Consider the following 71,845-nt stretch of genomic DNA (forward strand, 5'->3'; position numbering starts at 1 on the left):
AGCACACGACGGGCTAAATGCACGGACGCAGTCTATTAGCTTATAAACAGCATGGACTTTACTTTTTTCTAATAAGGACCGGCTAAATACATAGACTATTGTGTTGTTCAGTCTATAGAAAGCCGTTGATGCGCGCTGAAGTGGGTGGTGCAAGAAAGTTAACGGAGGGAAAATATCCGTGAATTCGTTTTAGTAAAGTGATAAATTGTATTTGTCTATGCGTTTGCTGTTTTATTCTCTGAAGTTTGTGCTTACCTTGTAGCGGCAACTCCTCTAGCAGCTCCGGGCACCACTTGTTTGCTGCCGTTTGCAGAACAACACCGACAGACATGAAGGCATCTTGTTACGTATTCGCCTCATCCACGCCCACCGGATTATGGGAAATGTAGTCAAGTGGGTTGGGACAACACCCCTTATTTTTATCCCAACTTTGGAAAACTTAAAATAACGCTGGTTGTGTAATGAGAGGTAAGTACTACCTAAGCTTTAAAAAAAATACCACAATTGAAACATGAAGCTGGTTTGTATGTGGACTGGAGTCTAGTTTAGCTTTTAATGTGATGACATTATAACCACTGCTTGCTGCTAGTCTATTACATCCCAACATGTGATGCAATAATCCAACAAGTCAAGTTACAGTAATATTTATTTAAAACCCCTGGGTAAAGTTTCATTATCCAATTATTTCTATTTTGACTCAAAGATGCAAAGAAGAGTCTTATATCAAATAGAGACAAAAATTTTAATGTGATAGACATACACATATTAGGGCCACAGTGCCTCCTTGGCTGTTATCCCCCCAAGCCCCCTCTGAAAAGATCTTTACTGCTGATATAGTACTGGACTGTAAAACTGTTGACGCTGTATGGAGGGAGATAATAGTAAGGAGTGCAGCCAATTATTCATTTGTACACTTGGTCTCACTGGGTCAATTTGCAGAGAATTAAACAATACTGAAGCTAACAATCCCTCATTTTGATAAGGAACCCCATGAGCCCTGCTGAAGGACCACTGCAGGTCCCCTGTCCCCACTTTGTAAGCCAGTGCTCTGATAATGTGTCCTAACGCCGGCACTCAGACACAAACTCTGGGTGTATGATGTAGTGTCCCGCCTGGTAGGGCCTCACCACGTGGAAACAGCTGTAGCATCCACTGTGGAGAGACCATGAGAGGGATAGTTAGCCCTACTTTACAGGGGGACAGTAACAAATCTTTTCACCATGACATTTTTATATCACAGTTACTATGCACCTATAATCCAGGATGCTACTGGAACTAGATCTTCGATACTGTGTCGGCAGATAGAAGTGTTGGGGGGCTATAGGGTTGCTTGTTTTTGGTCTGGTTCGAACATGGGAATTTGCGTGGAGCCTGTAAAAACAAAAAAAAAAGCACACAAAACAGTAGTTTTTCCTAAAATACTCAACTTTCTCAACTGGCTCTCGAGGTGTGATAATGCTGTGTGTTTTATGTTGTTATGTTTTTTTTAACCTGTGTAACATTACTATGTTTATATTATTCTTTTTTAAGAAATGTGCAGTTTCTGTGGAAGGCGCTTCCTCCATAAAATATGTTATTATTATAGGCTAAGTATGCGTAGTCACAGTGGTAATAATTTAACTTCCCATAGCTGCCATTGTCTCATGCCAAAAATCCAGGATAATCATTACTTTAACCCTCAGATGGTGTAAAATAAACTGTTAGCCTCAGGCTGTTCATGACTAAAAATTTTAACATTACAAGATAATATTCAAAATAGTATACAGCAAGTTTTTTCCACCTTTTTTTACTTTTTTAATCAATATCAATTCTGATCATAAATATCACACTTACATTTATTTTGGGGAATTTAAACCTGTAAGTGTCAGTTTATGTGAAAAAAAATCACTGCCATACAGAAATAGCAATAAAATACTACACATTAGAATAATTCTGCCACTTTTTTTGCATTAATTTTTAATCAAGATCAGACCTGATCATAAATATCAAGTGTTGATTAATTCTTTCAAATTTAACATTTTCAGTACCAGTTAAAGTGCAAAAAGTTTTTTTCAATATTTTTTTTAATGTAATAAAAAACAATAAAGAAATATTTTTATGAACCACATGAAAATTTGATTTCCTTGGAAAGGATTATCACAGCCTTGAACATGTTAATAACAAGCAACAACACAGACTTTTATGCATATTTTATTTCAAGATTTTAATAATTTCAAGATTTTAATAATTTGTTACACTAAGGGTGCAAGTGGCCAAAATGAATGCCATACATTGATAGAAATAAAAAGCACTATAACAGTACTACACATTGGAATCATTTTTCCACTTTTCTGCAGTAAAAATTTGAGTGGTGTTTAGGAATAAAAATTTCCAAGTTGATTTTTCTCCAAAGTTTTAATTCCATACTGAGGGAAATGGTCTTCGAAAGAGTCAGTTTATCCAAGCTCTGCCTACTGCGCCTTTAAACCTGTGGGGATATATGAGCAAAGTTCCCATCATGCCCATGGGCAGAGTGTTTAGATGTGTTTTGTATGTGTTTAGTTGTTTTTGGATTTCATGTTGTCCAGTGAACCCTGCTGGGGCTCCTTGGCTCATGTTTCTGGTGGATTGTTGTTGTATTTGACGTGAGATACATTTGCACCATGAGTGAAGTTGTCCACTGAATTAGGGTTGCTGCCTGTGACAAAAGTCTTCCCTACAAAGATGTACTGCATGTTTCTTATCAATATGAGTTATCTTCTTGTGAGGTTGACTCTCTTCTTTGTTCATATCAGGCACACCTCGGTAAAGATATATGAAAGTAACTTCTGCTCTGAAATACTATAAAATATTTAACACACTCAGAAGTGTAGTTTATCTTTATGTAGTGTGGTCCAACATAGACACTTTTAGAGTTTTAAATTTATCTCTACATGAGTTTGATTAACACTGTCATCTTTTCTGTGTATGTTACTTTATTACAGAGGTGTTACTTCACCTGAACAACCTGGTGGGAGATCTCTGCTCTTGTTCTTGCAAATGAGAAAAGTTAAAGTTTTGCTGTACAACTCCGTACTTAAAGTTCACTTTTAATAAAATACTTTTTTTTTTTGTTTTTCTTAAGTAGATTTATACCGGTACTTTACTACATAGATTTTAACCAGAGTAACTAATACTTGAGTACAATAGTAGGGTACTTTTTCTACCTCTGGTTTCAATGTGACATTTTTGGCCATCAGCTCTCAGAGTGTATATAAAAAAGTGTAGCTTATCTTTGACTTGTTACAGGTTCCAATATTAAAACGTCAAAAATCTACCAAAATTTTTTTTTACAAACCTCGAAATGTATGTTGTTAGCATTACGTCAAAATAATAATTTAAAAAAAAGAATATAAAAAAAACTGCAATATGGCTTATACATCTTATACAGCTGTTAGCAATAATCAAATTAATAGTTTTAATAAGAAAAATGCTGAAGATGCTCCAGATTTTTCCTCAGTCAGTAGTGTGGAAAGTCACTCATCATATATACTCAGATTTCTGTAACTGAGTGGCTTTGGGGGTACATTTTTGAGTATATTTTTAAAATGAGTGCTATTACTTCTACATAAGTGAGTTTTAACCAGAGTAACTGTATTCTTATTTGAGTACAATACCCTTTTCCACCTCTGCCTGTCAGTATCTTTTCAGTAGATCATCAAATGGGATGTGGATGAAGGATGATAAAGGTTATTAACTTGTTCAGTATTTTACAGGGAGAATTATTCTCCAACATAAATTACAGTAATATGAGTGGATTCCTTTGATTTGACATCCTAAAGCAAAAAATATCAGGTCCAGTCATGTTTTGTCTTTGAATCAGGTCAAAAGAAAAGCTCATAATCTGTTACCTTGCTGTGTTCCTGTTGAGCTTTAACCCAGGGCCAGCAGAAGGCTCAGTCAGCTGTAGTTTTTGTACACTGCCAGCAGAGGGCAAAGCCAGCACTGAGTAGGGGTTGATAACAGGGGGCATGTGGTTTGGTTTGTGGTTAGGGTCCACTGTGTTAGAATGGTTGTCAGGACGAGTCATAACAGGACTCTGGAATGATAAATGGTTGACAGGGGGGAAAAGGGGACGGCCAGTGTCCAGAGGAGGTGAGAGGTGAGGTGGTGTGCGGTGGGACTTGTAGCCTGGCTGGAGACTCCGGGGAAAGAGAAAGTCCTGAAAGGGCAAGAAAATAATAGACAAACAGAAGTAAAAGAAGCAAATGTTTGCATGTGTCATATCCAGGTCTGCCCACAGAATTGGACGGTCCCTTGAAACCCAGAGAATGAGCCCTCCCCAATTGTGACTCGTTGATGATTTCAATGCATGTGTGTTGGATCAGTAGCATCGGTGCTAGCACCCTGGCTAATGGTTACCTAATTCTGGGGCTGAAAAGTGGGTCAAGCTATTATGGGGTTCTGATGTTCAAATTGTTTATCCGTGCCACTTTTAAACCACTTTTTTATTATTTTTCGCATATTTTATGCCATTTGTTTCCACATTAAACCAATTTTTGCCCCTTTTTACTGCTTTTTACCATTTTACTGCCATTATTGACACTTATTGTCTTTCTTACCCATATTAGCTGCTTATTCATTTGTTGCCTCTTTTAACCTCTTTTGCCACTCTTTAATCACTTTTCACCATTTTACTTACCATTTTTGCCACTTTGATCACATTTTTACCACTTAGAACCCATTTTCCCATTTAACTGCTTTTTACCATTTTTATTGTCTATTATTGACACTTTTTTCTTTCTGACCTTTATTTGCTGTTTATCCATTTGTTGCCACTTTTAACCAATTCTTGCCACTTTTTAGCCAATGGTAGCCTATTTGGCCCTTTTAACCCTTTTCACCATTTAAACTGTCCTTTTTCCACTTCAATCAAATTTTTGTCACTATAAAGCCAAATTTTTGCCATTTTTTAACAGCCTTTCACCACTTAAGAGACAATTTTGCCACCTTTTAACAGCCTTTCACTATTTAACTGGCCATTTATGCCACTTTTTGCCACTGGTAGTCTATTTTGCCCCTTTTACCCCTTTTCACAATCTAAACAATCCCCTTTTTCCACTTGAAACCCATTTTTGCCACTTTTTAACAGCCTTTCACCATTTTACTGCCCATTATTGACACTTTTTGCCACCGTTAGCCTATTTTACCCCTGTAACTCCTTTTCACCATTTACATTGTCCTTTTTCCACTTCAATTGAATTTTTTGCTACTTTTTAAAAGCCTTTCACCATTTAAAAGGGAAATGTTTTAGCACCAATTTTTGGCACTTTTTTTTAACCCATATTTGGGGCTTATCCCTTTGTTGCCTCTTATAACCTCTTTTTGCCACTCTTTAACCACTTATCACTGCTTATTTTTTACCAATTTTAGCCACCATTAACATATTTTCACCCTTATTCTGCAATTCTTTAATTATTTTTGCTTAAAGTTATAACAGTTCCTGATATATGTGCACATCGTGGCTTAGCTAAGAAGCTTGACATTACTTTCCAGATGGGTAAGTTCAATGTGCCTATCAACATTGTTAGCATTACCAGAACTAGAAAAGCACTCGGAGAGCGTAGACCTCCACCATTAGCCCTCTCTCCCAATAATACAGAATCCTTTAAGAATTCCTGGATCCAGACAGTGATCCAGAAGGCTCCCAAAATCTCATCAGTTTTTCCTCATGCCATTTCTGACATTTCCTGAAAATTTCATCAAACTCCGTCCATAACTTTTTGAGTTATGCTGCTAACAAACGAACAAACAAACTGACAAACCCTGCCGATCATATAACCTCCTTTGCAGAGGTAATAAAGCTAATTCTGTTTTAAGAAAAAAGGTTTATATTTTGAAAATGCTATATTGTACTACAGCATAAATAAATAAAACTCATTTTTTGTTGCTTTGATAGAAGTGTAATTTTTTAAGGTTTATTTATAAATTATATCTCACAGCTTCACATTACAATGGATCATGATTTTTCTGATCTCCATAGGCCAAAGAAAGCTCTCCTCTTTATCCCCCCTTATGTGCAACCTTGATTATGCATACTTTCTTCTTCTCCTTTAAAAAAAAAAAAAACATTAATCCCAAAGTGAAAGACAGGATTGTAAAAACTGTACATTTTCACCTGTCTTATGCAGTCACTTCTTTTATTCCCTCTACGGCAGAGTGAATATACTCTCCTCTTAGCTCTGTTTACTCCATGTCTGGATAAATAAATAGGCACGGGGGGAGGTACTGAATAATAGATGGGATACATCTTTCACCAAGCACAGGGAAATGTAAACAACCAGAGCCCAATTAGAGTAAGACACCTTAGCCGCACTCAATGAAGAACAATACAGAGTGCCAATAATAAGTGACCTAATTAGTCTTGTTTGACCTTAAATGCACCACCAGGAAATATTACAGTATCCTCATACTAATCATTGTTTGTTTTTCTCTAAGTATTTATTGCTTTATTTGATATTTATATGTTTGTATTAGTGGTCATTAATATTCTTATCTTTGTACCCATGTGTAATAGGTGGGGAACCTTAAGACTAGAGGGAAGAAATCAACATAGAGGATGATTGTCATTTTCTAATATAACCTCTAGTATAAGGGTAGAATTACATTATATGCTAAACTGAGTCACTACCATAGAGAGTTAATTATGGAAAATTAATTTTTTATGAAGAAAACTCTCAAGGCACAAACATTATTTGCTGCTTCGTCCTGTTTATCCTTTTATAAAGTCCATGAGGGTGTGAGTCTTACCGGTCGAGGCTGAGGGTTGTTCCTGCGGTGGGCAGAGGTGGGTCGAAGTTGTTCTCGTTTGATTCTGCCTGGAGATGCAAACTGCTCTCTGTACATAGTGAGGTAAAGCTGGGGAGCCATCATCACTTATTGTCTTTCTTATTTCCACAGCTTCTGTCATTCTGAGAGCCATGAGCATCCTTCACCTTCCCTATCACCTGCTGGCTCCTCCCCCTGAGGTTGTTGTTGCACCTGTTTACCTGCAAAATTGCCTTATACGTGTAGGTTTTTCTACCTTAAATAGTTGCTGGGATGTGAATACCACTATTTTTGCAAATAAGAATAACTTTTATGAGTTTAAGGTGTTGCATTGTACATTTTTGAGCATGTATCAGTAACTTTTAATCCTGCTCTAATCCTAGATATTAGAAATAAAAGTCATATTTTTCCCATGCATCTTGCAGGTATTCTGCTGAATCTACAATGATAGAAGTAGCGACAGGTTAAGAGCATCCTTACTGAACCAGAACCACTCTTTGTGCTACCTGAGCCACTAATCCCACTAAGCCCCAGGCCCCCTGCAGAGACATGCATACCTGGGGTCACTGTCCGTGACCTACTTCCCTCCTCTTGGGCCCCTCACAAACCAGTCTGCACTTATCTGCACTCAGCCCGTTAGCTGTTTAAAGAGCTTTACAGTTGAAACAGTCAGGCCTATCAGATCTGCAGAGCTGCATCAAACCAAGGGAAGTGATGAGATTTCTAAGAATCTCACACCAGCACAAGCAGCAGCACCCAGGGTCACCTCTATTCACTGTCAGCATGCCATATAAGCATCAATAATTCACCAAGCGCTGCAGGGTGCCTTTGTGTCTCTACCGCTTGCACTGAGTTATCTGTGACAGGAACTGGCTGTTCATCTCGCCACAGAGCTGGGGCCGTGTTTGACAGCCATGTTAAGCTCAGTCAAATCCATGTCAACAGATGCAGAGCAGAGGGCTGGAGGAATCAAAATAATGATGAGGCAGGAGCAGGAATGTCCTTCATGGGAGCTCAAATCACATCAGACCTCTAGCTTGTGTTCCCTTCTGTGGTAAACTTTAATGCATGCAACTCCACATCCCGTTTTTTTTATGTACATCTCCTTGAAACAACAAATTCAAGCACATTCATTACATAAATTGCTTACAGCACAAAGAAGGTATGTAAATTTTAGTTACAAAAAGAAAAAAGTACAAAGACTCCTGTTGTATTGCTTTCATGTTCTGCCAGCAAAGCAGAGGTCCAACTTTCACACTTCAAAGCTTTGTCCCAAACTCTCAGCATTCACAGTCTTGTTTACTGCTGCTTGGACTTCACCGCTGCTTTGAGCTTTGTGTAGAAAAACCCAAAGTTCTGCAAGAGAGAAGACACAGATTCTATAAGGGGATATGCCAAGTGTTATCTATCTTTCTGCTTGTGCTCTAAATTAAAGAAGAAAAGACATAAATCTGCTTTGTTGTTTGAATTTAAAAAGGTTGGTTAACAAACCTGAATGGCATAATAAACGATCCCCAAGTAGGCAGCAATGCAGCCGCCGAGGAAGAGATCAAAAGCTGCAGGCTTCACTCTGGAGGGAAAAGTGTGTCAGTGTCCAAGAGCTTTATTGAAACTAGAATGCCACAAAAGTTTGGATGTTGTATAAAATGTGAATTTAACAGTATAGAGTGGTTTGCAAATAATTCGCAACCCATCAGTATAGCACAAAGCCAAGATGGTCAATGTTTGATGTATATATTAATTTGTTCAACTGTGCGAGGTTTCTCTTCAAGTGTTATGTGCTCTATAATGCACCATAAATTTACAATGGAAGACAGGTCTGGACTGCACAGAAGCCTTTTCAATCTGGTACCTGCACTCTTTTATTGTGAAGCCATGCTGTTGTAACTCCTGTAGAATGTGGCTTGGCATTGTCTGGCTGAAATAAGCAGGAATGTTCCTGATAAAGATGTTTGCCTGGATAAAAGCATATGCTGCTCTAAAATATGTACTGTTTGTACCTCTTGGTACTGAAGATGCCTTCACAAATTTGTCAGTTACCCATGCCATGGACATAAACACACCCCCACATAATCACAGAAACTGGCTGCTGAACAATCTTGATGGCCCTTTCCTCTTTTGCCTGGAGGACTTGAAATGTGAACCAGTAGACCACAGCACACTTTCATTTCCCTATAAGTTTTGGGGCCCAGAGAAGTTAGCTGGGTGTTGAAATCCAATAAAAATATATTCACCCCCCTGAATGTTTTACCCTTTTTGGGTTTATAAATCAATCATGGTCAATATAAGTTGGCTTTTTTACAACATTTCCCCAAAAATTGTTAATGTCAAAGTGAAAACAGATTTCTACAAAGTAATGTCAGTGGCATAAAAATATGTAAGGTAAAATACGCAACTGCATAAATATTCACCCCCATCAAGTCAGTATATAGTAGATGCACCTTTGGCTGCAATCACAGCACTGATTCTGTGTGAATATATTTTAATCAGGCTTGCACATCTGGACATTGCAATTTTACTCCATTCTTCTCTGCAAAACTGCTCAAGCTCTGTCAGGTTGCAAAGGATTTAGGCATCCCTTTTCAGGTCCAGCCACAAATTCTCTATTGGATTGAGGTCTGAGCTTTAGCTCGGTCAGTCCAGAACATTCACCTCATTGTTTTAAAACTATTTTTGTGCAGCTATAGGTGTATGCCTCCAGTGATTGTCTTAAATCTTCTCCCGAGTGGTAGTTCACTTACAGACTGAATACAATTGTACCCCAGGATTTTCCTATACTTTGCTGCATTCATCCTACCCTCTACCTTTACAAGCCTTCCCAGGCTTGCTGCCTAGAAGCATCCCCACAGCATGATGCTGCCACCACTGTGCTTTACAAAGAGGATGGTGTGGTTGTGGTGATTTTCAGTGTTTGCTCTCTGCCAAAAAGCACAATTTAGGTGTCATCAGAACTTGACCATGGAGTCTCCCACATGCTTTTTAGCAAACTCTAGACTTAATCTGAGTTTTCTTCAATAGTGGCTTTCACTTTGCCATTCTCCCATACATTTTTTAATGGTGAAGTACCCGGGCAAAATATGTTATATCCAGAGTCTCTCCCATCTCTCTAGCACAAATTAGCTGGGCCTCTACTGAATAAGAGCAGCCACTTTAATGGGTTTGAATGCAATCACATATTTTTGCATACATATGTTTGTTAAATTGACATGACTTTGTAGAAATTAGTTTTCAGTTTTACTTTAAAGAAGCTTTTTGTCAAAAAAAGCCATATCATTTTGACCATGATTGCTTTATAAAACCAGAAAAACAGTAAGACATCATGGGGGTGAGTACTTATTATAGGAAAAACAACACTTCAAATACACACGAAAGTTATAGGCAAAACAGAAAAATAAGTCTGCACACCAGAAGCTGCTCCAAAGCTTGTTTAATGAAGATTATCCCCACATGTGTGACATTTCATGCCCTAGTTCTTCATCGGACATGATGTCTGATGAAGTGCTAGGTCTATGTGATGATAATCTTCATTAACCAAGCTTCGGGGCTACTTTTCATAAGCAGGCATCAAATTCAGAATGAGTGCATTTTAACAAAATACGATTATTTTGTATCAGTTTTATCAATGAATATTGTCTTTATGCTTTTTTCAATGTAATATAGGTTGAAAAAGATTTGCAAATCACTGTTTTCTGTTTTTATCCATATTTTCCACAACATCCGCACTGTTTGGAATTGATTTTTTTTTTTAAACATGCACAAAAGAACAGGAATGACTATATTTACCTGTACATGACTACTGGTTGGTTCATTTGATCATAAAAGGTAATATCAGGGTCCCTGTGTAGGAAAAAATAGATAACCAGTGCTGTCATTTTCTTGTCTTTCTTGTCACGGTCTCAAAGTGTTTTCCTTACTACTGCAACATGTTACCTCTTGTCCTGTCTGAAGGTGTGTCTGTAAACTTGCTGCAGGTAATGTTTGAACTCTTGCTCCAGTGAGTTAACAAGTACAATGTGGTCTGGCTCCTTATCCAGCAGCTGGGTGGCCCTAGGGACCGATGTCAGGACAGACATCAGGTTGGACATCCGGCCATCGTGGAAGTCCTGTAATGAGAATTCAGATAACAGCAAAGATAATGCAGGATATTTCATATGTGCCATGGAATGAAAAACAAGCCCTTGTAGATCAGTAAGTTCAGATTTTGAACCAAATTTTGAGCTCAGACTCCTGCATTTAGACTACATCAGTTACCAGCAGATGTCAAACTTTTAACAACTATCTTCTAAATATATTCATATTATGTTTTCACTTAAATTCCCCAATTTTTTAAATAAATATCATTAAAATTTTAGGATAATCAGTCAACCAAGGCATTTAAAAATACTGATGCAGTTCCTACAATCCACCACCAGAGGTCAGCCCTTGTCTTTTCATAATGACCTTAATAAGGATCTTACCATCTGGCCCTTGAAAAGCTGGATATCTCTGGGTGACCCCTTGTGGAAGATGATAATAAAGATTAGTGACACAATTACTGCAGATAAAATGAAGGTCATATCCATTCTGTGTCCACACACCTTGTCAGAGAGGTTATACATAAAACGTGCCAATGCTTCTGCTACAATGATGCCATTACGCTTAAGTTTCCTAAAGTCCACTTGTGACCTGTGTGGAAAAGAGCAGAGATATGTCTTTTATTATCATATTGGCATGTAATTTAATTGTAAGCAAGGCATTTAAGTTCACAAAAACAGGATTTAGAGCCTACATGGTGTCTAGTATGGAGCCTCTAAGTTCAGATTTGGGGTCCTCTAGGTGAGACAGAGTGAAGCTCGGTATCCTGCGCAGGCTGTAGCGCTCATGCTCCCAGGCCACTGTGGACTCTATAAGGTTGATCTTTTTGTGGATCAATCCCATCTTCACCCAGGGGAATCTGGAAGACACTACCTGGAAGAGGAGCAACAAATTTAAGATCAAGAAGACAGGCCTGTTCCACTTTTTTGTAGAGCCAGCAGTAAAGTTTGTTACCTCCTCCAGCTGCTGAACGAAGGCATGCATGGGAGTATCGGGCCTCGGAGGGCGGGACACGTGCATGTACAGTTCATCACTGTTGGCCAGTGTGTCCAAACACAGAACAAAAGCCACATTGTCATGAAGCAGGCTTGACTCTGGAGAGAAAAAGTTTGGATGAAGTGACTTAAACAAGGTTTGGTCATGTTCACTGATGTATGCACACATGTCGTAAAGTTAAACCTAATTAATCCTACCAGCATGGTCCAGATTCTCTTCAATCCATCTCTTTGTGCCAAGAAAATTGTATTTGCCTCCTCCAGTTAAAGAGAACATCAAATGATAGCTGAAAGGTAAAAAGAAAATCTAACAATTGCCAAAAGCTGTGGTCAAGCATTTGATTGATAACTGATCAATTACTGTAGTGTGCTTCTATTTAATACATTATCTGGGTATTCAAACTAGGAGTCATTTACAGTGCCTACAAATAGTATTCACCAGCTTGGATGTTTTACTCTTCTATTGATTTTATAAATCAATCATATTTTTTCTGACAAAAAATATTAGAATCTCTTTAATATCAAACTGAAAATGGATTTCTATAAAGTAATGCCAATTAAAAATAATATATGTATTAAATTAAATATGTAAGGTAAAATAAATGCATAACTACTCACCCCTTTTAAAGTGACTGACCTAATTCAGATTTTTCCTACATTTTGCCACATAAATTTTAGCCTCTACCTTTACAAGCGTTCCAGAAGTGGCTGCAGAGAACCCCATCCCCCCACCCCCCACAGCATGATGCTGCCACCACTGTGCTTCACATTGGGGCTGTGTTTTTGGTGATGTGCCATGTTTGGTGTCTGCCAAAGTATTTTTGTCAAATGGCCAAAAAGTACCTTTTTGCAAACTCTAGTCCAGATTTAATGAGTTTTGTTTAATGAGTTTTCTTCAACTGTGGCTTTCTCTTTGCCACTATTCCTTAAAGCTTTGACTAGTGAAGAACCCAGGCAACTGTTATGCAGAGTCTCTCCCATCTCAGCTGCTGAAGCTTGTAAGTCATTCATAGTAGTTACAGGTGCCTTGGTGGCCTCTCTCACTTGTCTCCTTCTTGCACAGTCACTTAGTTTGTGAGGACGGCCTGATCTAAGCAGATTTACACATGTGGTATATTCCTTCCATTTCTTGATGATGGATTTAACTGAACTCCAGCAGATTTGCAGTGCCTTTGAAATAGTTTTTGCATCCATCCCCTGAGTGCTCATTTGTCATCATAGTGTAATGGTAACCAGGAATACTGATTAACTAGTGACTGGACCTTCAAGACAAAGGTGTCTCCATACCGCAATCACTTGAGACACATTCACTTAACTCAGCTGATCCCCATTTTACTAATTGTGAGACTAGTAGCACTATTTGTTTGTTTTTTGGGTCAAAAAAGCCAAATTATATTGACTGTGTTGTGTACAGAAATTTAAAAAAGAGGGTAAAACATCCAAGGGGGCGATTACTTTTATAGGCAGGGTATCTAAGTATCTCTCTTGTGTTACTTACAGTGGTCTGGTGCTGGAGCTGCTGTAAAGCTTCTGAAAGAGACGAACCAGCTCCAGCAGGATGGTGACACCACTGCCATTAGAGTCTGCTCCATAAGACAACCACTGGGTAACACACAAAAACACACACTGCTAAATACGAGAACATAGTGTTATACTACAAGTGCTATCATTAAAAACAACACTGGAGGAGAAATCACACAAAACAACAGGGTTGGACACTGTCACAGGCCTGTTATGATGAGGAGTTTTTCATTATGATGTGACTCACCGGAGCCAGCCCATAAGAGTCATAGTGGGCAGTGATGACGATCGTGGGTGGATCCTCGCCTGCTCCAGGAAGAACTCCCTGAAAAACATCAGCAATGATACAGAAACAATCACACACTACTTCAATCAAATTTGTAACATTTCAAAGGTTTAAAGTCTTAATCCTCACCTCCAGTGTGACTATAGCAGTGTCAGCGAGAGCCTTTATAGGGTAATTGTTGCTCACAAGGATCTGAAAGGCTGTGGCTGTGACCATACTGCGAAGGACTGACAATGGAAAACTTCAGTCTAAACATGTTAGACTATCTTAGGTTCACACTCTTCATCACACACACTTTTACTGTAAAATGTTGATCCACATGTATAAATTCCATCGCGCCTCACCTCTGATGAACACAGAGGAGGTCCGGGTGGCAGCTGCCTGTTTGACCTCTTCATACATGTAAAGCAGCTGCTCATCTTCAGGGGCCACATACACAGACATGAGGGTCTCCTTCAGCAGAACAGCCTTCTCACTCTCCATAAAGGACTTAAGAGGACAAAGACATTATTTTCCTGGATGGATTAACTGTTTCACAAGTCATGAATCATCAGGAAATACTTGAAGCTTTTAGCTGATACACAGGAGCACAAGGATGTAAGGTATATATTCAGGAAGCTTTTTTTTTTGGTCTTAGGGACCAAAAAAGCTATATTCTAATTTTAGCTTTGCTACTGTATAGTTTGTCCTAAAGCAGAAAGTGTATTTCTAGATAGCTTGTTACCTGTACAGTATCATGGGGGATACTGGAGATATTTTTAGGCAAGAGGAGAAGAATTGCAGCAGCGTTTTGTCTCTGAGCCTCCGTGAACTTTTCTGTAGTGAAGTCCACCACCTTCATGATGATGCAGCGGCGGGTCAGGACGGGCTCATCTGCTGAACGGGCCTCCGCCACCATAATGGCTCCACGGCAACCTCAGCAGATAACAGAGACAAAAGGAAATTAACACAACATTTATCTCAGTTCACGCAAACAAGTGTTGTGCTCAGCTGAGCCATACCTTGGAGGAGGCCTGCCCTAAAAAGTTACTGGGCCCATCATGGGCCCAGTTGAATGGTCTGTCTGAGGTCTGATTTAATAGTATTAATGCACTGATCTGCAATGTTAGCACTAGACTGCTTACTACCAATCATCGCGTATAAGCCAAATGTGAACCTTACAGACAAAAGTTTGCTAAAAAGTCATAGTTGGAGTCATATGCACCTTATTTTCTTCTCTTTCTCTCCCAGTATCCCAGCTTTTGTTCAGGTTTTGGCCTCACTGTACAGAGTCCAAGACAAAATAATCTAACAGTTCCAGCCAGCCAATGACATTTATATTTCCAAAGAAAGAAGCAAAATACCCTAACATTAAGGGAAGGTTCACATTTTAAAACAGCCTACATTTTGGACGTCTCTGTCAAAACAGGAACACAAGCTAAAAATTGGCCTAACCTTCCATCCAGGGTTAGGGTGAGGGTTAAGGTAATGGTAGGGACACTAAAAGTAAAAAAAAATACTGACCTACAAAACCTGTTGCAAAACATTTAAAGAGACTGAGTAATTAGTCTGCTTACAGGAAAAAAAAGCTTATCCTCCAAGAAAACAATACATAAAAGCTACGTAGCAGACGTAGCTACATAGAAAATGTAGCTAAAGCTATGTTCATAAAGTAGCTGCATAAGCTATGAAAGCTATGTAGCTATGTTAGCTTAAGCTATGGTTGCTAAAGCACAATTAACTTAGCTACAAGTGTTTATTTACGCAAACGGTGTTATATGAGCATTTCCAATGTTTAAGCTGGGTGTTCCTTCTGTGGTTATAAATGTAAATGTGACAGTTTTTTGGACTGATTTTCACTCAGACCTTTTTTGGCAAACTTGGTAGTATCATAGCTATGTTAGCTTTAGCTAAAGCTAAAGTCTTGCTTTATCTGGGAGGTGATTTTACCTGGAAGGACATGTAAGCTCATATTTGAATTTCAATCCTGTTCAACTTCTACAAGCTGACAACTTGTCATTCTTAAAATTAAAGGGTGATACATGATGTATTTAGCATTTAACAACCAGGTTTTATTTTTAACCACATGTCACCAAACTGCACTAAAGTTTTATATCAATCCTTATTTATTTATTATTTTAGGCCTTGCTGAATTTTATGAATGCTTGAGATAAGGCTGACTTCTATATTTCAAATGTCTACACCTTAAACATTAACTGAGAGAGGAAATGCTTGTTTTCTACTTTGGTTTTTACTTTTAGACTATGAACAAAAATAAAAAAATATTTTACAAGTCATGCATATAAATTTCTGAAGTGTGCAAAGTGTTATTTTGCAAAATACATGAAGTTCATACTGTTTTCTGCATGAAAATACCCCCAAAAATTGTTAACATCTTTGACATAGACTCAAATTCAACTCTGCTCAAAGGTCTGACTGGGGACAAGAGTTAGAAATTTGCAAGTTTTAAACTTCCTTTGCAGCACATTAGCTTAATGCTCTATGCTATGTTAGAGTGTATCATCCCTGATTAATAAATAGAATTATTTAAAAAAAAAAACTTACATTAAATGAGAATTTTCAAAGAAAAAAACTTCCATCTGAAAAAAAACAGACTCAATAAAATACTATCTTACAAGCTCTGCACTCAAAATCCTAACTTCATGAGCAAAGAATTATGGGAAAAGATGCCCAGTAAGATAAATCCATAGCATTGAATACAGAATGAGTTTTAAAGCTTTTTCAAGACATGACTCATTCTGAATAGTTGTATTGCTTTCAACCCTCAATCTGAATTAAAGTATTAAGACAGCTAAAACAAGATTTATCACTTAAAAATATGTGATATTTAAAATAACATGGAATAGCCCATGAGCACAAATGGTTTTTTCGAAGAGGTCACTGGCTAACAAAGCTGAGACAAACTGTTTTAATCATTACTAAATGATTTAACTGCTTATGTGTAACTTTGTCTAAAATTCTTAAAAATGACAAGCAAGTGGTAATAATAGCTGTTCAAAGAACTTTGAAATGACACCAGATGCATATACTGAAGTAAAGTCCCTTAAAATCGCAGTTTCTTATATTTACATCCCACTCCCACAGGTGAGCTGTATCTGTCTGAACTTACCATACATCTGTTGTGCCAGGTTGTATTGTTGCATCCTGTAAGCAGTGAACTCGTAAGAGGACACAGCAGGAAGAGCCGAGCCGTGCAGATGCTGGATGCAGAGCAGCAGAACAACAGCAGCTAAACGCAGGTCTCTGTGGGGCATGATGTCACGTCCTGATACCCTCTCAGTCTATGTGAAAGGTAGACATTACAATGAGACAGTAGAATGATTTGAATTGATAAAGTCCAGTTACACTTGGAAAAAAAAACAATTTCCTATTAGAGAAGGATCCTGAAAATGAGGGTAGTCCAACCACATTGCATTGTGCTAGTATGGCCCAAACTAACCTGAACTTCCAAAAGGAGGCAGTTATCACAAAATATATATGTCCCTATAACCATGAAGCTGTCTTCATCCTATAGCTGATCTCCTGGTACTGACATGATTCTTACCTGTGTCCCAGGACCCTTGTTGTCTCACCACGTCTTCCCCAACCTGCAACGTGGACACAAACTAGCTCCTGAGATTTGAGGCGTCTCCTGAAGGTAAGCCACCATTCACCATCTGCTCCCAAGGGATCAACTCAAGGCTAATCACAAACACCCAACCCCCCACCCGCACTATCCCTCTGTCTATTTATCTGTCCATCCCTTCTTCCTCATCCTCTCTTTCTTGGCTGCAGAGTTACTCTCATTCAGCAGCTATTTAGTCTGGCTGAGTCTGGCTCAGGCTGAACAGAGACTACAAACTAGGACTGATTATGGTAAAAGTCATAATCACAATTAATTTGACTGAAATTGAGATCCTGTTAATTGTATCACTTTGTTTGTGGATGTTAAGTAACTAAACACATTTATTATTTTGCCTTAAGGAGCAGCCTTAGCCTATAATCAGTTCTGCAAGTTATCTTTAATTGTTTGAGGATTCATTCCTGAAAATCAAGGCGGTTCTGTACCTCTAAGGATGTTCAACCTTTCTCATTAACCCACAACTGCCTTTCTTTTATCCTCTTTTCTTCTCTCTTTTCAAATGAACTATACATGCCGTGGCTCCCTCTGCTCCTCACTTAAAGTAAGAGCTGTTTAAGTGGGAGGAGCCAAGCATACAGTGCCTAAAAAAGGTATTTACCCCCTTGGTTGTTTTACTTATCTATTGATTTTGTAAATCAATGGTCAATATAAAGTAATTTGGCCTTTTTGACCACTATTTTATATCAAAATGAAAACAGATTTCTTCAAAGAAATGCCAATCAGGCAAAAATATGTTTGATTTAAGTAGCAAACCTACTCCAACAGAAGTCTAGCCAATTGGTGCTAGTAGTCTCTCAGTGAAATGGGGATCACCTGAGTGCAGTGAATGTGTCTCAGGTGATTGTAGTTAAAAAGACACCTGTGTCTGGAAGGTCCAGTCACTGGTTAATCACTACTCCTGGTCTGATGAGACCAAAATGGTTCTTTTTGACCATCAGACAAGATGCTATGTTTGGCAGACACCAAACACTGCACATCACCACAAACACACCATTCCCGCTGTGAAGCATGGTGGTGGCAGCATCATGCTGTGGGGATGCTCCTCAGCAGCCAGCCCTGGAAGGCTTGTAAATGTAGAGGGTAACAAATATGCAGAAAAATGTATGAACATCCTGGAGGACAATCTTATAGTCTTTAAGTGAACTACCACTTCGGAGAAGATTTGTTTTCCAGTAAGACGATGACCTGAAGCATAAAGCAAAAGCTACACAGAAATAGTTTAAAGACAACAAGGTGAACAGTTTTGCAAAGAAGAATGGAGTAAAATTGCAGTGTCCAGATGTGGTACCTGATTAAGACCTATCCACACAGACTCAGTGCTGTGATTGCACCCAAAGGTGCATCTACTAAATACTGACTTGATGGGGGTGAATATTCATGCAGTCACTTATTTAACATTAAATATTTTTATTCAACTGGCATTACTTTGTGGAAATCTGTTCACTTTGACATGTAAGAGTTTTTTTGTCAAAAAGGCTGAATTATATTGAAGATGATTGATTTCAATAAAAGGGTGAAACATCCAAGGGGGTGAATACTTTTTATAGGCACTGTATCTCTGCCACTCCATCACAAAAGGAGTCAAAGAAGGACAAAATAACATGTTGCAGTCTGTTCTGATATCTAGTATTTATTTTTGATATGTTGCACTATACACAGAACTTTTACACTGTTAAAATCTAAATGGAACCAGTTCACAATCATCATAAGAAGCACCTGACAAAACAAAAACAAAAAAAGCAGAAGTCTGTGTATGAGTTATTCCCATTCTTTAAAAATAAATTAAAAACACACAACTGCAAATAAATAGCTTCTGTTATAATGCATTACTTTCAATCTCCTGTGTGCAAAGACATTGGCTAAAAGTAGTGCACATAATAGAAGACGACTGAGTCTATGAGGATGATGTTAAAACCAAATGAGCACCAGAGTCCATCACACAGTCAGTCCTTCAGTGTTAATGTTAACTGTACATACAGCTATCAGCTGCATTAGCAGTGAATTACCAAATCACTTTGTGTTTACCTCCTACTGAATGCAAGTAATTTTATCTACAAACATGGCACCTTGTTTGCAAATGATCACTTTACTTACTTTTTAAGTCTAATGCTATAGGAACATTGAGGCTGTATTAGGTATAGAAAGGTACAAGTCATCAGACAGAATTAACATTTTTTTCAGCAGGTTTTTAGTTGCATTTACTCTCCATGTACATTACTACTAAGAGTAAAAACAACCCTTCCTTTTATGAATCCTTATTCACTGGAGTACATATAAGGGGTTCAGTTCTTTTTACTTCTAAAAAGAGTAAAAAATCCAAACCTCTAAGTTGTAAATGTGCAAACTAAGTTATGAAACATTAATGCAAGTTGTGCCCAAAACACTGCAGTACACCTTCAAAGATAGTAAGCTTTCAAAGCAGATGCACACACAAGAAACTTCACATCCTGATCTCAAATCCCTTCTTTGTGAGTCAACAGAATATTCTGAGTGTAACCATGAGAGAATAACTTACACCGCAGTGTAAAGTGCACACATATTCAGATCTGGAGTCACACGGAAATAAATCAGGGGTAGGATTAGAATAAGGAAGGTGTTCCCTTTTGGACTGATGTGTTTTGCATTGCAGATTTACACGCAAATGACTTTTAACATTCACTACAAAAATGCGGAGATGTCTGCAGAAATCTGTGACCTTCACCACCAGCTAAAGCTTAAGTTATGATGTACAATCCAAGCCTCATTAAAAGTAGTTTGTTTATAACTCAGTGTCACTTTTGTTTGCACCACATCAGGTTCATCCCAACTAGTAGAGCGTAATGTCCAAACTAACCAAAATATTGTTGCAGATGTGAAGTTTTTACTCCATGTAACCATGCAAAAGGCATTTTTTTTAATGTAGGGTTAGTTACAGCGCTGCCTCTCATGCCTAATTGCCTCGGAATAGACGAGCGGCTGACAAACTTAACTGGTGTAGTCCATAACAGCAACTGTATGTAAAATATGATGATAACAGCAATATCTTTAATCTGAAGTTAGTGTAAAATAACAATGGTGCTATTAGGAGATGTTAAACAAGTTAAACATAAAGTCCTCTATTCTTTATGCATTTCGAGAAAGATGCAGAAGGGAAAAGAAAGTCAGCGTACATTTCCAAAAAGATCAAATCTATTACAGAAACTGCACTAAAAATGCCAATGAGCCAGTGAAACCCTCTGCTCCTCCTCATTTCAAAATGATCACCATGGCACAGAAATATAAAGTCCCTGTAAAGTGCAATCCAAAATTAGTGTCTTAACACACTAGATATGTTGGAAAAAGGCTGCTGTAAACATGTAAAAACACTGAGATCTACAGGTGACTGAATTTTGGAATTAGACTGTTAGAAAGTTGTTCACTATGGGAAATTACCCCGCCTTACAACCTGCAACGATATAAAATCGCAGAGCAGTTAATCTCAATACAGTCTGCTGTTAACTGATGTCACTGCCGTCACTGAGAGAGATGCTGTGTTTTCGTTCATTGTGAGGGATTTCCCTAATCTATCAGCCACAGTGGCCTACAGGTCATTAAAAGTATCAAAATGGAGAGATTTGTGCCAGAAAACAGTAAACTTTATCCCCAACTTCTGTCTCTCTGCGCTCTGACCACAGTTGATGCCAAGAGCAGGCTAATTGCTAGAATACTCATCTATTTTGTACTTGGACCAGATTCAGCAGGAACAAACATCTAAACTGCTAAAGGTGTGCTTTAATCCATATTTTACTCGTCTATAGTCCTTGGTGTTTAAAAAGAACAAGCTCTGGCTTTGTCTCTCTCTAAGCAGCAGTTCAGTCCCTCCTGTCTGTTAGCGGCGCAATGCTAAAGTTTAGTAAAGTATCCGATGATAGACAATTCAATTTCTGCCAAGTCTGTTGCAATAAAAGCCTCTAAATCAGCATTGAAGACTTTTATTTTGAAGACAAACATCAGGAAATTGAGCGTTTTCTGCAGCAACTTAACAACAAAGACCTCTGAGACAGATGATTCCTCCTGGTTGTAGCATTTTTTAAATTTGAGAGGACTGTATTTCTTGTGAGTGGGCATGGCTTCAGCTCAGTCAACCAACAGGTCCACAAAATCCTAGATCAGACTTTATCGCCTCATTTATCATAATTTTGAAGCTTAATTTTATAAAACGTAGAGATTTTTTTTCATGACAAAACATTTGGCCTGTTGGTTTATAACACAGTGGCCTGTCATACAACAAACCTAAATACTGATTTTATCACCTTGCAGGGACTTTAAGCTTTCCTTTCTTTAGTTTCTCAGCGCAAGATATTGTTCACATTAGACACGAGGCTCACATAGGTAGTCTGAAAGCCCCGACTTGTTAGCTTGCAAGCTAAAATTAAAATCAAGATGTGACACAGCTGAGACGTAGGCGCCATGCAACCAGTCCAAACCTGGTGCAGCTGGTTACAGGTGTACAAAAAAGCAAAAAAAAGAGCACCCTCCCAACACTAAACTGAAAGGCAGGTGCATAACCACAAAGGTTAAACTAGAAGCAGGAAGGTATGCACTCAAAATGTCCTTTTTAACATTTATTCAGGCTAACAGGCCACAACAGGCACGTTTCGACACGCAGGTCTTCTTCAGCATTGACGCCTAACGCTGGAGAAGACCTGCATGTCGAAACGCGTCTGTTGTGGCCTGTTAGCCTGAATAAATGTTAAAAAGGACATTTGAGTGCTGGCCTTCTGCTTCTAGAGGTGTACAAACCCTGTCTTAAATTTGATCTTCTGTTTAATCTAATCTATGTTTAAACTTAAGCATAGCTGGTGCAACCTAGTACTGAAGATGTCTTCAGAATGATGTAAACATGACAAACACAGTAAGCAGTATGCATCCCAAACACCAAGGACTACTTCCCTCTGCACATCATGGATAATATCCATTGGCATTAACGCATCGACAATACACAGCTGTGTCCGGTGCTACATATACACTTCTTGTCCCCAAATAAAAAAAGCAAATGTACAAGAATACAAAGCAAACAAACACACTGACATCAAAACAGAAAAATGACAATCATATTATTTTCTTGTCAGATAAGCAAATAATGTCCTGGAATCCTAACACAAAACAAAAATTATCTATTTTATTTCCATCAAGGTGATAAAGAATCATTCTGTAGACATTCCTCTGAACCTCAAACCATGAAGGAGCAAAAATGCACAACTTTTTAATGTAGTTGCCCATATTCTTCAACTTTCATGATTAAGTTATTCCCCCAAGAATCCACATTTTCAGTGTTGATAGCACTTTCCTCCTTCTCAAACATCCAACCATGTTGGACTAGCATGATAAACAAAACAGGAAAAAAGTACAGAAACTCATGAGTCATGAGTCATGACCTGCTTTCAGTTTTACTAACTGTTTCTCTACATCTACTGGTATTACAGTGGGTAAACTATGAAGCTTTTAAAAGGACACCTCATATAATGTCTCATCGGCACATGGATGTGTTCAGGTCTAAATAAACTCCAGTAAATTACCTGCACAGGCTGCTCATTAGGACAGGCAACATGCAAAACAGGTTGTGTTTCTTTTTAACAGAATATAAAACAGTTATGCAGTACAGCCTTTGTGTAACAGACAATAAAAAAAAAACTCTGGATTTGATATCTTAGTGTAAGCATTAGTGTTTTATCAGCAGCTTGATATTTTAGCACTACTTTCCTGGACATATTTAGACACACACATTATTTTCATGTTTGACACATTTACAAGGGAAGACGAAGCAGACCGGCTGAAAGAAAGGAGAAACAGAAAAAAATGGTCTCTACAAAACTTCCAATCTCTTCTCGTCCATCAGTAGACGCCACGGCCGCTGTGATGTCACAGAACTGTCATCACCATGTTTTTTTCTTGACATCCCATGTTGTTTTTGTTCAACGATCCTCACAAAGGTCTGTGTAAATCCAAATATCTACAAGCATGAGATGGAAATTGAACGGAAAGAGAAGAAAAAGTAATATGTATTTCCTTCGAGGTAATGTTTCTGCCATCAGTCGAGTCCTTGTCGATCTGACCATGCAAAGGAACGATGCACTGATCCAACCATAGGAGGAACGTGCACACTTACTGTACATATCAACTCTTTTCTTCACTATTTCCCTTTTTTTATTCTCACTTCGGTATCCTTGTTTTCCCTTTGTGCCATAGCCACCTCCCCGGGCTGCCGTTCTGGTTAGTTGTTGGCCTCAGTGCAGTTGGCAGGAAGGAGATTTATTTTGAAAGGGGTGGGAATGGTGCTACTGGATTTGACAGGCTGTGGAGGGAGCAGCCTGGCAGCACATGCAGGTGGGGTTGACTGCTTTGGGGGGGATCAGATCGAGGTCCTCATCGTCTGGGATCTCATCCAGTCGGTAGCCGTCTTTCAGGAGCTGGATGTTCAGGTCCTGGTTGATCTGCTGCAGGAAGAGAAGAAAAAAAAGTTTCAGTAGAGCTTCAGGACATTTTTGACAAAACATCACATTATGTAAAACTGCGTTAAAGTAAACATTACGTTGATTCTATAGGATCATTAAAGGTGTTCAAAAATGATAAATGATAAACAAAATGATATATTTTTATGCATAAACACAGAAAATAATGAATAAATAATAAATATACTTTTAAGGTGAAAGAAGCAACATAGAGCACAGTGATGTGGAAATGGGTACAGAGGAATGTAAAAACAAAACAAATCTACTCAAGCAGGAAAAGATGAAAAGGAATTTGGATGAGAATTATGGAAAAATTGGTACCAATCCCAGTTTATTATTTTAATGGGTGCACATATACCTGGTGTGGGTGATGCAAAAATGGGACAGGGTGATCTGGTGTTGATGTGTGTGGATTCACCAAATGAGGCTGTGAAACAGTATAATGTGTTTATAGATACCTGGTCCCTCAGACATCTCACCTCGGCTGAGGAGTATCCTGATGATGAGTATCTGGACATGTCAAAGTCATCATCACTGAAAAACAGGAGACGTCAGCAGTTAGATAGACTACTAATTACACATGGTAGATTGATGGATGTTGAAAATGACTCTGGGAATTTGAAAATACCTTTTATAAAGTGGATATGGCCAAAGAGGTGAAGATGCATTCATTCCATTTTGACGATACATTAATATGGATTAAAAATCATTTAGGGCATTCAGATACCAAATGGCAAATATGGATAAAGTACATGCATACTGTACTCAAGAAAACGTACAGTTGCTCTGGTTATATTTTCTTATGTACAAGTAAAATTACTGGTTTATAAATCTGCTTAAGTAAAAATATTTTAATTAAGAGTTTACTTTAAGTACTGAGCACTGGGTAGCTACTGAGGAGTTGTACAGTAAAATATAACCTTTACTTATTGACAAGAACAACAAGTGAATAGATCTCCCACCAGGTTGTTCAGGTATAGTCACACTTCTATAATAAAGTCAAATGCACAACAAAATTGAGAGCATTACTTTAACTCATACATAGTTAAATTTAGCGCTTTAAAATCGTCTATATTGCTCCACACAACACATAGTTAATCTACATATTTAAAAGTCTTAAATATGCTACAATATGACAGAGCTGCAATAACTCTTGAAAATCTGTAGCAAGCTGGGTTTCCTCTGGCAAGAACGAAGCAGAGAGTCAACCATACAGCAAGATAATGCATACTGATGAAGAATACTACGTGTCCTTAATAAAAACCTAAAGTCAAACCCTAACTCTGTGGATAACTTCACTCATGGTTGCAAATTTGTTGCACATCAAAAAAGACAACAATCCACCAGAAACATGAGCAGAAGAACCCCAGCAGAGATCACAGAACAACAGCAACATCCAAACACAACTAAACACATCTAAAAAAAACAAATCTTAACACTCTACCAAAGAGCATTATGGGAAATACACATCTCCCAAATCTGAAGTCTCAGTGGACAGAGCTTAGGTCAACTGACTCTTTACAAAGTTGAAGTAACACTGGTGGATTGACATTGTCAAATAACTCAATTTCACTCAGAATGGAGTTTAAATTACACTTAAGGAGTTAAAATCAACTCTGAAATGTGTCATCCTGAGGTATTAACACTCCAGTTTTTCCTGTGTACATCAGCTGTTTAGGAATATGATGTGGAATCACTCTCAGGATGTGCTTCTGTGTAGTCAACAGAGGTGGAAAAGGTATAAGAGTATTGTACTCAAGTAAAAGTACAGTTACTCTGGTTAAAACTTACTTAAATAGAAATAAAAGCACTGATTTCAAAATGTACTCAAAAAGTAGAAGTACCCCAAGAAAACCACTCAGTTAAAGTGATTTGAGTGAATGTAATTAGTTACTTTCCAGCCCTGCTAAGATGCAACCCTCAATGTTAGATGTGGATGCACTCCAGTGCACATTTTAGACCAGTGGTTCTCAACTGGTGGGTAGGGACCCAAAAGCAGTTGTCCAGTTCCCAGTACTCCACAAGGTTAAATTGGTAAAATGGACATAGCCCTTACCCTCTAAAAATATGTTTACACCACTAGCCTCTGAGTTCATGGCTAATTCAACCTCATTTCTCAGTACTGCAAGCAGCTTCACTTTACATCGCACGCAGGGATGTCTACATGTCTCCATTACAGAAATGATGGACGGGCTGTTATCCGCATGCATGAGTTCCAAGTGCAATTCCTCAATGACTATGTACCACTGGATACATAGCGCAAATTAACGTACCAAGTGCAGTCAACCTGATATCCAAATGCTCAATACAGATAGTTAATGCTCAATGTAAACAGAGCTATCAACTTCCAGAATCCCAAACACACTGTATTAGGGCTGGGCAGTTAATTGCAAATTAGACTGAATCGCAATGTGGCCTGCCTTTAAATCGCAGAAGGTGCAATAGTTCTTTAACCTGAAATTTGTGCCAAAATGCCAGTTTACACCTTTTTTTGCAGCTGATGCTATACATTACATATCATGCAATCATTTAAGTTACATTTTTTTAGGATAGTCTGCAAAAAAAATCCCATTTTCTTCATTTTTGTACATTTTTTCTTATTTGATATGAGAATGATATAAAAATGACCACTCCCTTCAATACAAAAATTCACATCCGATTTGCAATACGAGTCAAAATCAGCACAATCAGTTATTCTTTAAAAAAGTTTAGCCCTTGTTTAATCTGATATTGTGTTGGTTATAGTACAGAATGATTTTTTGCTTGTGTTTGTTGGCAGAAACATAAGATGAGGAACTTCAGAATAAAATCGCATATCAAATCATAGTCGCAATATTAGGGGAAAAAATCGCAATTAGATTTTTTCTCCAAATTGTTCATCCTGACACTGGATCCTACATTTCCCAAAATGCAACTCTACATGATCTGTTGTTCTAAACTTCCAGCCTGGTTAATATCCAATTGCTTAAAACTTTGGGGCGCAAATGCCATAATGGTCAGGCAGCATCCCATGTATGCCAACGGCCAAGGTTGAAGTCCAGCATGTGGCTTTTTTCCCTCATGTCATTCCCCACTCTCTGATCCCTGTTTCCAACACTATCTACTGTCCGATCTCTGTCAATAAAGGCATAGGAAGCCCAAGATACAGCTTAAACAGATTTAAACTTTAAATGAATGTCTATGATCATGAGATGAATTACGCACTAAATAATTCCTTGCTGTCCACACAGGCTGACCGAACAGTCAATTTTTTTAACCGAGTTATAGCTTTATCATTCAAATGCCTCTTGTTAACAGACTTTCCCCTGAATGCATGATCTTTCGCTCAGAACAGGGCAGTTGTGCAAAGGGCGTACACGTGAATTTAGACTATGGACAATACACAAAAAGCCTTCCTGTCCCTCTGTGAGTCAGAGGGCTGGTCGGGGATGTGAGCATGATGCAATACACGATGATATAAGCTTGGTTGGCTGTCAGAGTGCTTGTGTGACATGAGATGGTTTCCCTCATGTAGCAGCAAACAGAGGGCACAAAGAGTAGGACTCATCTGTGTCAAATGCAGACCCACTGGTACAGAGGCCCTCCCTCTGAGCCGCTTTTCCCTCTCCAAATCCTCACCCCGCTATTCTCTAATCCTGTGCCCAGGGAGAGGCTTTTTTAGGATCCCTTCTGTTAAGAACTCTCTTTAGTTGCTTTACGGTTTAATGTCCCATCATACCACAATGTGTGAAAAAGTGACAACACTGTCAACTTTGCCTCTAGGTCAGCCTGAGAGTCTGTCTCATTTTAGTCAAGTGTCAATGGTGCAGTGTTTAGAGTGGAAATTATGTTCATACCTGTCAGTGTCCAGTGCAACCAGGGGCTTCTCATCTGGGCTCTGGTCTAAAGATGAGTACCCTTTGTTTGGTACCACCAACCTAAAGGTAGCACAGAAAGAAAAAGAAAGGTCATCACCAAGTGTTGAAATACTGTTTTAGTTAGAAAACTCATCAAAAATATGTGCAAACATTTCAAATCATGCTTAGCATCTAATGTAAAACAGCTTCATGCAAACGAGGATATTAGTCCCAAGTATGGTGCTCATCTAGCAGGCAACAATGACCCAAAATTTGGGGCTAATCTTCAGCTTTCAGACTGCAGGCCTTCCCAGATTATCTCTGCCCCTAAGAGAGTCGGGGTCCGGACCAGGCGGTCGCCACGCTCCCTTATACGTATTTCCACTAATCCAGCAGGGAGTAGGATTAGACAGATGAGCCAGTTGTCAATACTATGTGCTGCACTGCTCAGAGCTCTGACTCTTATCATCCTTAATACACACACAAAGATTCCAATTTCCCTCTTCTAAAAAAAAGCCTTTGTTGTGTGTTTGTTGTAAAATGAGAAAGTCCGATTGCATCCAAAGCAATAACGCCTTATGTCCTTAACGCTTTGCTTAGTCGCAGTATTTCATGCTGAATGTGGCACAGAGGTTACAAAAACATACTGCATGGACTCTGATTAATGCAGAGTGTAATATTAGTGGTGGATAGGGGGATATTTCAAAGACAAAGGCAATAGACGCAGTTACCTTGTCCTGGCGTTCTTCTTGGGTTGTTGATTGACAGGACTTCCCACGGTGCCATTCTTCACAGATCCCTTCCTGGCGAGGTCTCTCTGTTTTTCTAAACAACCACACAATGTGATGTGATCAGTAAATCAAATAAGCTTTAAACTTTACAGTGCCTATAAAGTATTCACCACAGTGGATGTTTTACCCTTTTATTTTATAAATCAATCATGGTCAATATAATTTGGCAAAAAACCCTCCTTAATGTCTCAGTGAAAACAGTTTTCTACAACTTAATGTCAATTAAATAAAAAAAATATATACGGTAAAATAAGTGACTACATATATATTAACACCTTAAAAGTTACTGACCTAGTTCCAGCCAGTTGCTGCTTGTAGTCTCATAATTAGTGAAATAGGGATCAGCTAATTGCAGTGAATGTGACTCGAATGATTTGTAGTGTAAAGACACCTGTGCCTGAAAGGTCCAGTCACTAGTTAATCAGAATTTCTGGCTACCATTACACCAAGATGACAAAAGAACACTTCAGGCTACTCAGAGAAAAAGTTACTGAAAAGTATCAGTCTGAGGATGGACAAAAAAAAATTCCAAGGCAATGAACATCCCCCAGAGTTCACTTAAATCGGGATGATGCAAAAACTATTTCAAAGGCACTGCAAATCTGCTGGAGTTCAGTTAAATCCATCATCAGAACACTGAAGGAATATGGCACATGTGTAAATCTGCCTAGATCAGGCCATCCTCACAAACTGAGTGATCGTGCAAGAAGGAGACTAGTGAGAGAGACCACCAAGACACCTGTGACTACTCTGAAGGAGTTACAAGCTTCAGCAGTTGAGATGGGAGAGACTCTGCCTACAACAACTGTTGCCCGGGTTCTTCACCAGTCAAAACTTTATGGGAGAGTAGCAAAGAGAAAGTCAATGTGGCACAAAACTCATTAAATCTGGACTAAAGTTCACCAAAAGGCATGTGGGATACTCCATGGTCAAGTGGAAGTAAAGTTCTTTGGTCTGATGAGACCAAAATGGTGCTTTGTGGCCTTTGGACAAGACCATATGTTTGGCGCAGGCCAAACATTGCACATCAGCACAAACACATCATTACTACTGTGAAGCACGGTGGTGGCAGCATCATGTGTGGGGATGCTTCTCAGCAGCAGGCCCTGGAAGGCTTGTAAAGGTAGGGGGGTAAAATGAATGCAGAAAAATATAGGAAAATCCTGAAGGACAATCTTATTCAGTCTGCACGAGAACTATGGTTTGTGAGAAGATTTATTTTCCAGCAAGACAATGACCTTAGCATACACTTACTTTAACTTGCATATTTTTATTTAATTGGCATTACTTTGTAGGAATCATTTTTCACTTTAAACAGTTTTTTTGTTTGTTCCTTTTTTTCAAAGGGTTAAATTATATTGACCATGAATGATTTGTAAAAATCAACAAAAGAGTAAAAGATTCAAGGGAGTGAATTATTCTTACAGGCACTGTATGTCTATGATAGCAGTAGCACAACAGAATTCAAAAGATAATCAAAGCAGTGCTGAGAATCAGTACAATATCTCTCCCTCTTGTTTATTGTTGTTTTATACAGCAGTTACACTAACAACTAATAGTCATACAAGTAATAGTATCATAATAATAGTAATATAAACAACAGGTTATTTTTGCTCCACCAACTCAACTAATTTCCCAACCTAACAGAGTAACAACTGATTCCAAAAACTAAAACATCCTCTTGTAATCTGCTTCTTTGTTTGTGTTTATGGTACTGCAGACCAGCTATTTCATTTTATGTTTGTCTATTTTTTCAATTTATCGAATAACAGTCAATAATCTATTTCGTCATTCTGAGATCCAATCTAGACTAAAGCTGTTACTGCTGTATGCTGGATCAGTGATTATTTTCAGTACATCACATCCCAAGTAGGGGTATTGATTTAAATATGTAAATCATAAAAGAAGTGAATAATACACATCAACAGCCTAGACTATTTACCTCTCAACAGCCTTATCTAGTTCTATATATTAAGTGAAACTGGATTTTTGCCAAGCAGACCAAACATTCACCCGTACTCTGCCTTTTTGTTTGAGTCCATGGGTACCACAAGACTCTTAGTTTTATGTTTGTTTCAACAAACCAGGAAAACAAGAGAGTGCTGTGTGATTCAGAGGTATTAGACAAGAATACGTGGCCTATGTGGGGCAGGGAGGAGGTCCCAGGGATGTTGAAGCACTCTGTTGCAGCGAATCTCTACTGTTAAACCCTCAGGACTCACCATCAACTCTTCATTGAGAAATACCACCCAGATTTCAATTATTTCTGACCAGTTTGATTTATATAATGTTAGACGCCTGCTCTGTCAGAAAGAAAATACATGCTCATCCTCTGTGAAAACATTCTAACCCAGCAAACATAGCTTATGTAGCTCTGTTTGCTGCTTAAGCCAAGCAGATAATGTAGCTACATGGCTAACACAGCAAAAGATAAGCTCACAAAGCAGCTATGTAAGCTCTGTAGTGACATGATCTGCGTAGCAATGTGAGCTTTAGCTACATTTGCAAAAGCTCACATTGCTTAAGCTCATTTAGCTACAATGGCTCATGTAGTAAGGCTCATTGTATAGCTAGCATAGCTATGTTACCTTTAGCTCAAGCTAACAAAACTTAAACGAGCCGCCATCCATGTAACTACTCCTAACACGGGTATATACATAATTTATTCCCAGATTACACCTCTGACCTTTTTCCTGTTTTATTTATGAAATGTTGCTTTGTCTGTAATGTTTGCATTGTAGTTTTTTAATGAATGTAGCTGCCAGACTTTGTTTTTTTTTATTCATTAAATTTTATTCATAAATAAAATTGAATTTAAAAAAAATCTAAAACTGGAAACACATTGTACCAGCAAATTACGGCAATCTTGTTCTGAAAAAGATGGCGACTTAAATGAATGTTCTGCGAGAGAGGCCCGTCTGCAGTCAGATAGTCTTGTTCTATTTCTAAGGGCATGCCTCCATCCCTTTGTTCTATCAGATCTCTTGTTCCATCTTTTTGTCAAGGCTGCTGCATTTTTCATTTGAAATCTTTGGTTATGATTGAAAAATGTAAGAAATTTGGGTTGCAATTCACCATTAAGGAGCTGGTGGTGGTACCTGACACTAGAAAAGCTGAGAACCACTGCCCTTGGGCATCGCTAATTTTTCCAATAATACGATCTTAAGTCTGAAAATTGCACCGTCTTCAGTAACACCAATATTAAAATAGTTGATTTCTCAAGGATAAATGTTATAGCATACCAGTTCAATTCCATGGGACACATTCAGTACAAAATCTTTGGGATTCAGTGCATTGAAAACCTGTGAAACATCACTGTATCAGCACTCATGAAATGCTTCCTGTAAAATCAGATAGCTACGTCAGAACCGACTAAAGTGTGAAAAAGTTATGATCTTGAAAATGTGACCAATTAGATTTCACAAACACAAAAAGCCTTTAAGCTTTCTGGGAACTGAGTCACTAAATCTCAGCATACGTGTCTGAACAGCTGTGAAAACATGTTTTGTTACTATCACTATCAAAGAATGGTACAGTCGTGTTTATGAAGTAAGGGGAATCTTGGCAAACAGAACTTTTTTCAGTAAATTTTATGGTGAGGTTCAAGAAACAATACTTTCTGAGAGGGTTTCTTTTTTGGAACAGAGCCTTCATGACTAAATAAAGACGAGGAGTTTTGAATGTGTCAAAGCCTGCACAGTGTTGTGTCGTTACAATAACAAAGGCCTCTCAGAAATGTTATGACACCTCCGACAGCTGAGATAAATTGCAATAGTGGTGGATCTAACTTCCCTGAAAACTCTCCTGGTAGTTATATAACACGGCACAGGAGATGAATGGATGTTGAACACAGAGACCATGCTTGTAAGGCCCTTTAATTGTTTACTTTATAATGTGTTTGCCTAATGCAGATGTGCAGAAACAACACTTACTTAACATAAATGTTTTGAATACTTTCCAGGGGGATTTCTTTTATTTGAAACAGCTCAAAATTTGACCAAAATAACCCAGTTTGGTTTGAAATATGATGGTTTTCATGGATTCAATACCTATTTGGACCTGCAGTGGTGAGGGCTTGTAGTTCATGGCCACAGTCTCTCCTTTGGCATCAGGGTCTGCCTCTGAGGTGGAGGATGCTGCTGGGTCCTGGAATAAAAAGCCAAGTACAGAGCAAGTTAGCACTGAAATAAAAACTCACATTTGGGGGTGTTAACAAAACATTCATCACAATAAGATGAAATACCATACGATAAGGTTTGAACCTCCAGTGCTGATAAGTGAAGAGAATGTGGAGCAGTTAAAAACTGCAGTCCCTTGAAGGTTCACTTGAGGCTAGCTGCAGAAGCCCCAGGAATCAAATCACCCATACAAAAAACTAATTTTTACAGATACAACAAAGAAATGCCAATGACATAAAAATGTGTTATATAAATAAGTGACTGCATAAATTTTCAACTTAGTATTTAGCAGGGATGCATTGTTTTAATTTCATAGATGTTCCCCATCCTTCCTCTTGACAGTTCATCAGTGCATGATTTGTAGTCTGCTCTACTGCTGTCATTCTTTTTTATGTTCAGACACCACCAGTGAGCTGCTTTCTTTTCAAAAATGACAAAAGTCGTGTACTGACATGTCTACAGTTGCCATGGTTCTTATTATGCAGTTCTGTATGGAGTTTACTCCTTGGTAGAGGCTACGTTACGTGTTTTGTTTCTCTGATTGGCCCGTAAAGATGTGAAAGACAGAACATTCATCCAATCACCCACAGTTTTTCTTTCAAAGGTTCTGCCCAAACGCTGTGTATGAGAGGTTTCCCAGATGGATGTGAGGAACAAATCCATCTTTTGTGCCAGGATATAAAACCACTGAGGTGCTGGAAAAAAAAATCTTCTCCCAGACTGAAGTTCTCTTGCATACTGGATAAGACTGTCCTCCAGCATTTCCTATATTTTCTGAATTCATTTGATACTTTACAAGCCTTCAAGGGCCGGCTGCTGAAAAGCATCCCCACATACTGATGCTGCCCCCACCATGTTTCACAGTGGGAATGATGTTTTGTGGGGTTGTGCAGTCTGCCAAACATGGCTGTCAAATAGGCACTGTGAGAATTACTCATGACACCAGCACCAGTACGGTGTAGCTGTGCGTCAGTAGGCTCAAAACCCAACTAGGTTCCATTTCTTCCCTGGTGTTAGGCTGACCTAAAGTTAGATAGAGACAGCATTTCAAACATGGCGACTACCGTTAACATGCTTGAAAGTCTGCTTCAGTGACCAATGGCAGATGTCATTTAGGGTGCGCTCACACTATGGCAATTTGGCCTGTACCATGCTCAAGCATGTTTATCAAGCCAAAATGTCCTGACACCATATCAGTATCCATACAAAGTGGCCTCTTTAAAACATGTTACGGTAACTTAAGTTGTTGTATAGTTGTAGTAAAAACATATGTCTGTAAAAATTCCCCTTTCTGTCTTTTTAGCTTTGTATTGATGGTGCTTGATACTGGATAACTGAGTCAGTAAATAAATCCATATTAATTATATTAATTAACTTCAGTCATATATTCTAGCGGGTCGTATCTTTGTCACCCTTCATAATCCTATTCTGTCACTGCTGCAGTGTCTGCTCATTTGTTACCTGAGGGATTAAACTTGGACAAAGGCTGTTTGCTAGTAATACAGTTCCAATCAATGTGTACTACACTTCTATTGAGCACCTGAAATTGAAAACAGTCTTGAGGGCACAACCTCCCCACTGATTCATCGCCCAGCAACCACAGCCCTGAAAATCTGCTCTATTTTAGGAGCCGCTTGTGTTCAATACTCTGGCGAGATTTCCCAAGCCTATGTGTGACTATAGCTGCCTGCTTTGCAGCATCAATGGGCTTGAGTGTTCTGCCTATGTCGCTGGCTCTGTCTCTTTTATGTGCGAGCGGTGATGGCATGGGGAGGAGGCTGTGGGAGAACACTGGGGGATGCTGTTGGAGCCTCTCGGTTTTCCCTCGGTTTGAGAGAGCGGGGAGCTGGGCCGTGCTTGGCCTGCTCAGCTGACAGAGCTCCACATTATGTTGATCCTACAGGCCTCCCCTTGTTGCACTCTGAGGGACTCCATGGGCCACATGGACGAAGGCCTCCAGGCATTTTTGGCTTTCAGAAACTTGGTATTCTCCCCAGAGAAAGGCTGCTACACTTAAAGGATCCTGCAGTCACTTTAGAACTCTACAGTTAAAGCCAAACATTTATATTGCTGTATAAAGTGAGAAAAAGCATACACCTTGTATAGATGTATTTGTAAAATCTCATTGGTCATGTTTATTTCATAAAAGCCAAGAAAACCTAATAAACCAAAGTGTCTTTACAAAATGTATGAAAGGATTACAAAGAAATAGGTCCAGACACAGATATGCCAGAATCTATTGTATCCAACCCTTTATATGACTTTACTTTGAAATACAGCAACAGTTGAGACTAATACCATGAGACCAATAGAGCTAATCTAATCTCACAAGGCAGTATGAAAAATTTATGAGCATTTAGCAGAGAGATGCTTATTTTGCATATCCATTCTCATGTAGCACATTTGAAAATAAGCTACCAACAAAACTATCTGGTGAAAGCGCATCCCTAAGCACACCATCATGGTGTACATGTTTTAAATGTGCAGCCAATGCACTAATCAATCTTTTATTGTGAAAGAAAAACTCTGTCCATACCCTGCCCAATAAGAACTAATGATACAGAGCAGACTGAGGCCAATATGGCTGAATGCACCTTCATGTGATCCACTGTCCTCATCCTCATCTGATGTTGAAGCATTGTTCATTTAGGTGGAATAATTAATGAGAGCTGCAACAGTGAATACATTATGCACTCTGGTGCTGTAGGAGCAGTGAAAGCACAGCACACAGATGAGGTATCCCCACTGAAACGAGCACAAACATGAGCTCTTCTGTTCTCTGACAGGCTTCTTCTCTTGGATCATTAGGCTTACCCAACACTTTTTTTCCCTTTATTCTTGTTTTTCCACATCTCCCTTCAACCATGGAGATATACCGTGACGATGTAGGGTCATATTTTCTGTCAGAAAAATCCTTTTGAAAATTTTCAGCAGCACTGACTGAATAATGAAAGGGTTTCGATATTAAGCTGTCTGTGACAGAATCCCACCACTCTTACAGAAGACAGCACCATTGCTGGAAGCAAGTAGTGGGAAGCCCAAAATAAACAAGAAACTCTTCTTAAAATATGACAACACACGAAATACACCAGTCTTAAGTTTTACTGAGTTCCAAATCCTAGAAAGTCACAAAATAACTCCTGCACAACTTACTCCAAGTAATCATCATTCCAATATGAAGGTTCCCAAAGAATCCTTTGCAAAAGTCAGAATAAGACAACTGTTGTATTTAAAGCAGTACAAAATTCTCTCTCAAAATATATTAATTTTACCCATTGGATGGTGGCCTGAGTTTAATGGCTATAATTTCTCATTACAGCTAAAGCAGCTATGTTGCATTCAGGGACATGCATGTATGGGTATTGTGTTAAAGGTGTAGTGTGTCATATTTAGCCTTGTAGCATTTAGTGGAGCAAACTTGGTAAAATTGAAAAAAAAAAAAAATATATATATATATATATATATATATATACATATATTCATATCTACATATATAAGTAGGCCTACCTTAATCAGTGTTAATATCGTTTTATTCTTAATAACTTAAAAACCTTCTATTCATACATAGGGAGGGTCCCCTCCATGTACTCCGCCATCTTAGATTTTTGCATCTTGCATGCTCCTACAGTAGCACAGAAGGGACCAAATAACTGAAACCAAATTTTGGACTTCCACTGGTTGTAATGGTTACCACCAGGAGTGAGTGTTGCATTTTAGGATCTGACTGTCAGATGTCGCTAATATTCCCCAGTTTTACACACTGCACCTTTAAACATTGAAACTGCTGATGAACATAAACATGTAGCCTGAATTGATTAGATTCCAACTCATTAAGTCCTGATTTGATTCAATTTATGATTCATGTAGGGATGTTATAATTACAAAGCCGATTTTGCTTCAACAAAAGTTGGAAATAGTACAAAAAATGCTCCAACCAGGTAACCTTGCAAAGCAGATGGATCTGCCTGTTTCCATGTTTCTCACTAGCAAATCCATCTTGCAAAGCTCCCGTCTGAACGCTTTGGGCCCGGTTAGAAAGTGACAGGACCAATCAGTGTCGAGGGGCAGTACCTTCTGACACAGCAGAGTCGTGACGTAAGCAAGCAGCAACAACAGGCCACTGCAATAATGGCAGAAAAGATGAGTAGGGATGCTGCTAAAGCGCTAGTTTTTTCAGAACTTGGTGACATTTCTTCGTTAAAAGAAAAAAAGAACAGCATTGAGTTGTTTTCTTTTCAAAAATGACAAAAGTCATGTACTGACATGTCTATAATCGCCATGATTTATGTTCTGCAGTTCTCTATTGAGTTTGCTCCTCGGTAGCGCCGCACACCTACAACATCATGTGTTTTGTTGCTCTGATTGGCCTGTAAAGATCTGACAGACAGAATATTCATCCAGTCACCCTCCGAGTTTTTTTTCCAAAGGCTCTGCCCTTTCCCAAACATAGCCTATGGTAGATTTTTGTGTCAGGTTACCAACCAGGCATTTTATCAAAATATCAAGGTCTGCATTAAAAAATGACCCCAAAATAGCGCAAATTACATTATATTTTACATCCATCTTACATATGCATATCCAGCTCATATTGATAACACACACCAGATATCCAAAATAAAGTTGCACGAGCAGCAGACCTACATACAAAGATTGGTCTCTGGATTATATTAATCAATATCGTAATTAAAAAATTAAGATCAATCTGATTATGAAAATCATTTTTTGAACCCAGTCCTACAACTGACTCCTTTCAATGCAAAGGAGTAGTGGTTGTACTGTGCTTAGCTGGTTTAGTATTTCACTTCTAATAAACATTGCATTCGTATGCTTTTCTCATGAATGCTCGTACCAAATGGTAACGTTTCAGTAATCGTTTCAGTAATCGTGCAGCACTAAAAAGGCGTAATTTATGTGTTTCTAAGGTTTGGGAATTTTGGCTAAACTTAAGACTGATGTACTGTAGAACAGGGCTGGGTATTGTTAAGAACCTCACGATTCGATTCAATTCAATTTCGATTCTTTAGGTTGCGATACTGATTTAAACGCTTCAATGTCGATTCAGTAAGAAGTAGAAATACACAAATAACCTGTTGAAAATTTTTTTAATAATTATTTTCATGCCCATGTGAACATATTTGGTAAGTCACCTCACATTTTTGAGCAATAAAACATCTGAAAATAAAAATTTGCACAATAATAACATTTGTGCATATGGAGTACAAAAGTAAAAAACATGACAGTTCTGTATGAACATTGAAAAAGTAAAGTGCATGTAAACTTAAATAATATTTCTTTCCTCTTGGAAATTGTGATAAACCCCACATAACATGGTTAAGGTTGGTTGTTGTTTGGTCGAGTGCGGCCTCCATCCATACAACGTGAATCAAACGCACAGCGTGGGGGGGGGGGGTATTGCAATGCATCGATTAATTGATATTTTTACCAACCCCTACTGTAGAAGTCCACCAATTATCAGCTTGGCTGGTTATCAGGGCTGATATTTAGGATTCTGATGATTTCCTGCTTTGGCATTTTATTTTACCAATCCCTAATAGAATTAATCAATAAAAAGGTGTGCTACTTTGTCTTCCCTTCTGGCTTTGTTTTCACTCTTCACAGTATCAGCTAATGTATCACTACTGCCTACAACACTATCTTACCGGCTATACGTCTATACTAGCCAGTCAACACTAAGGCCTGTGTGCCACTGAAACAGAGAGTGTATGGCATAACCTCCTGTTTTTCAGCTGCTACTATGTCACTCTGTGCCATTTCTCATGTTAACAGAGCTGGTTATAAGGTTACTTTTAACTAGTTTCATTCATTTTTGATGATGCAGTTTTACTTTTGTCTCATTTATTACATCTTGCTTGTCATGATAAATGTGTGTCAGTTTCACATATCAAGTTATCGATCTCAATTTCCAATATTCTGTAATGGTATCTGCTCTGAAAACCCCTGACATATTGTGAGCTGTGACATTTTAAGATGAGTTTAAAGTCCTTTAATTTGGAGTTTGTTTTACCTTTGTGCCTAGTCACTACATTCAGCTCCTTGTGTTGGCCCTGTTTTGCCGAACAGGCACTTCTAATAGTAAGCTGAAGTTGGACAAAGTCAGCCTGACCATAAAGCTTGAATTAAAAGCCTATAACTCCCCCGTATAATCATAAGAGTGGGCTGACAGCCACTAGCAAATGATAAATAGCTGACCTATGACACTTTGATTTAAATGTATCAACATAAAACATAGTCCAACATGACCAACGTGGCCCTGACCTTCAATATGAACTCACTAACACCTTCAAGCACTGACCCATGGTCACACATGTCTACACACAGACAGAAATGACCTGACCTCTTGGTGTCATCAGCATGTGCTTGTGTTCAGGACGCCTTTACTGCCTCTGATGATGAAGAGCCACAAGGCTGCTGACACAGCACAGACACTAGGCGATTGGTAGGATTATACATCATTGCCTCCCGCTGGCCAATAGTAGCGGACGCTGATACATCAGATGACCATAAAACAGTTGTGTCGTGTCATTATAGCAGTGGAAAATGGGCTGAGTTGCAATCTCAATGCAATGAAAACAAATCTTACTTAATAAGACTAAGCATACAGTAACAAATCATCTAATGTTACTTTACACAGTTACAGAATAGACTGTTAAAGGGATGTCAATCAATAAAGTTATTTCAAACGATATAAAATGAATTGATTAACTAATAATGAAACATCTGCTTTCACAGCATAAAGCCTAAAACATGTAGCAGATAATAGACCATAATTCAGCAATTCAAATATCTACAAATCCTGTTTAAAGCAGCTTTTTATCACAAGAAATCCATTCTCAACAATGAGGCAGGTGCCATGTGCATTCATGCGGTTGAGGCATCACAATGACACTATTAGCATTAAAATGCACAGCCATGTGTGCAACAGCAACTGTGATCCTGGCACAATAAGGTATGGTATAAATGCTGAATGAGAGACTGTTTTAGATGCTGGAAGTGACATTACTGTGGCACGGTAAAAAATAAGCCAGAATAAATACAGCTTCAAGAGTTTTAGGGCAAATGCTGACCACGGCACACATACTGCAGCCACAATCGAAGCGTCTCTGATATTGAAATCAGTTCCACAGGAAACTCGCTGGTTGAAACATGAGCAGATTGATCAAATCTTTATAAGGTGAGGCAATTTCAGCTGCATATAAAAGCAGATTTTTGGTAAAGGAGATTTTATGTGACTTCTCTGATTTCTGCAGAGTTTAGCCTGAGGGGCTGTGGGGTTGAGGAAGCTGGGGTACTTTAATGATCAGTAGAACTTGAAGTTTGCTTTTGCCCAAACCCCTAAGGCAAACACTTCAAATAGGGAAGGGACAGCTGTTTGAGACTGCTTTGTTTGATGTGTGGAGAATTAGGTCTGTGGATTAGAATTATGCATGTTTATAACAAAATGTATTAGCAACTCAAAATGAAATGTAGGGAAGGAGAGCAGTGGATCCGATAATTACTGCCTTCAGTTGGAATACATCTATCTGGGTTCAATGGCAGGTCTGAGATTGTCATAAATCATTAAAAGAAATGCTATCTCGTACACTGGGCCTACACAGGCTGGCCCATCATTAGAGTTGCAGTCCAGCTTGTCGTTTGGACTCCAATCACAGCCATTCCGACCCAATAACACGTCAGCAAATGACGAAATGTAAAAACAGTGGGCTGTGTCATCTAATGATGTAAACAAGCGCATACTGACGTGTTGTAGAAAAAAGCTGGCTTTAAGTCAACTGCGCAGTCCAATTATTTTGATTTTGCTACGTGAATGGTTGAGTATCTTCTTATCATTACATGTATTATTAATGTAACCGGTCTATGGAGATAGATAGACCGTTAGCTGCTTCCCTTCATCCATAGAAAATCAATCTACACCCATCCCACAGCTCCTGTTTGTGCTATAGCTGTGGAGATTGCTATCAGTTAGCTCTCACTCGCAGATCGTGTGGCACAGCTGTCACGATACAGCTTCACGCAAAAGGCAAAAATACTGCATTTTGAAATTAAAAGGTATATTGTTCAATATGTGTTTTTGTCTTTCTCTCCCTTACCAATGGCTGCGTCTCTCCGTTGACTGGAGGCACTTGAAACCGGTCGATTTCTTCCATCATTTTGGCGAAGCGAAAAAGAAACGGCACAGCAGTCTAAAAACGATAGCTTGTGTCTAACTAGCCGGGTTTACGATGTTCGGGTGTCGGTATCTGTCGTTATTCAGCATGATAGCAGTTCGTTTTCCTCCATCCTGACAGAGGTGACTCGACAGCAAAACAGCAGTACCGCCCCACTTCCGGGTCTATCGAATATTGATGAGACGTCTGTCCAATCACAGAGGAGCTCATATTAAAATGCGTAGTGATGGAGATTCATCCGTTGACGGTGAAAGAAATATGTAAGTGGAATATTTAAACGAATTTTTACGTCTTTTCCTAGTCATTTCCAATCCTAATATCCCTTTCAAGCTTAACCTCGGACACTGACGTATTATTGGTCTTTTTACATTGAAAAATTGAGCCAGGAAACAAGACTTGTACGGTGGCCTGGAAGTGCAATACAAAATTATAAAGTCTTAAACACTTTTCACAGCTTTAAACAAATTTAAATGTACCAAAACATTTTTTACATTTACATTTGCAAAATATTTCTACAAATGACGGAGCAAATGTACATTTTACAAATCAAATTTACAAAATATCCTGTAAAAAATACAAAGACAGGAATATTTTTACAAAGCTTGTAACAAATAAGTCTGATACAAATTTACAAAGTCTGAAAAACTTCTACAAAACTTGAAACAACTTTAGCAAATCAAATACAAAACACAAATATAATTAAAGTCCAATACAAAATTACAAAGCCTGAAACACTTTAAGAAAACTTGAAAAACTTGAAGTTGTAAAAGTGTTGTGCTAATAGTGAATCTTTTTTCTCAGCTCAACTGAAAGTGTTTTTTGTGTTAGAAAATGTAAAGTTAAAATTTTTAAAGGTTTTAGTAGATTTTTCATTTAATGTAAAAATGTGTTAATTTAAGTGTTTAAAACTTCATTTTTGATCAGACTTTCGAAATTTGTTTCAAGTTTTGTAAAAGTTTTTCAGACATTGTAATATGTACTAGGCTCTGTAACTACATTTAAAATTTTGTGAAAGTGATTTAAACTTTAGATTTTATATTTAAATTTGAAAATTTGTATCAAAATTCTTTAAAGTATTTAGACTTTTTCAAAATTTGTTTTGGAAAGTATGAACTTGTTTTGTCATTTGTAAACGTGTTTTGCATATCTAAATTTGTTTTATGAAACATAAAAATGTTTTGGTTTACATTTGGTTCAAGCATTGTAACTTTTGTATTGCACTTCTAGGCCACAGTAGTTTGGGTCATTCTACAGAAATTTGCACTTTTGGGGTGGAAAAATTTAAAAAAAAAAAAAAAAAAAAAAAAAATCTTCTTCTAACACTTTAACTTATTCCACATTATTAGAATACCTACGACATCATCAGTTTGCATAAATAAAAGCTTGATGAGTTGTAATCTTTTTTTTTTTTTTTTTTGGCATCTACTTAGCAAACACCATATTTTTGTTACAGGTGTTACCCTATCCTATAAGCAATATAAAATAGTTTTTCTGAAAAAGTATATATCAGCTCTCTAGCACATGTAGTCAGAGTCACATAGGAATGATGGGGTGCAAGAAAACAAGAATATCGTATTTTATCTATTTTATAAAGTTTTGCTTAGAGTGCAACTTAATGATATCCCCTCATTACAGCAACCATAAATTTTTATATCAAAATTTCATTAATATTCATAAAAAAAGTAAAGAGACATACTTAATCTTAATCCTGATCTTTACTGCAAAATCAAATAAATATGTTATAATTTTCACCCCAAGTGATCTTTTAAAATTGAAAAACAGAAAAAACAACCACTAGAGTGGCGACACCAGTGACATGAGCCCAATGTTCATTAATTTTTTAACTGTATTTACTACATAAGTCTAAATTTTACAATTAGCATAAAAATCAAAGATCAGAATTGACAACTACTGTACTACATTGATTCTGTCAACATCCATACAAGGTTTGTACCAACCTGCTTCTCTGCTACACTTAATTTAGTTATATCTGAACTATAAAGGATTAAAAATGATAAAGTGAATCAAAACCATGAATTTTGGAGAAGTTCTGGGCAACATAATGTAATAATTATCTCTGACTCACATGCACTATTGACACTTGCGTTACTGATCATAATAGTGTTACTTTGAGGAGGGAAACATCAGTGATAGTAACACCAGCAACATTTTTCCAGAAAAATGCATTTTGGAAAATGCTGCCACATGAAATCAAACCACATGTTGATAATCAGGGTATACTCACAGAATTATGATAGATGATCTGTTTGAAATATATTTATGTATAATTTTCTAAGCCAAAACAATGGGTACAGGACACCAAACAATATCCTCAGCATGATTTAGATCTCAAAGCAAATTATCTTCTTTAGATATGGTAAAGCCAGTGACATAACTCTTAGGGACAGTTACAATTGTGATATAATTTATGATATTTACTTAACATTTTGCTGTTTTATGTCTTTTTAATTATATAACTGATGGCCATACATAGATTTTTGTTTTCAGAATGGCAGACAAAAATATTTTGACCTCAAAATACTGCCCTCACCCTGTATACATGAACGTGGGGACATGCAATTATGTAGTACTTGACATCTATTGAATTTCCCTGCGGGGATAAATAAAGTTATTGTATTGTATTGTATTTATGTACACTTGAGGACAAAATTAAAATAATCCAAGAACTGGAGTGAGAAGAATCATCAAGAAATTCAATGACAGCCACACAGTCCAGAGCAAGACTGGCAGAGGTAGGAAGAGAAAGATTTCAAAGACCCAGGAAAGAAAACTAGTGAGAGATGTGTCTAAAGACCCCAGAACAACTGCCAAGACTCTAGAAAATGCTTTAGCCAAGTCAGGAACTGAGACACTATTGACTATTAGCACCAGGGGGCTAATAATTTTGAGCCTGGTAGTTTTTTGTTTTTTAGTGGAATATTTTCATTTCTGTGTGTAAAGTAAAACAATGTAAGCATCCAAAATAAAAGTAGGATGTTTGGAAACGCTGTGTTTAAAACTCTCCACTCTTTTTAAAAACACTTGGGAAATATTTGAGAAAAACGAAAATTTTCATGGGGGCGGGGCTAATAATTTTGTCCTCAAGTGTAAATTGTTAAAATGAAAAAATAAAAAATAAAGAATGTATCGCCTAAGAGAGAGTGTTTGTTCAAATAACAGATAGTTTCATATAACACTTTTAAATTCATTAAAAAAATTACAAGAAATATATTTCAGTGAGGGCTATGGACAGAAAAATGTATGTTTCTGTAGAATTACCCATTGATGGTGTAAGGATACATTTACCTCGACCTGAACATTATCAGCTAAATTCCAGAGCAGCCTTGGGTCAGCTGCGCATTTAAAACGTAAAATCAATTAATGTTTGCTTTAGAACGTAAGCCTGTTGTGTTTCCTAGATCTTATAATCAAAGTCCCATTGATTTGAATTAGGGTAACCTATGGTGGCCGATTGACTTCCGTGTGATGGGAATTATCTTGACTTCATTTGGCTCTTTGTTCTCATTAGCGTGGACCGAGGCAGCTTGTTGTCTTGGCAACCTATATACAGCAATGGGCAGCTGTTGAGGACGGAGCCCGCTGTTGATTTCAACTCTTTCAAAAGTTTATTTTGTATCTTAATTTTTTTTGTCACGTCGTGCGATAATTGTAGACGTCAAGTAGTACAACTTAACGTCAGGTCTTAAAACCACACTCTTGGAAATGCCGTACAATAACGCGAGAAAGGTGAATGTTAGCTCAGTTAACCTAGCATGTTGACTGGCTTCGGTTAAAAAAGGCTGAGGCACTGTAGCCTTCGAAATACTTGAATGACGAATTTAGTCAGCGTCCATTTTATTAAATTTGTGCATTGTTTTGTTTTTTTAATAATCACATTAAGGTAGCATTTTTTTTTTTACATACAGGCCTCAACTGTTCAGAAAGTAACATTACCTGGAGTGAAGTCAACCAAAGCTGCAAGCAAAAAAAAGGTAGGTTAACTTATTTGACACAAAAGACAAAACGCCTGAATATCATTCCGTTTTAAATGTTTGCTTTTAGCCACAGTAGGAATGAGGATGGTAAATATACAGAAACGTGCATTTTTCTGTCCCCAGCCTTTACTGTAACATTTCACTTGGAAAAATCTTAATGAACACCATGTTTTGTATTTTAATTTAAAACTAACAAACATATTTTCCTGAGTGATACATTCTTTCATATTTCTCTTTTCTGCCATTCTAAAAACAAAGATCTATATGTGGCCATCAGATATATTTTTAAAAAGACATAAAACAACTAAATGTTAAATAAAGGTTATAAATTCTATCGTAAACTAAATTGAAACATGAATTTTATATTTTGCTCCCCCAAAATTTCGTTTTTCTTTGGAATGACCCAGAAACACATGTGCTATTGCAACAAAATGTGATGATGTAATTTTAGCTCTACAAATGTAAATCTCTCTTGTATTTGGTATTACAGGATGACGAAGAGGGTGTGGACACTGGTGATGGATGGGATGACTCGTCCCATGGGAGAGCCCTTATTAAGCCTCCAGATCAACTGGAGCTAAGTGAGACTGTAAGCAGATGGGGATCTTTATTTCTCAAATTGAAGACATCCCTTGGGATTGGGCTGACTTGAGGGAATTGGCTCAGACATCCTCTGATGCTCACTTCTTTCTTCCAGCTTGAAGAGTCCATTTTCATATGTTAATAGCAGTTTTTGCAATCCCCACCTCTCAGAAAAGATTCTAACATATGATGCCATGTGTTTTGGATATGCTTCTATAGGAGCTGAAAGAGGAAATCACGAGGATACTGACTGCAAACAACCCACACGCCCCTCAAAATATTGTCCGCTACAGCTTCAAGGTCAGAGAGTTCTAAAAGTTGCTATAACCTGAAAATATTCACTCTGATTTATTAATAGAATGTAAACTAGCCCTGAAAAATGAATGTTCTTGATTGTTCCAAAAATTGGTCATTTATGATCATCTCCTTTTATTAATATTACAATAATATGACACCTCTATTAATGCTACCTGTTTTCACAGGAACGTTCATTCAAGTCTACAAGTGTTGTTGATCAGTTAGCAGTTCACTTTGTGTTGGAGGGCAGCCTTTTGTATCAAGACTCAAATGAGGCCCGAAGACTTGAGTCCAAGGAGGGTGTCCCTGAAGGTTGTCATTTTACATTTTCCCATGGTTACAATGTTATTTTAAATTTAAGGATAATTCTCTATTTTTAAATTTGGAATGGTCCCCCTCATGTTTTCAACAGAGGCAGTGTTTTCTTCTTTGGTGCAGTACATATGTGATGCCACAAGATGTCATTTTCAACACACCAGAAACAACAGAACAAAGTAATCTGCTCTTTTTTTGCACAGTCAAATTGTAATTTTATATTTCTTAATATTCCAGAGACTGTGACAGCCAACAGTGAAGCCGAAGCTGATGTGGAGAAACCAGAAACCCCGGTAAAATATGTTTTAGCAAATGAAATAAGAGCATTGTTGTGCTAATGTGGACAGTACATTCAGAAAGTAATCAGACCCCTTTCCGTTGTTTCAGTTTTTATCCTCATTAATCTACACTTAGTATCCCATCACAACAAAGTGAAAAAAATCAAAATATCACAATGACATAAGTATTCAGACTCATTGCAAAAACGCTTGAAATTTAGCTTAGGTGCCTCTTATTTCTCTTGATTGTTACTGAGATGTTTCTACACCTTAATTAGACATGGTTTGCAGAGGCACAGACCTCTCTATAGAAGGCCTCACAGCTGGCAGTGCATCAGAGCATAAACCAATCCATGAGGTCAAAGGAAATGCTTGCAGAGCTCAGAGACAGGACTGTTGCAAGGCACAAACTCCAAAAAATTCTGCTGCACTGAAGGTTCCAAAGAGCACATCGACCTCCATAATTCTCAAATGGAACAAGTTTGGCATAATCAGGACTCTTTCGAGAGCTGGTCACCTGGCCAAACTGAGCAATCAGGTAGAATAGCCTTAGTAAGAGAGGAGACCAAGAGCCCGATGGTCGCTCTGACTGAGTTCCAGAGATCCTGTGTAGAGATGGGGCAAAGTTTCTAAAGGACAGCCATCATTGCAGTTCTCCACCGATCTGGGCCGTATGCCAGAGTGGCTAGACAGAAGCCTCTCAGTGCAAAACACATGAAGTCCTGTTTGGAGCTTGCAAGCCAGGCTTTCATGTGGAGTATCCTTTCTGAATCATATTCAATCAGTATAATTCACCACATGTAGACTCAAATGAAGGAATAGAACATCTCAGCAGCAGTCAAGAAAAATCGGGGGAACCTGAGCAAAATTTCAAATGTTGTTGCAAAGGATCTGAATACTTATGTAAGAGTGATGTTTCAGTTTTTTTATTTTTAATAAATCTGAAAGTAAAATAATCTATAATTCTTTTTTCACTTTGTCATCATGGGATGCTGAGTATAGATTAAAGAGGGAGAACTTAATTTAAAAGACAATCAGACTGCAACATTACAAAACTGAAAAAAAGAGGACATGGGTCTGAATACTTTCTGAGTGCACCATTTTTTTAAAAGCATGTAAGGGTCCTGTATAAAAAAAATTATCCACAAGAGAGGGTTCAGCTCAAGCACTTTCTTTTTCTTAGAAAACACCCATAGATGATGGGGGGGAAGCAGAGGAAGCTGGAGAAGAAGACCGGCCTGACAGTGCTGCCTCCAAAACTGACAAGAAGGAGCCAAAAGTTACAAACCAGTTCAACTTCAGCGAGAGGGCGTCCCAGACCCTCAATAACCCTCTGAGGGTGAGAGAGAGATTCATCTTTTCTCTTATCATATCACATGCCTTTGACAGATTAGTTGAAATATCGAATGTTAAAAAAAGAAATTTAAATATTGGCTGGTATGGCAAGTGTACTATTGTTGTGTGGTGAATGAAATATTTATAGTGTGGTTCCTCTACAGTTGAGTTTGAGTCACTTTTATATTCCTGTAGGAAAGAAGCTGCCAGACTGAACCTCCTCCACGCTGCAGCTTCTCTGCCACCGCTAATCAGGTACCACTTTCCCTGACTTTTTTTCAAAGAAACTAGAGCATTACGATATATGTATGCATGCACAAGAGCAAACTGCAATATTTCTATTTCCTATTCAGTGGGAGATCCATGATGCATACGTGGAAGAGCTACAGAAACAGGAAAAAAATAAAGAGAAGCAGAAAACCATGCAGCTAAAAAAAGATGGTGACAAAAGCAAAAAGAAGATGATGCTGATGGAAACTCAGGTATTGTGAATTGGCTAACTCTACTCTGTTTTGCAACCTTGGAGAAGCTAAAAAAGAGGGTAGATGTTAAATTTTCTAATTGAAAAATGCCAACATTAACTTAAGACTTATAATAAAACAAAATATATCTAAAATTAGCTACCAAATGTGGTTTTACAACGTTTCTAATGTGCAGATGTATACTAGTGTTTTCAGTATTTCCCTTCAAAATGTCATGTTTCTGTTACAGAATGATGATGTGAACAAAGTGAGCAAGGCAGCCAAAATATTTGAACGAATGATCAACCAGAATAAGTTTGATGAAATAGCACAAGGTAAATTTTAGAAGGTGGTGCCACAAAAATGAACTTAATTTTCATTTGAAAATTATTCTAAGATACATTATATTTTATGCTGTAATGCCCTTTCAGACTTCAAATACTACGAGGATGCATCTGATGAGTCAAGGGGCCAACAAGGCACCATTCTCCCTCTGTGGAAATTCCAATATGACAAAGTCAAAAAACTGTCTGTCACTGCCCTCTGCTGGTGAGTTTGTTCAACAACTGGGTCAAACATTGCCTTAGATAAGAATGCTGTCTATTTTCAATCTGATTGATAATATGCGGCTATAACTGCCATATTATATATCTTGTATTTGTAATCATAATATAGTTGATCATATGCTTCACCTTTAGTAGTTTGTATTCAGAGCTCTTCTGTCTGTATCTACTCTCAACAGGAATAAGAAATATCAAGATCTTTTTTCTGTGGGACTGGGATCATGTAAGCACTTATAATGGAAGGATTCAACAATGTTATTTTTGTTAAATACCGGACGGAGTTATCTTTGTACCTTATCCAATCAGACGTTTCTTTCTTTCTATGATGTATTTTCTATGTTTGGCCATTTTTGCCATTCTCCTCTTCTTTCCAGACACCTTCACCAAACAGGGGCGTGGCATGCTTCTCTTCTACTCACTGAAGAACTCTGCCTTCCCAGAGTACATCTACCCCACTAACTCTAGTGTCCTGTGTCTCGACATCCATGAGCAGCACACCCACCTTGTGGCAGTAGGCTTCTATGATGGCTGTGTGGCTGTTTATAACTTGAAAAAAGAGGGACAGGAGCCTATGTATAAGAGCACAGCTAAGAATGGAAAGCACACAGACCCAGTCTGGCAGGTGAGGGCAGGGGCAGGGTAAAGGTCATAAGAGTTTATGGTGTATAATACAATAATGTTGGAATCATCCCCTTATTGAATAACTTTGATTCCTCTTGTGAGTTTAGATGAAGAGTTATCACAAACCAGATAGCTGGAAGTTACACTATCCCCATTTTGCACATAAATGTTTCCTCCTTCCAAGGATAAAATTTTTATTTTTTTCCCTTGGTAGATTTATTGATTTATTTGTTTCTTTTTTCAGGTGCGTTGGCAGAATGATGACATGGACAATAACCACAATTTCTTTTCTGTGTCATCTGATGGCCGAGTTGTATCTTGGACACTCATTAAGGTAAGTCCATTTGGGCCAGTACTGAAACTGATTTAAAAAAAAAAAAAAAAAAACAATTTAGCTGATTTCTGGTCATTTTTTTCATCACTTCTTTTGGTGTAAAACTCCCACTGCCAAAATGTTCTTTTATACTTGACCATGAAAACACACCAGAGTTTGCCCAACATTTCACATCTTCTGCCCAGTAAAAAAAATCTCCTATTCGATTCAGCATTTAGGTGAACTAGATGCCTGTATTAAATTGATGTGACACAACATAAATACTGTACATTGACTTCTAATATCTCCTCATGCCACATTATTTGCAGATGGTTGATGTTGTCAACAGCGATGATATTGGCCAACATCAGTGTTAAACCAATGCACTGATATTCCTAAAGATTAGATGTACTGTAGTTGCATATATTCCTGCTTTAACTTTTAATCTTCTGTTTTGGCATTAGAGGCCGTTCCTCATATTTTGTTACCTTAAAAAAATACAGCTTATTTAGTGCAACTTTCAAGGTGCAATTTACACAGTTTTTCTGCAATGTATCCCTTCTTGTATTTGCTTTCTTTTTCAAATTTGTCCATTTTAATTCACAAATCAATCACATATGAGCATGACTTAACCACAGTGTGTTTGCATGCTTGCAGAATGAGCTGGTCTTTACTGACATTATTAGGCTGTCACTAGGTGGAGCAGTGTCTGAGGACCTGCAAAATACACAGCAGGCAAATATTGGTAATGCCTTTTTTCCTCAGTGTGTTGTCTTTTGTAAATAAGGAAAAAAAATGCAAATTTTGATTAATTTAATTTACTTCAAGTATGACCTGATTTCAACTCAGTTTTGCCTCTGTCTCTTGTCTGTAATTCTGATAGTATAACATAAGAACTTGATATCTCTTGTCCACAGCCTCTGGAACATCTTTTGATTTCCATAAACAGATTGACTATCTCTTCCTAGTTGGAACAGAGAAAGGGGATATACATAAGGTGAGTATAAAAATATTTAAACAGTTGCCACTTCTAAACCTTTACATTTACACCCTTTGTTCATGTCCCTTTGTTCATGTAACTAATGCCAGTTAAGTCTTCAAGCAAAGTGGCAAAGCAAATCACAGCATGGCTTTTCATAAAATACCATTAAATTATGCCTCATTAATATGATATTTTTGTCAGTAACATGCCATACTTATAAAAAGAATTCACCCCCTTGGAGAGTATACCCTTTATTGATTTTATAAATCAATCATGGGCAATATAATTTGTTTTTTTTTTTTTTTTTGGCAAAGAAACGTATTAATATCAAAGTGAAAATAGATTTCTACAAAGTAATATCTGATATTAAATGTTTAAGGTGAAATAAGTGATTGCATAATTATTCAGACCTTATTCAGTAGAGGTCCAGCCAACTGATACTTATAGTCTCACAATAGGTGAAATGGGGATCATCCAAGTGCAGTGAATGTGTCTCAAGTGATTGCAGTATAAAGACACCTGTGTCCAGTAGGTGCAGTCACTGGTTAATCAGTATTCCTGGCTACCATTACACCATGAAGACAAAAGAACACTTCAAGCATCTCAGAGAAAATATTACAATTATCAGTAAGGGGAAGGATGCTTAGGAGGGAATGGAGGGAATACAACACATGTGTGGGTCTGCCTAGATTAGGCCCTCCTCACAAAATGAGTGACCATGCAAGAAGGAGACTAGTGAGAGAGGCCGTCAGGACACCTATGACCACTCTGAGGGAGTTACAAGCTTCAGCAGCTGAGATGGGAGAGACACTGCATACAACTGTTGCCCCGGGTCTTCCCCAGTCAAAGCTTAATAGGGGAGTGGCAAAGAGAAAGTCAATGTGGCACAAAACTCATTAAATCTGGACTAAAGTTCACCAAAAGGCATGTGGGAGACTCTATGGTCAAGTGGAAGAAAGTTGGTCTGATGAGATCAAAATGGAGCTTTTTGGTCATTAGAGAAGATGCTTTGTTTGGCGGACACCAAACACTGCACATCAGCACAAACACGCCATCCCCATTTTAAAGCACGTTGGTGGCAGCATCATGCTGTGGGGGTGCAGCCAGCCCTGGAAAGCTTGTAAAGGTAGAGGGTAAAATGAATGCAGCAAAATAGAGGAAAATCTTGAAGGACAATCTTATTCAGTCTGCAAGAGGGAGATGTTTTATCAGCAAGACAATGACTCGAAGCATACAGCAAAAGCTACACAAAGGGTTTAAAGACAACAAGGTGAATGTTCTGGAGGGTCCGAGTCAAAGCCCAGACCTCAATCCAGTAGAAGAATTTGTGGCTGGACTTGAGAAGGGCTGTTCTTGCCAGATCCTCATGCAACCTGACAGCTTGATCAGTTTTGCAAAGAAGAATGGAGTAAAATTGCAGTGTCCAGATGTGCAAGCCTGATTGGGATCTGTCCACACAGACTCAGAGCTGTGACTGCAGCCAAAGGTGCATCTAAATACTGACTTGAAAGGAGGTTAATATTTAAGCAATCACTAATTTTACATGACATGTTTTTATTCAATTGCCATTACTTTGTAAAAAAATATATATATATTTTCACTTTCACATCAAAGAGGTTTTTTGTTATTTCTTCAGTCAAAAAAGCCAAATTACATTGACCATGATTGACTTATAAGATTAGTAAAAGGGTAAAACATCCAAGGGGGTGATAACTTTTTATAGGCACTGTAATGCAGAAAAATCAATAGAGAATTGCATCAAAGGTAAATCATCTATGGTAATGCATTAGTACAGTTGAGGGTGTCTGTAACTGTTAAAAAATATCAAGTAGTAAGAATCTGAATTATTTACTTAGTGAATTTGATTCAGGTTAAGGAAAGTAAGCTGGAATACTTTATCTCCAAAATGTCTTTCTTTTAATATTTAAATGACCTTTGAACCATCTTCGAGCTTCTCATTTTCTCCCTTTGTCTACCCTGTACAACAGAGGCATTCTATGTTTTAGGTGCATTCACAGATATCCTGGGTGTGTGTGTGTGTGTGTGTGTGGGTGTTAGGAAATGTGCAGATGCACTTTTGTCTGTTCATCTGGCCTGTTTGGAGTGCCTTAAGCTTGACATTAAGTCTTTAATGAGTCTCCTTAAGCAGAGGCTTCCTCTGTCCACATCAGACAGCTGGTTGTTTTTGGCTGGCCTCCCACCTTCTCTTTGCTTTTTCTGTCATGTGCTTGTTTACCACAGGCCGAAAGGCGGTAATAAATCCTTATTGTTTCCAGTTACCCCATTTTATTCTACTTATTAAATAACATGAATGTTTTGAATCCATTCAGTTTATGAAAGTGATTCAGAGGCATGTATGTCTGCCTCTCCTAAGGAGACTATAGAACTTAGACGTAAGATATTTGGAGTTCAGGTCCTTTCCTTCTTAGTAGGTAGCAAATAAATGCACCAATGTTAAGCACACATTTAGACTGGTATTTAGAGGATATTGTGGATGTCAAGTTGAAGCATCAGCTGGAACAGATGCTCCTTTTTTAGCAATGACCTCATGCAGTGCAAATTCCCTGATTTTAGTGGCACAAGAGGATTTATAGTGCACTGCAACAGACCACACGTTTAAGATATGGTTGCAGAGTATTCCTTTTTTTGGCCCTAATAAATCCCAAGCTCTGACAGGGTTGCTGCAGATGAGCTGGGTTGTCTTGCCATTAACATTCAACCCTTCAGGCTAAAAATGCAAAAACAAAACAAAACAGTAAAAAGCCAAATTACCCTTTGAGTATAACCTGTCACTGTTTTATCTCAACGTAACCTGAAGCTTGTGTTTTAATAACTTTATCACCCTTACACAACTTTGTATCTTTTTGATTGCATCCTGGTCAGATTTTGTCTGTCTATTTAATTAAAGCCAAAGCAGCAAACTGATTTTCTACTCCCTTTAATGGATTTGGTACAGATTTGTAAGTGCTACCTGTTTAGCAAAACACACAACTCTGTAAAACCAGCTCATAGACATATGGTCAGACATCAGGTATATGTGATAAAATATGTTCTGTCTGTCACCTCAAGGTTTGTCACTACAGACACCCCTGGAGAGCTCAGATTACTTATCTCCACCTAGCTGCAGGTCAACAATCAAGCTGTCAGTGCTTTAAATTGCAACAGCTGTCCCCACAAACCATCTAGATGTTTTATTTTGGATTTCCCAGTTAACCAATCTCTTCAGTCTACCTCTGCTGGCATATCAGTGCTTTTTAAACCTTTTCTGTCAATTGCAGGCAAACTGTGGAAATTTACAGGGTAATTCAACTTTAAACCACAGGGGATGACATTACTCTTTGGGGGATAAAACTTTTAGCTGTATTGGACTTTTAGTGTTCTTCAATCTGACACAGCTTAGACCGACTTTTTCATCAACTTCAGATGTAAAAGAACAACTTACAAATTCAACTCAAGCCATGTTTTATAGATTTTATTTTCAATATGCTATTTTCATGAAGACTTCTCCCCAGCTTATTGAGCTAATATAAAATTAATGCCTTTAAAGCATGAAAGACAGGATATGGAGATGTATTGTTTCTGCCTCTTTAACCTCTGACTGATAAATGATTATTTGAAATACTGTCATTATCTGATTAAGCTGGACAGGGATTTTTGTTGGCATTTATGATGGAAATTCTGTTAAATAGAATTCTAAATAACGGAAAATAACCTTTGGACTTTGTGATTTTTATGGTATTTAAGCAATTAGGGTTTCTAGATTTATTCCTTCTCTACAATGGTTACAGCCACTGGTGACACCAGCAGTGATGGTTCACAAAGTGTATTTAACCGTAATTAACAAAGCTATTCATGTGAGTGTATACCATCATTTTTGTGCTAAACCATGCTTTGTCATTTCTTTTTAGTGCTCTAAGACGTACTCAAGCCAGTTCCTGGAGACCTATGCTTCCCACAAAATGCCAGTGGACACTGTGAAGTGGAACCACTTCCACCCAAGTGTTTTCATCTCCTGCAGCTCAGACTGGACCGTCAAGATCTGGGACCACACCATCAAGTAAGATGAATGGTTGAGAGTGAAGGGTGGAAACAAGGAATGCACAGTATTATCGGTATCAGCAGATGTGAAAAAATCTGCTAGTATTTACAACGGCTATATCAGCTGTTAATAACAGCTTATACCCACTGCAAATATCAGCCGTATGTACCAATAAGTGAAGTTGTAGGCAGGACTAACAGAACTACATCAGCTGAAGTCTTTCTTTGTTTATTCTTAATCTTTAAAGTGTGTTCTAAGATCTGTAGTTTATTTATTTGTTCATCTTTAAAAACTGTATAAGGACTTGAGTTTTAGTTCTAAACTACATCTACTGTATATATCGGTACTGATATCTGTATCAGCTAAGGTGAATATGTAAATATTGGATATTGACAAAAATCCAATATCAACTAAACTAATAACTATGGGAGAATTCCCCCTGCCCACTTTACATTGGGTCACAGCTGTAACAGTATATTTTTGTACACAATAAAATGCTCAAATTTATAAAAGATATGACTGCATACATAGAAATGTTAATATCATTAAGATTGTGTGTGAATCTTTTTATTGAGTAACCATCTCTATCACTGCAAGCTAAACAGGGGGAAAACAGGGGGGATCATATTCTGTTGATGCAGCAGTCACACACACTGATTGGTGCAGCAGCATTCAAGGCAGAGGATTATACTTCGAAGGAAAAGCTTTTATTCTTAGTAAGGGACTCTGAATAGTCCCCTCAGTATTGGGCTAAAAGTAGGACTTTATGTGTTTAAGCAGTTACAGAATTGCTGCTGTAATTTTACTGTATTTATGCTTTAATAGAATAAAACCTTTGCTTTTGGCATTAATATATGTACATAAAGTAAAGATGCAAGAAATAATCATCCTTCCTGTTTATCTCATAATATTAAATTTAGTCTTTAGTTGTTATTACCTACTTATAATCATTACAGACCCAACGTAATTTTCCTAACCGACAGTGCCTCCTACTTCTTGTCAGCAAAGGCAGTTTGACTGAATAATGATAGTAATCATCTGCCCATTATGAGACACAGGGTTTTCAAGAATGATCAATTACATCCTGTACATTTGAGACATTATGTTTTCAAGACTTTGACCAGAAAACTTTCACAGGAGTTACCACACAGTCAGACATTTATGAGATTTTACTCTTAAAAACACCTTTTATTTGAGATTAATATAACTGCAAAGCTGTCACAAATTCAGCCGTTTTCATTGAGCTAAAGAGCTTGTAGTGATGGAAGGGACTTCTATCAAGTCAGTCAATCACACAAAGGATTGCCTTGATAAATTTGCTCCTCAGCCTAGTGAAACAGCCAGACATGATTTATGAATCCTGAAAAGCTCTGACTGAATTTACAGACTGTTCAGTGTCACTCTGCTGTAAAACACTCTCTTAGACGACTTTGGGCTGGATTTACTGCCCTTTGCAACTGATTTCTTACCATTTTATGCCAACCAGAGTGCATGTCAAACATCGAAAAAGCACACAAATAGGAAAGATATTTGGCCGCTTGATGGGACATGTTGGTGTAATTGTAATACTTATGTTAACCCTAATCTGCTTTTTAGAGATCAGTGATACAAAATTACTGTGTCTTTCTTTTTATTATGATATACAGTGCTTAACAATTTTATTAGACCACCCTAACCCTAACCAAAGTAAGGTTTATGCCACAGCTGCCCTAAATTAAAAATCATTTTTTATGTTTGTGCAATGGTTAATACACCAATATGTAGAAGCTCTTTAAACGAAATGATATTTTTAATGCTAAAATATAATTATTATTGTTATCCATGAATTTTCAAATTTACTGATTTACAAAAAAATTGAGAAAATAGTAAAGCACATTAATATTTCTTGATTAATATGTCAAATTATAGTTATTTACTTGCATTCCTGAACAGAAAAATTCGTTTTAGTGGTTGAATGTTATGCCTGATTCATTTCTGACTTCTCAGAGAAGCCCAGTGGGTGAATTCAGTTTGAAATCCCTCATTCCTGTTCAAAATGGTAAAACGTGGAGAGCTCACTGAAAATGAAAGAGTCTGCATTAAAGCACTTCATGATGCTGGATGGTCTTTGAGACAAATATGACAGGTGGTCTAATAAATTTGTTAAGCACTGTATATGTGGGAGTTTATTGTAAGAAGAGAGTAAACAGTAATTCAAAGAAGTAACCAAAGAATACTGTAATAAACTAACCTAGCAAAATATCCCTTAAAGACTGTCCAAGGTAGCGGTTTTATGGTTAGCCTTAATTTTGAATTTGCCTTATTAAAATAAACTAATCTAAGCACTGATTTAAGTACGTAGGCTATATTTTGTGTGCAACCAAACACATTGGAAAATAGTTTTATAATCCTGCACAGGCAATGGCATTAACCAAAGGCATTGTCTTTTTGTGTTTTGGGTCCATATGAGTTTCCTGCTAGGCCACTGGAACATAATAGGAACACACAAGAACACTTTTGGGAATTGTCTTTAAAGTTTGCACAAATGTCACCTCTGACTAAAGGAGGTCAAAGGTCGAACTCATCAGGCCTCAAATTAATCCCTGCTTGTAAGATTGTTACAATTCCTATAAACCCCCCTCAGCTTTCTCTGTCCAGCAGTTGTGTATCTCACAGAGGCATATAACCACCAGGCAGTGGTTCTAGTTTCTTTCTGTGCCTCTCTCTCTCTTTCTTGCTCACCCTCAACACTTATTATCTGAAGAAGACCCGTAAGAGCCTGGTTTCATATTTCTGTCCTTCATCTTGCTTCCAGTGGGGTTTCACAAGTTAATAATGTGAGGAAACAGCATGGTGGAGCCTTCTGTTTCATCTCCACCCGTTGTCTCTGCCAGGCTCTGATGAGGCATCATGCCTGGACAGATTGTAACTGATTACCATAGATGACAGTGTAAAGATGGTTTCTGTCACTGGAAACTTGTTAAAATTATATCCAGGATGTATCATCGTCTTGATGGCAGGATTAAAGTGTTGAGTTTTGTAGATAATTCACGCAGATAGATTAGCAAACTGACGACCACAGATTGGAATGACAACTTAAGCTGACGATTTGCCGTGGTTGTTTATTCTGAACAAAAAGAGTCACAAAGTATTTTAGTATTTCATGAAATATAGTGAAAATTTAAAGTTTTGCCATCTGTACATGTCTGTTTTGTTTCCAGCACTCCGATGTTCACCTTTGACCTGAAAGCAGCTGTTGGTGATGTTGCCTGGGCTCCATACTCCTCCACTGTTTTTGCTGCTGTCACAACAGATGGAACAGTAAGTACCCCTCTAGCAATATGTACAGTGCCTCTAGAAAGTGTTCACTCCTTTGGATATTTTACCCTTTTATTGATTTTATAAATCAATCATGGTTAATATAGTTTGGCCTTTTGACCAAAAAACTTAAATAAAACCTTTAATATCAGAGTGAAAACAGATTTCTCCACAGTTATGTCAATAATATCAAAATATGTAATGTAAAATAAGTGACCACATAAATAATTACCCTCTTTGGCTGTGATCACAGCACTGAGTGTGTGTGGATAGGTCTCAATCAGGCCTGCACATCTGGACACTGCAATTTTACTGTACAGGGATTGAGTGTTAACAGCCTTTGTCAAGTCCAGCCACAAATTCTGTCTTGGATTGAGGTGTGGGTGTGACTTGGCCACTCTAGAACATTCACCTTGTTGTTTTTAAAAAAAACATTTCTGTGTAGCTTTCTCTGTATGCTTCGGGTCACTGTCTTGCTGGAAAAAAATATATCTTCTCCCAGTCATAGTTCTCTTGCAGACTGAATATGACTATCCTCCAGGATTTTTCTCAATTTTGCATTTATTTTACCCTCCACTTTTATGAGCCCTCGAGGGCTGACTGCCAAGAAGCACCCCCACAGCATGTTGCTGCCAACACTGTGCTTTACAGTGGGGATGGTGTGTTTGCAGTGATGTGCAGTGTTTGGTGTCTGCCAAACAAAGCATCTTCTCTAATGGCCAGAAAGCTCCATTTTGATCTCATCAGACCAAAGAACTTTCTTCCACTTGACCGTGGAGTCTCCCACATGCCTTTTGGTGAGCTCTAGTTGAGATTTAATATGAGTTTTCTTCAACAGTGGCTTTCTCCTTGCTACTCTCCCATAAAGCTTTGACTCGGGAAGAATCGGGGCAACAGTTGTTGTATGCAGTCTCTCCTATATCAGCTGCTGAAGCTTGTAACTCCTTCAGAGTGGTCATAGGTGTCTTGATGGCCTCTCTCACTAGTCTAAATCTTGCATGCTCCCTCAGTTTAATGAGGAGGGCCTGATCTACACAGTAAATTTACCTTAGTAAATTTAACCAAATTGAATACAGTTTTGCTAGAAAATATAAAATATGGTCCCACTCATTTGAGGTTAACCTACTCTGCTTGCAGAGTAATGTTTTCAGGGTTGTTTTTACTCTTAACAGTGTTTTTAGTTAAATTTAAATGATGATTATGTACTCCAGGATGAACAAACTAAAAACAACTCTACATTAATTGACTCAATACAGTGTTGCATTTAGTCTTTTCAGAGTTGTTTTTCATTCCTTATAGAAATGTTCTCCACTCATTATGGAACAATTTCTTCTCCATATAGAACTGGGTAACGCTTATGTAGAGCTGTATCTTACCCTAAATAAATTGATATCCCTCTCCATACAGAGCTACATTTTTCTCTTGATAGATAATTATGCTACCTTTCTACCTATAAATGGAGGAACAACAATAGATATTTGCCTATATACTGTATATATATTAATATTAGAAATAGTATCCTAATATTCAAGAAACTATTGTGATGAAGATATGACAAAAACCCATGAGCAGAACATGAGATGAGGCAGTAAGGTTAAAGGAGTTTGTTATACAATAATAGTGCAAATGATGGTGTCCTGGCTGTGGTTGGCAGAATCACTGGTACAGAGGTGGAGACACTGCGAAAAAGAGGTCAACATGGAGTTAAACAAGACAAAAATAGGCTGAAAAATAACTAGATTTAAAGGAGCCAGATTACCTTATAAGCTGCTGTAGTACACAGGAGTCTGAAAGTTCATCCCTATGTTGTGTTTAGATCTTGACTGCCAAGGATTAAACTCAGGGGGATGTTCAGTGTCTTGAAATGTTTTAGTATCTATCCCCTGACTATGACATTTCAATAACCTTGCTTGGAATGTTCTTTTGTCTTTATGGTGAAATGGTAGCTAGGTATACTGACTGGACCTTCAACCAAAGATGTCTTTATACTGCAATCACTTGAGACACATTCACTGCACTCAGGTGATCCCCATTTTGCTGATAGTGAGACTACTCTATGGAGAAATCTGTTTTTACTTTGATATTAAAGAGTATTTTACAGCCCACACCTTCACTCATGGGTTTTACTTGGTTTGGTGAATACTAGTTCAATTAGCAGCTGTCTTTTTAACTGCCTCTTAGTTATGATTACATTTATCAAAACATTCTCCCATATTGTTTTAAGTCCAGGTGTTTTGTATCTATAGTTAAAGACAGCAGATTTGGCACTTTTGAAATACAGTTCATGCCAGTAGTTTTAATTTTTCAACTAAAACTATGACTAAAAATGTTTGTCAACTACCTGTTTCCTTAAAGAAGACTAAACTAAGACAAGCTAAAAATAGGAGCTGAAGCTTCAACCATCTTAACAAAAAAGCAATGTCAAAATTTCTTTGAAGTTAAGTAGTTCAGGGCTAAATAGTACTACTCTAATATAAGTTTTCCTGATAAAGATATATATAATTGAGTTTAGTTTTTCTGAACTAGGTTTAGAATAAGGGACACTCTTACAGTCATGGACGAAAGTATTGGCACCCCTGGAATTTTTCCAGAAAATACACCATTTCTCCCAGAAATTGTTGCAATTAAAAATGTTTTTGGTATACATGTGTTTATTGCCTTTATGTGTATTGGAACAACACAAAAAATCCAAAGAAAAAAGACAAAATTGACATAATTTTATACAAAACTCAAAAAATGGGACGGACAGAATTATTGGCACCCTCAACTTAATATTTGGTTGCACACCCTCGGGAAAAAATAACTGAAACCAGTCGCTTCCTATAACCGTCAACAAGCTTCTTACACCTCTCAACTGGGTTTTCGGACTGCAAACTGCTCCAGGTCTCTCAGATTTGAAGGGTGCTTCTGGCAACAGCAGTTGTAAGATCTCTTCATAGGTGTTCACTGGGATTTAGATCCAGACTCATTGCTGGCCACTTGAGAACTCTGTTTTAAGTTTGTATGTGGGCCTGTATCAAAGTATACTATCATGTCCTATTTGTCACATCATGGCTATGTAATGGTATCAGTTAACTCTTACCAATGGGGCTCTTTTCTCATACCTATCACCAATAAATATCTGCTGTGTACTTCCCATAACATGAACTTAACTATTACCTGACAGGTCACACCATCTGCAGTCAGTGTGTGCCATCTACTTCACTATTATCCCATAATATAGTTATAGAGAAATCTGAATAACCCACAGGGCAAAGCCAGAGATAAGTGCTGAGCTGCCTCACTTAATCAAGTTTCTTCAAGCTCACTTTCTTCTTTCATAGGTGGCTGGCTTCCTGCCCTGCCAGGGGTTATTGATTTCAGCTAAAAGTAATTACAGAGGATGCCGCGTTGCTTATCTCCACGTATTTTCTTAGAATGGCTTCAAGCTGTCCCCATCTGTTTGTGGCCACACCAGGCTGTGCCATGCTATAAAAATCCAGAGTGCTGTGTCTGACACATTTCCTGTCCAGTGTGCTAAGGGAAGTCCAGTGAGAGTGACAAAGAGGAAATGAGAGCTGAGCAATTTGAGCGACACCTTATGGGATAGTGTTTGTGTATGTCCTGTTCTTTCTGGAGGAAGGATTCAGTCATCACAAGCTCAAAACATACTGAAGTATATACACAATTATGCAGATCTTTAAACAGCCAATAATCACTGCTGATAACACGTAGAGTTGAAATGTCAATTTATTAGAAATAACTAATATAACAGGGGCCTGTTCTTAAACTTTATGTAGAAAAGCAATAACTTGTACTGCAAATGGCCAATGTAGAAGCAAACAATCAAAACAGCCATTGGTTTAGCTGTAAACATCTTGCACTTAAAAACAACTACAATTAAATGACTTTGCTTGAAAGCAGACTTCCTTCCAGTCTTTCTAACCAAGGTAATTTCGTCTTTGAAACTGGATCAAAGCCGTTTTCAGCAGCCATAAAAAAAACTCATTAAGAGCTCATCAGCTGGCATACATTGCACAAAGCACAATATCCTCACCTTTCTGAGGAGGAAGGACAGGAAAATGAAATTGGAGTCGATCAAGGTCAGTTACTGAACTCAAAACTGAAATCATCATTCCAGTGAGATTGACAGGACTCAGAAGGGGGAAATAGCTCAGGCTTTGTTGTGTGGAAAAAGGGAATATATTGGGATGTGAGTTTCAGATGTACTGAGCTGAATTAACAGTATCTTCTAAATATCTGCTCTACTTTCTGTTTTAGGCAAGACCAATCCTTTCTTAATGTTTGTTTGCTGTCAGGTTTGATGAATAGCTGGATATTGTCAGAATTTTCCCATTCTCTGAGGCCGTGTCAGTGCATGATGTAAATGGTTATATTCCTTCTGAAGATAACAGAGTCTTTGCAGTACATTTTTCATTTTCGGTGATGAGTGTCTGATGAGCTTCTGTGACTCAGCATGAGTTCTGCACTCCTTGACGTGTATTTACTGTTGATGACAACCTGCTGTTCCTGCTGCTACACTGCCAAACGTCAGAGACACAGCAGCATACGTTCTTCCGTCTGTGTGTGTGTGTGTGTGTGTGTGTACGTGCTTTAGTGCACGTGGTCCTAAGAATTATGTCTGGCCTGGCTTAAGGTGTAAGGATGACATTGTGCAGGGCAAACAAATATCTCTTCTTTCTCTCTGTCCTTGCCTCTCCATCTGAGCTGACTCTTGAGAAAATAAAGTGTCAGGATGAAATAATGACAGGTCTAGGCTTATTCCATGGCTTTTAGTCTCCAAATCCATATTTGCTGTCTGTGCAGCTTCTTTGAACTGACTGCAAATGGACTGCCACCTATCTTGCTTAGCACACCTGCTTCTGCTCATGCATTTTAAGATACCTATGTATCACCCTCAGTAATTTATATAGCAATTAAGTACCTCACTGGTTGTAAATGATTTAGTAAATCATAATCAATTACAACCCCAATTCAGAATAGTTGTGGCGCTGTGTAAAATATAAACAGAATGCAAGTCTCATAAAACCATATTTTATTCACAGTAGAACATAAACAACAGATCAGATGGTGAAACTGAGAGATTTAACTATTTCATGAAAAATGTTAGCTCATTTTCTATTTGATGACAGCAACGCGTGTAAAAAAAAAAAAAAAAAGTAGGGACAGGGCCATGTTTACCATTGTGTAGCATCCCCTCTTCTTTAAATAGCAGTCTGTAAATGTCTGGGAAGTGAGGAGAGCAGTTGCTGGAGTTTTGGGAGAGGAATGTTGTCCCATTCTTGTGTAAAGATTCTAACTGCTCAACAGTCCTGGACTGCTTTGCCTGATTTTTGTTTTATGATGCACCAAATGTTTCCTAATGGTGAAAGGTCTGTACCCTGGAGGTACACCCTGGACTGATCACCAGTCAATCACAGGGCATCAGAGACAGACAACCAGGCACTCTCACATTTACATCTACGGCCAATTTAGAGTCACCAATTAACCTAACAAGCATGTCTTTGGTGGTGGGAGGAATCGCACCGCTACGATGAACTTATTATACTAGGTGGATCATACGCAGCCCCAAGTAGTGCATGCGGAGGAGGGGGGTGGGGGCTGGAGCAGTGATCTGGATGGATCACGGATCATATCCGTTTCTTCATTAGTTGTCAAACCAACAATTTCAAAGTCTCCAGGGCATTTTAGTGATCTATTATAATTTCCAATTTGGTATTGTTTTCTGTCAGGAGAGCTGCTGCTCATAGTGTCTGCGCAATATTTATCTCACGAGGTGGTTTTCATATTGACGAGAATTCTCTTGATACTTTGATCTCACAAGATCTCATGGCACCACTTACTTTTCCAGCCTTTAGTTGCTCTGTCACTACTTTTTTGAGACGTGTTGCTGCCATCTAATGAAAAATGAGCTAATACTTTTCATGAAATGGTAAAAGTCTCGGTTTCAATATCTGATTTGTTGTTTGTGTTCTAGTGTGAATTAAATAAGGGTTATGAGATTGCATTCTGTCTTAACTTACATTTCACACAGTGCCCTGAATTTTTGGAATTGGGGTTATAGAAAATAACAATATACAGCATAATTTTGGTTAGATGAAATCAAAATTTTGTTCAGATTCTTTCTTTTAGAACAAACCTGATCAGCGTTTGTCTTTTTATGAACGTTCAACGTCAAAAGCAAACCCTACAGCTAATGGATGTTTTGCTGAAGGTTTCAGAAAGGCATACACTGGTAGATTATGATGATTGGTTTTAAGTGATAACTGTGTTGCTGGCACACAGATAGTGTGAACCCTCACGGCTCGGGTAGAGTCACTGTTCCGGTAAAAAGAGTGGGCTGAGCTTTGAAGTGAATTCATTTGTGGTCGACAGATTTTCTAAATACACCTACGCTGAAAGGAGAATATCTGTGATCTAGTTCCTTCTGGATAATGACACTTATGATACTGTATTGGAGCTGCCAGCATACAGGAAAAACACATTCACATGCACATACTGACAGGGATTCACACTCCTTGAATTACTGGAAAACACCCTACCTTGCAGCAGATGGTCAGGCTTGCATCCCTGTAGAGGCTTGTGCTGCATCATTCCCTTTACTCATAATCACAACACAAGACATGAAAAGGCAGCCTCTTATAACAGATTGACTTTATCACACAGGGGCTGCAGCATTACATCCATTAGCCGAAGTACAATGGTCAACAAGATAATTTTTTTTTTTTGCCATCTGCCAGAAGTGATAATGCCAAACTTCTGAAATGTTGGTTCAAAATGAGGGTCAAACCTGTAAAAACAAATGGATAACCAAGGCCTTTTAAACATTTTTTCCAGGTTTATGTTTTTGATCTCAGCATCAACAAGCACGAGCCCCTCTGCCAGGTAACTGTGGCAGCCGAGACAAAGCTGACTCACATTGAGTTTAATCCCATCTATCCCATCATCATTGTGGGCAATGACCGAGGCTATGTCACCAGTTTTAAACTCTCCCCTAACCTGCGCAAGAAACCTAAGGTAAGCTTACCCATCACTGTGCCTGTTTTAAGTATATATCTGTGAGAAGATCATAATATGTTTCTTTTAAGTTGTTTTGCCTCTGTAATTAGGTTTATTTGGCACATACAAATGGTGCAATTCAAGTCAGGTACTGCATCTTCCTTTGCAGTACTGGGAAGTTTACGTTGCACTTGAATGGCTGTTGTGTTCTCTGCATCTCATAGTCATCTTATCTGAAAATAAGCTACATGTCCATCCTTTTGTATTATTCATCCCTGCCACTTCCATGTCAATTACAACATATCAGATGATTGATTCTACACAGTCCTGACCTAAGCTCATGTCACCAAGTAACAAAGCAATGGCAGCTAGTTTTCTCCCCCTCCTAAGCAGCTTATTATCAGGACCATTAATCTCTTTGTTTCTTTCTGTCTCGTGTAGGCATGATAACAAACGATGCTCACAGACATCAAATGCTCTGTGTAATTGAATAAGCATGTTTTATGCTGATAACTGGAAAGCCAGAGATAACTCACTATCATTTGAAAGTTTTACTGAAAAAAAGGTGGAATATAAGCATTAACTGGAGTCTTCTGGTGGCCAGCTACAGATACCCTGGCTTGAATGGTACCATATTTCCTGATATATAACAAGAACTAATGGAGAACACACTCTTAAAGAAAGTTGTAGCTTTAGGGTCAATCAAATTTCTACTTGAGTCTTTTCACAATGAATGAGTCACTGAACACTCTGCTGCCACTCATGACACAGGCTAATGAGTTGTGGAGTATTCACAGCAGTCCTGCTAAACACTGGAGGAAACCAAATGGCACACTGAGTCACAACACTTTAATCAGGGCCTATTTAGTTTCAGCTCTGCAACCTCACCATTTTCCCTTTGTGTGGCTCACACTGATGCATGTGCACCAGGAGAAATTCTAATTATTAGAGCAATATGAACAAATTTATACATATTTATTTACATCATGTTGCTGTGCATTGTAAATGCTACAACTGGATTCAACACATGCACAATTTTTCTTCACCCATACATAAACAAGTAGCGTACAGCATGACAACAGATTAACACATCCTGTGCCACCTCATTAGCGACCTCAGACTGGAGTCCTTAGGCATACAATTTGGAAATAATTGCACAGTTCAGCACCACTGACAGTGCTAACAGTATTTTGGAAGCCATTCTGGCAAATAAGCATGAGACACAAACACCCACAGTGGATATTACCAGTGATATGTCTTATAATATTGTCACAGCAGCCAAATGAAAGTAGCACAGTGGGTATTTTCTCTCATAGGAATATCCAAAACACTCGCGCAATGTTTTAGCAGTCCAAATTGGAACAAAACAACACTCTTGTACTCAGCTGTTTGAATATTAAGAAAGGCAGGCCTCTTTTGTCCTGCAGTTTCCTAAATATTGTTTTATTGATTATTTGGAGCTTTTCCAAAAGGAGATACTTCAACAGTTTGTGCCCTGCCAAAGTCATTTATAAAGGGCTTTTGGATGAACTGGGCTGTTAGTTTCTCACTTACTTTCCCCGTACACCCAGAGGGTCACATTCACTTACGGTGTAATGTCAGATTTGTGTGCTGTAACCATGTACACACTGAGCATGGAGTCTGTGTGGGACGCGAGTGCCCATGTCTTATGTTACTCATCTGTGCCCTGCTCTCCATTATCATTTGAGATATTCAGAAACAAACCTACTGTGGTAACATGTTGTACATGTAGTGCCTGAAAGTGCTCATAATAGAGACACGCTATATTTCTCGATGTATATAAATATCAAACAACCCCTGTTCTTTTTCAACACAGCACACTGCTCTGTGCAACTGTGAGCTGCATGAATGTGTTCATCATCTTTTCATTGGCCTCAGTCTCTGTTGCCCACTAGAAACAAGAGGTGGTTGCAAATAAAAAACAGCATTATGCAATATTTTCTGAGGGTCTATTAATCACCACAGTCTCTCAGAATACAATGTTTTGTCATTGCATTTACATTTTACATTTGTATTGATGTTGAGTGTCATAAATGAGCACACAAAGTTCTAGCCCTTACAATACAGACTGGGCTCATTCTCTAAATGCATAGACAGACAGGGCTAGAATTTAAATGTCCCATGTTTGGTAAACCAAAGAGAGAAAAACAAGAACTGCCAAATTAAGTTAGAACACAGGCTGATATTTTTAGATGTAGGGAGTCTTTGTGATTTTGATTAATTTTGAAGTTTTACTCATTTAGTAGCTTGTTTGTGCCCAGTCGCTTTATCTCTCCAGCATGGAAGAAGCTTTATTGAGCTATTCATCATAGCAGAGATATTAAGTTGCATCCAGATTTGATGCTCATCCACTGTGGGAGCGCAGCTGTCTGTCTGGATCAGCTCCCTGGCTGTCAGTTCCCTTAACTTCAAAATAGCTACACCAATATAAAAATACATTTATATAAATATAAAACACAGGCTTCAAATGCTGAATGACAAGGCGGTCTCCATACATTCACCTGTGCTGAGTGATGCATCACTGTTTGTCACTGTCCCACTTACATACATATATATATATATACACACACTAAAGAAATACACCCTGTACATGATGTTCCTGTGTTTTAAGTCAGGTTTTCAGGTCATTATAATGATTTGCCTTAATGTGTTCCTAATGAACAATACAGTTTGGAGTGCAAAAATAAACTAGGATAAAAAATGAAATAGTTTTGTGTTTTATGTGCTCATTAAATGCATTATGAGATAAAAACTGTTATGGGTACCATACTCAATAAATTAACTCCTCAGTATTTATACCAGTATTTAACTTTTATATATAATCTGCTCATCTTAAAACAGAAAAGAAAGTGTCTTTTTTTCTTAACAGACATCATGTTCCATGTTCCTACACTATCCATTATCCTGTCCTCTCCAAATCAAGGCAGAAAACACCCAAAAATAAATAGATGGATGGATTAATGGATGGGTGGGTGGGTAGGTTGGTAGGTAGGTGAATGTGGGTAAAAGGTGCCTTCAAATGGGGGTTGTCTTTACTGTGAGTGACCATATGTATGCCCTCCTGTTAATGTATTCATGATGTCAAAAGCTTTCTGAAAGCTTGAGGATCATGGTTTTATGACACAAATTATCCACAGAAAATCATGGCAAACATTTACTGTTTAAAAAAAAAATAAAAAATCTAGAAATTTTATTTAAACTTCATTCTGGACATTTCAATTTTATTCTTGACATTTTGACTTTTTTGGCTGACTGGCGGGGTTAGCCCTACATATGGGTCAGTATGTGACTGCCTACCTGCCTGAGTGACCATACTTTCAGAGCCATACAGTAGTAGCGACATCTAATGGCGTTTCAAGGAGCATAGTGGACCTCTGCTGACACATGCCCTGTCTGTAGCCCTGTGGATACCTTGTTCAGGGGAGTAGACGGGGCTACTCCTCTCCCCTTTAAACGGGCATTCCAGATCGTTGTGGTTAGCCATATTCCAGGTTTTAACTTAGTCTTGTTTCTCATCATTTCAACTTTAATCTCATCACAATGCATAGCATTATTTTGTCCTTCACCTCTTGTCCTAATCCTCTTTCATTAGTTCTGTTTCAGTTTAAGAAAAAAACAATAATAATGATAAACGATCTAACAGGAAGGAAAATGATCTTCTCTCGCAGGATAGTATGCTGGTAATGATAACACATCACAGAACTGGAAAGGCTCTGTACATTTGAAGATTTCAATCCTGATTTAGGCAGAAGCTTTATTAAATTTCTAAATATGTTGGAACAAAATTATGAGAGTGATGTAATCCTTCACTGATATTGAGCTTACTGTTGATGCCACCGGAGTATGTTCTGTTGTTAATTAATATCACATGCAAGATTTATTACTGCCTTTATATATTTGTATGCAGATGAAGAAGGACCAGGAGCAGCCTAAGGGTCCAGAAGTAGAAGTGGCCAAGATGGAGAAGATCCTCAGTCTGCTTCGGGAACCAGAGCAAAGCACGGTTTAACACGGCCCTGTGTCTCCCCCCTAAGCACATCAACATGGTACCAACTCATTCATAGAAAAATAAAAATCTTCTGATTAGGAGCGGTAAAAAACACCAACCACATAACAAATAAGTCATTTGTAAATGTTTATTAAAACATTATCCCTTGTTCTCTCTTAAGCTGTTAATAAATAATTCAGATTCTATTAATAATTCATTAACTTATACTGCAGTAGTTGATATATATTAAACAGGCAACACTACAGTTCCATTGACTTGACTGACCTTTTCTGCAGAGATTTTTTAAACCACCTCCAAACATACTGTACAAGTTGACTAAGCTAAAAAGTGAAGGGGAAGAGTAACTGCTAGTGAACAGAGACATAAATAAGCGTAATAGATGGAGCTTTTATGGACCACATCCAGACAACTTATCTTGGCTGGCACACGCTGATCTGGGCAGCCATCCAGGGATGATGTTAGAGCCTTTTAATATCCCATCTAGGGGGGAGAACTTTGCTTTTGAGATGAGGCGGTGTCCATCTTTATTTTGCATTTTTCTAAGCCCCTTTGTCTAATGAACTTGTCCTTCAGTAAAAACACCACCCCGAGCTTTGATGCTCTGCTGGAATCAAACACTGCCACAGTGTTTGAAGCTATCTTTCTTCCTCTTTATCACATGCAGCGTTCTCCTGAAGTGTGGTTTCATCTTCACAAGAGAGGGATGCTCTATCACCTAATTTTAACAGATAATTGGTAACTAAGGACTTTGCAGTGCAATGGGAATAAAGTTACTCCTTTACAGTTGGTAGGAAGCATGCTGCAAGTAAAAGACCTGTTTTTATAACAGTTTTGTTCTGTTAATGTTGCATCTTCACAATGTTGAAGCTGCATGGGTCACATTTGGGTTGATCAGGAAGTAGTTTTATGTTAGAAAGAGAGTCACACTTTCAGTATGATTTACATAATAGTAAATGTAAACAATAAATGTATCCTTAATGTGTAAAAGGTTTTCCCTGTCTTTAATATAAATTTTAAATTGGCGACGTGTCTGTCCGTGTCTGCTTGTCCGTGTCAATTTGCACACAAAACTGTTGCTCCAATTGTCCTTGGTAATGCTCTGAAGACTTCATGAGTGTACTGGTTCAACTAGAACCATGAAAAAATCATAAATATGTACAGATTTTCAATAAAACCCCCAAATATGTGCCGAGTCATCATGGGCTTCTCCTGCATGCCAGAGTTGAATGTTCCATTTGCTAAAAGCTCGTAAGAGTAAGTGACAGAGCTGGTGTTTTGTCACCTATCGAGATGTGCCATTTCGCCTTTGTGCACATTGGGTAAATAGTTAGGGTTAGGGTGACGGTTAGAGATAGACTCTGCTATCATTTAGCTGCAATGGCAATTTTTGACAAAGTAGCAGAAATCGTCAGAACATCAGAAAACAACTGGACTTTGTTGAAACACACTCACAAGGGAACGTGTTTGGATAAGATTAAGCTTCTGCTCCACAATCCCTGATCAGAGTAAGCTCTCTCCCTGCACTTGTCCCTGCTCATTTTAAAACAAAACAATACAGGAGATGTGTCACACATTGGTGTTCGAATAATTTGCTGAGAAATCACGGTTTGAATGCGATTTGTCAGCTGTAGTCACCGGTGTAGGGTAAACATGTCTGTATATGGGTCTGTCTCTGCGTAGCCAGCATTACATGGCATGTGGGGTGTATGATGCTTTATTAAAGCTCCACAAAAAACGTGTGTGCACTAAAGATTTGTAAATAAGTTAAAAGGCATGGCTTTAATGATCCCCTTGTTTTGTTGTTGGCCTATAACTGCAGATACACACCAGCATGCAGAGACACTAAGCCATTATGCAGTCATTTGGTGAAAATACACCCGTTTCCATAAGAATTGCTCTTATTGCATTGAGCATCTAATGATGAAGATGGTAGGTCAGGAAACAATTTCACCTCATAAGGACTCTAAGAAAAATAATGTGTAAATAAAGTTGGTACATATCACTTTGACATTGCTATTACTAAGCCACAACCAGGAGTTAAATCAGTCTGAGACTCTCAGCTGTTTTTTATCCATGTGTGGCACCTTTAAGCATGACAAGGACGTGGGTTTTTTTCTTATGGGTTCCTTCATATAGAGAGGAAACTCAATAATATCAATAATGGCTTTTATTAAACGCATTTTCACATTGAGCAGGCAGTAGTGGTTAGAAATCCAGCGGGACCTGTGGGGGTGGAATTAAGATAAGTGTCCCATGCAGGGCTCTAGCTTCTTTAACCAAACAAAATGAGTTTATAAAAGCAACATTTCCAACTTTTTTCTATGCTAGAATTTATTTAAAGCCACTATAACACCTGTAATAAAATAATAAGATCTCAGTTTCTTGTAAATCATTATGATTTTTTGGAGGGTGGAAAGACTTAAAAACATTTTTTCAATGTTAAGAAAAAAAATTGACTTACTCAATGTAAATTGGAACAGTGTTTTGTACTGTGTGTAAGATAATCTTTTTCTATTTTCCCATCCCAAATTACAGCTATGGGTTTTTTTGTTGTTGCTGGAGAGAAGATTTTGCTGTGTGCATTGTGTTTTGAGAAAGCATTACTGGTGCATTTAGTTACCCTAACATTTAAAAATATATGTCACATAATGACACATTGTAATTTCACCATAATGTAGCTTTAACATCCCAATATTTTTAAACATCTATCCTTCTTTACTTGGCTATTCAGAAAACTGCTTAAAGCCTAGAGAGGATTAAAATGTTTAATATACACCATAATTTATTTTGACTCTACATCATGCCTTGTTGAGTCTGAAGTTGCAACACATGTATACAGGATAAATGCTCGAGTATTGATAATTCTTGTCTGTATGTTGAGTGAACATGGTAAGCTTTCTGTCTGTATTCTGTGAGATAAATCCCTTTGCATGTGAGTGTCCTGTGATTCAGTGCAGAGCGAGTGGGCAATCACTGACGGCCACAAGCAGATG

General features: G+C 38.0%; 4 protein-coding genes across 5 annotated transcripts in view; 1 reads left to right on the top strand and 3 right to left on the bottom strand.

The window, feature by feature from the left end:
* myorg (myogenesis regulating glycosidase (putative)) overlaps positions 1 to 340 on the bottom strand; it is an 8,779-nt gene extending 8,439 nt beyond the window's left edge. The window contains exon 1 of the mRNA XM_041783769.1: positions 256 to 340. The gene's annotated coding sequence lies outside the window, so the exon portion shown is untranslated. The remainder of the gene's footprint in view (positions 1 to 255) is intronic.
* Positions 341 to 8,060: 7,720 nt separating this feature from the next.
* On the bottom strand, positions 8,061 to 16,916 carry zgc:109965 (uncharacterized protein LOC619266 homolog). The gene is made up of 15 exons (XM_041782637.1): positions 16,772 to 16,916; positions 14,387 to 14,577; positions 14,007 to 14,151; positions 13,792 to 13,889; positions 13,624 to 13,701; positions 13,354 to 13,457; positions 12,054 to 12,142; positions 11,815 to 11,954; positions 11,555 to 11,733; positions 11,364 to 11,451; positions 11,244 to 11,282; positions 10,717 to 10,889; positions 10,570 to 10,623; positions 8,278 to 8,356; positions 8,061 to 8,142 (listed from the first exon to the last, which is right to left on the bottom strand). Exons 1-15 carry the CDS (start codon positions 16,914 to 16,916, stop codon positions 8,086 to 8,088), a joined length of 1,659 nt encoding a protein of 552 aa, XP_041638571.1. The 3' UTR covers positions 8,061 to 8,085.
* A 5,039-nt stretch (positions 16,917 to 21,955) lies between these two features.
* Positions 21,956 to 40,882, bottom strand: fam219aa (family with sequence similarity 219 member Aa). Of its 2 annotated transcripts, none has more exons than XM_041782949.1 (6): positions 40,668 to 40,882; positions 32,431 to 32,527; positions 28,322 to 28,415; positions 27,591 to 27,671; positions 24,234 to 24,288; positions 21,956 to 23,739 (listed from the first exon to the last, which is right to left on the bottom strand). In XM_041782949.1, the coding sequence occupies exons 1-6, from the start codon at positions 40,725 to 40,727 to the stop codon at positions 23,581 to 23,583; spliced, it is 546 nt and encodes a 181-aa protein (XP_041638883.1). In that variant the 5' UTR covers positions 40,728 to 40,882; the 3' UTR covers positions 21,956 to 23,580. The 2 variants fall into 2 exon arrangements, with proteins under 2 accessions (XP_041638883.1, XP_041638882.1); XM_041782948.1 differs by having other exon boundaries at positions 24,213 to 24,288.
* Positions 40,883 to 44,319: 3,437 nt separating this feature from the next.
* Positions 44,320 to 71,845, top strand: part of dnai1.2 (dynein, axonemal, intermediate chain 1, paralog 2) — a 28,067-nt gene continuing 541 nt past the window's right edge. Inside the window, exons 1-20 of the mRNA XM_041782602.1 lie at positions 44,320 to 44,492; positions 44,672 to 44,737; positions 45,231 to 45,329; positions 45,542 to 45,622; positions 45,805 to 45,931; positions 46,172 to 46,227; positions 47,396 to 47,551; positions 47,743 to 47,802; positions 47,901 to 48,029; positions 48,259 to 48,343; positions 48,440 to 48,557; positions 48,751 to 48,794; positions 48,946 to 49,193; positions 49,437 to 49,526; positions 50,163 to 50,250; positions 50,423 to 50,502; positions 54,396 to 54,544; positions 57,727 to 57,826; positions 64,661 to 64,840; positions 68,751 to 71,845. The exon at positions 68,751 to 71,845 is cut by the window's right edge and continues 541 nt beyond it. Coding sequence (XP_041638536.1) covers positions 44,469 to 44,492; positions 44,672 to 44,737; positions 45,231 to 45,329; positions 45,542 to 45,622; positions 45,805 to 45,931; positions 46,172 to 46,227; positions 47,396 to 47,551; positions 47,743 to 47,802; positions 47,901 to 48,029; positions 48,259 to 48,343; positions 48,440 to 48,557; positions 48,751 to 48,794; positions 48,946 to 49,193; positions 49,437 to 49,526; positions 50,163 to 50,250; positions 50,423 to 50,502; positions 54,396 to 54,544; positions 57,727 to 57,826; positions 64,661 to 64,840; positions 68,751 to 68,852 — 2,082 coding nt within the window. The 5' untranslated portion in view covers positions 44,320 to 44,468 and the 3' untranslated portion in view covers positions 68,853 to 71,845. The remainder of the gene's footprint in view (positions 44,493 to 44,671; positions 44,738 to 45,230; positions 45,330 to 45,541; positions 45,623 to 45,804; positions 45,932 to 46,171; positions 46,228 to 47,395; positions 47,552 to 47,742; positions 47,803 to 47,900; positions 48,030 to 48,258; positions 48,344 to 48,439; positions 48,558 to 48,750; positions 48,795 to 48,945; positions 49,194 to 49,436; positions 49,527 to 50,162; positions 50,251 to 50,422; positions 50,503 to 54,395; positions 54,545 to 57,726; positions 57,827 to 64,660; positions 64,841 to 68,750) is intronic.

Source organism: Cheilinus undulatus, linkage group 3, assembly GCF_018320785.1.
Source record: "Cheilinus undulatus linkage group 3, ASM1832078v1, whole genome shotgun sequence".
Lineage (NCBI taxonomy): Eukaryota > Metazoa > Chordata > Actinopteri > Labriformes > Labridae > Cheilinus > Cheilinus undulatus.

Coding starts and splice junctions, on each gene's coding strand:
- zgc:109965 (XM_041782637.1), bottom strand. CDS start 16,916: ATGCCCCACAGAGACCTGCGTTTAGCTGCTGTTGTTCTGCTGCTCTGC. Junction 14,152..14,386: donor TCCCCCATGATACTGTACAG/GTAACAAGCTAT, acceptor TGTCCTCTTAAG/TCCTTTATGGAGAGTGAGAA. Junction 12,143..13,353: donor AGCTCCAGCACCAGACCACT/GTAAGTAACACA, acceptor TTTACCTTTCAG/CTATCATTTGATGTTCTCTT.
- fam219aa (XM_041782948.1), bottom strand. CDS start 40,727: ATGATGGAAGAAATCGACCGGTTTCAAGTGCCTCCAGTCAACGGAGAG. Junction 32,528..40,667: donor ACGGAGAGACGCAGCCATTG/GTAAGGGAGAGA, acceptor TTTTTATTCCAG/GACCCAGCAGCATCCTCCAC. Junction 23,740..24,212: donor TGAGATGTCTGAGGGACCAG/GTATCTATAAAC, acceptor CTCTTCCTGCAG/CAGATCAACCAGGACCTGAA.